Genomic DNA, 70,954 nt, shown 5'->3' with positions numbered 1-70,954 from the left:
CATCCAGATTAAATACTACTTTAAGATGCTTTAGGGGTTTTTTTTATTATTTGACATCATCGGCTAACTTTATCTCTTTTAAAAACATGGATCCTTGCCCGAGGTGAATTATGGGAATGCAACATCCTCTGGTGTGGAAAATGAAGCCGACGTGGATATGTGATAAAAACTGCAGTTCTTTCCTACGGGGGCGCCGTCGGCCTGGTGGTTGGATTGTGTGACCTGTGTGAAGAGGAAGTCGCGTTAGCTCCCCGATCTCTCTGTCCCTGATTACCGACTCCATCCAGTGTCCCGTCTCTTTAATAACAGCAAAAATAATAATAATCCTAGTTTAACTTAAATTTAAAGTTCCCACAAATCCAAAAACAGTTAAAACAACCCTTTTCATGTTTCTACATTATTCACTCAAGAAAAAAAAACACAAAAGCTGCTTAGTTATGTGAAGTAACTAAATCAAAGTCAACAGAGTGGACTTTATTTTAAGAAGAATAAAAGTGATGTTTTTCAAACACTAAATGGATTTCTCTGTCTCAAACACAAACCTGCCTCATGGCCTGAGCTGACCTTTGACCCTTTAACACCTCAGACACAGAGGTGAACACAGGGGAACAACGTGAAGCTCCTCTTGGGTAAAGAAGAAAGTCACAACTAAATTCACAAGTACAGGACGGTTGCTGGTTGCTGGTTTCCCATTTTTAAGAGAGGAGTGATCTGTATCGGGGTATCGGTTTATTGTTTTCCAACAGTTCGTTGATGTGTTGATATAGTGGGGTTTAAAAGGCAGTTTGTGTGTAATGATAATCAGAGTAACAGAGAGACATTAAAGTTCTGCTGTTTAACTGAATGATGCAGCTTCAGACCGTTTGGAGCGCTTCACAGCTCATATCACGAGTCAAACCTCCAGAAAAATAAGAGCGTTTGCTGATGTTTGAGGACAGAAGAGAAAAGTGCCGACCTGACGCAGAACTGGAGGTTAATCCCACCCAGCGACCATGGAGGTCAAAGGTCAATATGATTGAACTCTAGTGGAGGTAAAAGAAAGACTAGATGAGTGTAGAAAGAATTACCTGAAAATGAACTTTGCACCGAGTACATGTTGGTTTAGTTGTCCTCATATCTGGAGGATGTTCTGCCTTTGCATGGAAACAACAGCTGGGTGAGAAAGCGAGTCCTCTGGCAGCCACAGTGAGGTCTGCTGCCTCTCTACAGTGAAGAGTTTACCTGTTTGTTTACACAGACGGAGCCTCCTCCACAGCTGCAGGTGTGACTTCATGCGAAGTGACACTGCAGAGGAGAGCTGGAGGGGAGAGACAGGTTTGGGAAAGAGCCACAGTGATTCATCTTACATAATCAGGCTGATATGTTTGGATGTCTCCCTCCCTCCTCTGCTGCTGCTGCTGCTGCTGCACACACACGGTCCACGGCTCGTTTCAGGTAAGAGCAAACTTCACTGCAACTGTCCGGAAGACATTTCTCTCTGGAGACACGGGTTGTAAATCCAAAAACAATGCAACGTAAAAAAAAATTAAAAAACATACAAAAAGTCCACAACATGTTTAAAAAGGAAACGTTCTGGAGATGAGAACATGCTGCAGAAAGGCCAAACCAAAACCAAAAACACCCAGAACACAAAAGCAGCCGAAAAAGATGCACATATACTTAAACCAGACGTGACGCCTGCTTCCTGTTTTATTTAGTTCCATTTAACTTCAAGAGATTCAGTAGAGAAATGTTGGCCATCAGGAGCACCTGCTGATCAAACGTGTCCCTTTAGAAATGATCCAGCCTCACCAGAATCCGAGACTCAAGTTGTTTTCAGTCACGTCCGGCCAGTGGAAAACTTTTTATTGTCCAACAGTTATTTCATTCATCGATTCTCCCGCTCACTCGATCCAAAATCACTCTGCACGTCCAACATCTTCAGTCGTTTCTGGGTCGTTCCTTCATTTCGTGCCGATTTGAAGAAGTCTGGTTTATTCAATCTGTGTCTGAAAAATGGGCTTTGTTTCTGAACCGTGCAGCTCGTTTGTCTCTTTGGACGCTTTAAGTGTTTGCTTAATGACGTCTTACATGTCATACATAAGAACACAGCTGCAGGCTGCACACGGCTGGGGAAGTGAGAGTGAAGTTACCTGAGGGCAGAGATGATTACTCTTTACTTTCCCGCCACTCGAGTTTCACAGCAGGTGCGTGAATCTTAACTTTTACTGCTCAGTGCTCACCAACTTCCTCCTCTAAAACAACCCCAATTATTCTTCTATTCCTGCGAATAAAAAAGAAGTGCAGAAGGCGTCGATGTGGTCGGAGCTTCATGTGCAGGAGAGGGAAACAGGAAAAGGGCGGTGACGGCTGTGAGAGCACAGATATGAAGTCTCTGATGGCGTGTGTGTTTAGGATGACATTTGGCTACTGGTGAACCTCGAATGTGACGGTTGTGAGATGATAATCAGAGGCATCATATTGACCACATTACTGCACACTATACACACACACACACACACACACACACACACACACACACACACACGACCACTGATGCAACAATACTGAAAGAGACGCTGAATAGGAAGTGGTGAAAATGTGATTGTGCTCTGGACCTGAGCGAGCGGCTCCTGCTGCGTGCAGCTCATACATTTTTCTGCAGGAGAAAGAAGTGCGGCGTCCGCTCTTTGATATTTTACTACTGCATAACGGTTAGCAGATATTCAACAGGGGGATGGAGGGGTTATTTATCAACCTGTTCTTCATTTTGAAACTCGACCACATGTTTGAATTTCTTCATTGGTTTTAATTTTCCCCTTAAAGAGGTAACACGTGTTAAAGAGGAGACCCTTCAGGTAGACCTGGTGCTGTAGGCTGAACACATTGAAGACAGGCAGAGTGACGTACGCTTGCATGCTGAATCTCAGCTCCCTCTTTTGGGATCGTCTGGATGAAAAGATAACTGTTGAGACGGACTCAAACGACGTGGGATAAATCAAACATTTTCAACAGAGTTCTGTTAGTTTAGAAGGAAGGAGACGTCTTACTGCGTCGACATTAACGGTGAGATAAAGTTTGGAAGACTGTCTTTGTTGGGAGGCAGCATGTCAAGGAGACTGAGCCAACAGAGAACAAATCTTTTCACATTTCACTGACTTTAAGCTCAGCCAGTTGCACACACTCTCAGTATGCGCCCGAGCACTGAAACTAGTGAAGCCTGCAGACAGTAGGTCGCTCACACACACACTCGACATACCTGTGAGGATACACACAAATCTGGCATCAGATGTGACTCACAGGGAAACGCTTGATCCAACATCTGACACATGTGGCTCCCTGCTCTAATGGCTGCCTGCTGCAGCAGAAAACTACACGTCATGATGGAAAGCCAGGTCTGTGTCAGTGAGTGTAAAACTATTTTAACCACCTCTTTGGTGAGTTTCGACTCCAACATGGAGACGCTAGGAAAGAGGTGGATGTGAGGCTGGATCAATAAAGCCTTGCAGCATGTGCAGAGGGTTACTACAGATGGCGAGTGTGTGATAGCGCCAGAGGTGCCTGAGCTCATTAAGAAGCAGGACCATACCTCAGTGCAGAGCAGGGAGAGGGGAGCAGAGGGGGGAGGGAGGGGGGAGGATGCAGAGCCTGGACTGAAATGTTTCACCTGAGTGTCACAGAAAGCTGAATCGTTGAGGCCAAAAGGGGGGTAAAAAGAGAAAATGATAAATCCTTTCTTTGTGCGTGTCTGGACAGCAGTGCAGCAGATCTGTGTTACGTTAGCGGAGACGAACGGCAGATCATAAATAAGGAGCTCGGAGGTTGTTCAGAGGCTGCAGGTTCATGCAGGAGACAGGCTGGGCTGTGGCGCCATCTTCCTGTCAGAGCTGCTTATTTCATCTCTCTTTTTAATAGGAAGGAACTTCAGTTGGCCCTTTGCAGAGATTTAAAATTCTTGGGACCAACCAATGTGCTTTTTTAAGAAGCCAATGTTTTGTGCAGACATGCAGTCCTGCTCAAATACGACTTTTGGTATTTGAGCAGACTAGAGCCATAAAGAGCTTCCTGCATAGTTTGAGTCATGGCCACTGAACAGAAAGTTTGATCATTTTAATATTTAATGACACGCTCACTTCAGATTTAACTCTTTAAATCTCAGCAATGATAAAACAATCCGTTATGATGCATTGTTGGCTGCTATCAGAAGGTTTGATGCTGAACACAACGCTCACATTGCACCAAATGAATGAAGTGTTTTTATGTGTTTAAGGTCTTTCCAGAGAACAGACCCTTGAGTTTAATATTAACTTTTCCCTTTAAATGCTCCATAAAAAAAAAGTGTGACATTTGCTTATTGTGTTTTTTGCTGCACAGTTTCAAACCTGCAGTCGGAGTCACATCATTCCTTAGGGGTGAAATCTCTGCTCTAATAAAGCATGAGAGGAAAATGTTAGGCTTTGCGGGACGAACTGCAGGACATAAACACATTTTTCACTTTTGGAGTTTATTTTAATGACCTGTGGTTTGCTGCACACGCTCATTTCTCCAACACATGACTCTGATTAATAAAAGACAACTTCAAGACGAATCGTTCGTCTCTCTTCACGGTTTTCTGAACCTGCTGACATGTAGCGGCTTAAAATTGCAAAAAATGTACACAAAAAAAGGAACACAACATTTGGATGTGATCAGCGTTCACTTCATGGATACTGGCAGGAAGTGTGCAGACGCTTCAGGAAGGTTAGCCTTCAGCACAACGGGATAATTTCTCTTCATTTTCTCGTCTCTTTTGATTTGAATTTGGATGCGTTTGTGTTTCAGAATGTGACGTGCTGCCAAAGTGAGTTCACGTTGTACAATCCATCAGCTGGTCTGGAGTTTATTAGAAGAGTATGAGTTCAGAAGGACAAAACTAAACAGTGAATACTAAAGGGACGACAGACTAGTCATCATCAGTTCTGCTTTTCTTCTTCTTTTTCTTCTTCTTTCCCGACTCCTCCGCTACATTTCCGTACAAAGCGTCTATCGGTTCAATTTTCACTTCTTCCACCTTCACCCTCACACTGGGCTCCACGCCCTCCTCCACTTCCTCTCGCTCCCTGTCCTTCTTTTTCTTCTTCTTCTTCCTTTTCTCACCCACCACTTCACCGTCCTCGATCGGGACATCCATCGTCGTCGCCTCCTCCTGAGTTTCAGCCATGGGCTCCTCCTTCACCTCCATGTCCTCGTCTACCCGCTCTGTCTTTATTTTCTTCTCCATCTTATCTTTCTTTTTCTTCTTCTTCTTCCTCCCTTCATCCTGGCCGTGTTCTTCTTGCCATGTATCCTCTGTCAGCCGTTTAAACACTACAGGGCGGAGAGTTGCGGACGAGGGTCCGAAGGCAGCTCCGTCTGCCTCGCTCTCTGCCACACAGGTTAGTGTGGGGGTCTTACTGCCGAAGGGGTGGAACCTCTGTTTGAGCCCCGGTGGAATAGAGGGTGCAGGAGTGGCCGGGATGACCTGAGGGGACTGGTTTGCACGGTTGTCTCCGTAGCTCTCGCACACATTCAGCATGCCGGAGAAAGCCGGGCCAAAAACAAGGTTGTCTGACGCCTGCTCGTCGCTGGTGAGCAGGCAGAGGTCGGAGACTCCGTGTGGTGACGCCAGGACGCTGTAGATCTGCTGGCTGCTCCCAGTCTGAGCTCCACCTGCAGCTCCAGGAACCTTCAGGGTGTGAAGACCTGAGAGCGGCACCTTGATGCCGCTGAAACTGGATGAAAAGATGAGAGACGAGGTGAGGCAACATCCCAATAAAGGATCCTGGGAATGACTTGACTTGGATTCACAAGTTTACACCAAACATCGTCTGTTTTATGAGATTGATACTGAAAATCGAGAGCTTCCATATGGAGATGTGAATGTGCTTCAGAAATGCTTTAAAGCTAAACTACATACCTGCAAAACGATAAGATCACATGCCATCACTTTCGCTAAAAAACTGACCATGTGTTAGTCAAATTGTCTGTTTTAGCACTGAACCCTCTCATCATAAACATTTTTAACACACACAAACAGAGAAAGAGTAACCAACCTTTGTGGATTAAAGTTTGCAGGAGCTTTTATGAGCCACAGCTCATTCTTGTTGTTCTTCAGGCTCTGTGTCAGCGTGCTGCTGCAGGGCTTGTCGCAGAAAGACACAAAGTCAGCAGGACACTGGTACCTGGTGGTCTTCTTATCTGTGGAAACAAACAGCAAGTCGTCATCAATCAGCAACGACATCCACAAAGAGCATGACAGAAGAACAGACATAAGACAAAAAGCTCTGTGCTCACTTTTTGTAGTCTAAACGTTTTGATATCATCTCGCATGCAACCTCAGAATCATTCCCTGCTGATCAGATTACTTTTACAACACGTTTTAATGACCTTTGAAATATTTCACATTTTCTGTCCTTTGCATAATGCTGAAACATACATATATACATATATACAGCGGAGACTTTAAAGTACATAGGGCATTAGTTTAAGTCTTAAAATGGCTGATTAAATTTACACTTTTAGACTCTTTTAGACACTTTGGCTTGTTTTCACATAGTCCAACAATAACAATATGAGACATGAAGCTCTGAGGCTTAATTCCGCGCAGTCTCTTGTTCCTATCTGTTATGCATTATTTTTCTCCCAAAAAAATATCCTCCATGAAGCTGTCCTGGAACAGCAACCAAACAGCATGAGCGTTGTTCAACTAATGAGCCTGAACTTACCGTTAACGTGTTTTTTTGCAGGACACTTTGTTGTCGAAGACTCCTCTTCATCTTCACTTGACGAAGATGAAACGTCTCGCGGCATTTTTAAACGTTTTAAAAATAACCCTCACAGCTTAAATGAAACGTTTTTTCTACCTCAAACACATGGCTACGGAGGACCCACATGTGTTGACACCACGTGAACTACGACCTATGGTTAACTTCACTTCCGTGTCACTTTTTTCCGTTGTAGTTTCAGAATGCGACATCGCAGTCGAAAAACCTCGTTAGAAAACTCCAACTCCCATAATGCACTCCGACAGATTACGTAACCTTCCAACGTCTGTCGGGGGGAAGCAGTTGACAACAGCCGCCAAGAGCAGGCCGAAGTGGGCAAACAAAACAAATATAGGAAGAAAATAACGAAAATTACTCAAGAGTTTGAATTTATTTAATAAATTAAGAATGTTTAACTTTATTCTGAAGCAGTTTGAAGTCCGTTGAGCGGGAAAGTCGTCGGCGAAAGAGGGCGTGCACCTGTCGAGGATAAATAGGTTAACCCTGCTAGCACGTTAGCACGCTAGCTGATCTGTTAGCTGGCTTGTTTTGTCAGAGACATGTCGTCCCCGTCCTCCTCCTCCAGGCGCCAGTGGTGCTACCTGTGCGACCTGCCGAAGATGCCGTGGACTGTGGTGTGGGACTTCAGCGAGGTGGTCTGCCGCGGCTGCGTGAACTACGAGGGAGCTAATCAGATCGAGTTCCTGATCGCGAGCGCCCGACAGCTGAAACGGACGCATGGGATGCAGGACGGTAACGTCAGGTCGCCCGGTCCTTCCCCTAATAAACACGGTACATCTGGCAGAGGGGACGCGGCTGCGGACGGAGGAAGACCACCGCCACCACCACACTCGGAGCGCTTCGAAAGGGGGGTAAGAGGAGAAAGTACCGGGTCGGCTATACGCGTGCCCCCCAACGGGCTTCACCGGGACGGCCAGCCGCCTCCAGAAGTGAACCGCCAGAGTCCCAGCGGCAGCCGAAGACCCATGCTTGGAGCTGCCATCCCTCCTAGTCTAGTGACTCAAAGTATTGCAGGGATTCCTCATGGTCTTCTTACAGGCATGCCTGCGGGTCTGACTGCCCGGACAGCCCCCATGAGTAGCCCGATGATCTTTCCTGCCCCCGTGCTGGCCGAGATGAGCCGCAGACAGTTGGGCATAGGAATGGGGATAGCCCCCTTTATCACTCCGGAGCTGGAGAGAGAGCTCAGTTCGTCCCAGAACCAGCCCAAGATATTGTCACACTCACAGGTCCACACGTCTGGGGCAGGAAGCAGCAGCAGCAAGAGCTCAGGTCTGCCTTCTTCTTCGTCCTCATCCATGGCTGGAGGTGTTAGCCAGACGAGCCCCAAGCCTGCCTCGTCTCCAGCCAGGCAACCACGCCCCCTCACCTCGAGGTCTGGAGGGGAGCCTCTGGGATCCAGCACCTCTGCAGAGGCAGCAACCACTGCTGCAGCATTACCCCACAGTGGTGCCTCTGAACTGGGGTCTGCATCGGCCGGCAACGCCCATTCAACCGGAAACACTCTGTCCTGCACCTTGTGTCATGAGAGACTGGAGGACACGCACTTCGTTCAATGTCCATCAATGCCAGGACACAGGTTTGTGTTTGTCTTCCTAAAGACACAGTATTGAATAAAGAAGCTTGAAACAAACTGCTGAAGGTTGAACGTCCGTTTAGACAAAATACAAAGATGTTGCTGTTTAATAAATAAAAATGTGTTCAGGCTTTGTTTTTAAAATAGTTGGTAATCAAAACAAGCCCTTTGAGCTCTGGAAATAAAAGCTTTAAATGACATATTACTAAAAGTTGTAACAAGCTTTTTTCTCTTACGTTCCCATCTGTAGGTTCTGTTTCCCCTGCACCAGAGTCTACATCCAGAGCCGGCGGGGTGATGGGGAGGTGTACTGCCCCAGTGGGGAGCGCTGTCCGTTGGATAACTCTCCCAACAGTCCTCCCTGGGCCTTCATGCAGGGTGAGGTCTCCACCATACTGGGTACAGGCGGGGCAGCAGCCGCACCAGCTGCTGCTGCGGCTGCTTCTGGAGCCGGGAACGCACCCGGACCCGGTCCTGGAGCTGCAGGGCCGTCTGCATCCGGGGCAGGGAACGGACCTGCAAGTGGAGCTGGAAGTGGAGATGTCACTGTCAAGAAAGAAAGAGAGACGTGATGAGGATTTAATGGAAACCAGGACCCAACACAGCAACAGGCAGGTCAACATTCGTCTGATGCATCGGTTTTTTTACAGGTTAATTTAGCCAGTCTTCAAGTGATGAATCAAATAGAGTAGCCTTTTCTATTCCTACAGATTCTGCCTTGAGATGTATTTGAAGTTCAGAAACATGAGCAGAGAAACAAAAGATAAATATGAGAGGCAGGAGGGATGACGTGTAGCTTTAAAATAAATGAAAATATTCACTCATAAGGCGGAGTACATCTCCTAGATCTGTGTGACATCGATGTGATGTTATTCCAGATGAGTGGGTGTATTTAGTGTTTGTTTGTTTCTTCTGTCATGACAGAGTCGTGCTACACATCCGGAGGAGACGTCTGCACTCAGAGACTTCAGAGATCCAGAAGAGAAGCTACAACGTGCTGCACACGCTCACAAACGCTCCAGGTCTTTTTACTCACATCACCCGATCTGAATCGCATAGTCCGACCTCCCCACACGTCCGACTCAAAGACTGCCTTCACACACTTGAGTCTATTGGTTTCATGACTCTGCAAAACGTTTATTTGATTGATTTGTGATGAGAATGTGACGACTGTATTCAGAAAAACATTTCCTCTTGTGCTGCAGCAACGAGCAGAGATGTGTCAAACGTTAACAAACGTCTGAACTGTGACTACTTTCTGCAGAAGAGTTCTCCCTCGCTTTACCACTTTACTGTCTGAGTAGAGCCAACAAGAGAAAACACGACGTGCAGCTGGACTTTAAAGAGTTTCACACATTTACATGACTGCTACTCAGCTTTTTCAAAAACAAAGATTTCCCCATCACAACAGTTTGAAAGATGCTGTACTTACACTAATCAAATATGTCACACAGCATCTTGAATATGCACCTTAAGAAACCACTAGTGCCACTCAAATCTCTCCACATGGCTACCAGTGTGTTCACGTGTAATAGATTGGAGTTTTTCTAAGGAAAGCTAGCACGGCTGCTAACGGGAGCTCATTAGACAAACAGTAAGGTCCTTTACCTGCTTTTTGTAAAGTGTCTCGATAACACCTGTTATGAATTGACGCGATACAAATAAAGATTGATTAGCAGACCTGACTCTTCTCAACAGTCTGAAAGTAACCACAGTCCAGTGTTTGTCACTGAAAGCACAAGAAAAAAAAATATCAAGACACATTTAGAAAGCTTGAAAACAGGAGCAACGCTTGTTTTCCAGGTCGGACATCTTTAAATCCAGGCTGCTCTGACTCTGATCAAGCTGCTGCTGCTTCGAACTAAACGCCATTTCCCCTGCCAGTGCTTGGTTTAAATTAAGTTCCTGTGCTTGTACAAAATCCCTTTCATATTTACGACTGACATGGACGTGAACGAGTGTAACTATAACGCCACTTACAAACCATCTGTTCTTTGTTAGCGACGTGTCCGAGCCCTCTATCAGATGTAACTTTGAGACACATCGTTCGAACACGATGTGAACTAAAAATAAAAAATAAAAAAACCCAACATGTTGACAGAACGCCAGGAGAGACTTTTCTCTGTACGTCTGTGTTTGCTTTAGTTGGTAAACTTTAGATAAAGCTGGCTTTGACTCAGAGAAGAGAAAACATTCAGAGACACTCGGCTCAGCCTCGGCTTTCCACGAATGTAGAGGAATCTCTGACAGGCCGAGGACTATATTTTATACTAGAATGTTCCATAGTATATGCTCTATAGATCTATTATAGTACGTATGTGCAATCCTTGGTCATAGTATATGCAACTATTTGGAATAAGTCATCCAAGCGTGTGTGTATCATTTCTTTAACCCTTTGTTTTCTAAAGGGAGAATCCACCTCCAGGCACAAATCTTCCTCGTTCGTTCGTTCGTCCTGAAAGCGTTCACCTCTGTCGATTTCCCCCCAAACACAAGACGAGTTTCTCTGCAGGAAACACTCGAGTGGAGCGTGTACATGTTCGGAAATCATCTCGAGTGATTCTTAACATTGAACAAGTCCACGAAGAGTGAGCGGCAGGGAAAGAGACCGTGAACACGTCAGAGTCTGCGCGCACAAACACACGCGTGTGAAGGTAATGATGGAGACACGAGGACAAAGAGGAGGGGCAGACATTTTAAAAACATAAAAGTGAAGGAAGGAGACGTAACGGTGGACTCATATTTTACAGACTGGACTTAAAATAAACAAAGAGTCCAACAGAAACAGTGAGGAATACGTCTGTGTGTGGATTCTCCCTTTACGTGCAGTTTGTACTGCTCAGTACAGAAGCACAGACCAACCAAAGGTAGCTTAATGCCCGACTGATGTTTGTGGATGTCAATGTTTTATAAAAATATATATATAAAAAAAGAAGATATATGTGTTTGTGTTGACCAGGTGGAAGCTGGTTCTCTTCATCAAACAGTTCCAGGTAACAGACCCATGTGGTCTACTGTACTTCTGGGATGTTCCGTATTATACGAGTCTATATGAAGAACATCTCACACAGATCAGGTCTGTTGGACACGTGGAATTAGAGTTGAATATATATGCACTGATACATCATGCAATCCCTTGTTAAAGTGCCTTTTTCAAATGTTTACCGCCTGCTTGTTTGTCTGGGAACCTCAGGGGGAAGTCGGAGTGCAAAGACTGTTTTTTTATTGTCCAGTCAATGATTAACCCGTTTTCCCTTCAGGCGCTTTAATCTGAAGCTTTCCTTAAGTCTGTTCATTGTTTGAGACTCTCTCTCTCTCTCTCTCTCTCTCTCTCTCTCTCTCTCTCTCTCCCTGCATCCCTTCGCTCTCCATTCTCTCATTCATGTGTCCACTTTTTAGATTTATCGGTTTTATTGCAGCTTTGTGTACAAAATAGAAACCAGGAATAAAATGGGATGGAAACGCGTCAAGTGTTCGTGTCCTTCTTGACTTCACCCACAGAGATTCACACGTGTGAAAGATCCTCTTCACTAGGACGCTTGTTATATTATCACATTTTACAAAAGATAGATACTTTATTGATCCCGAGGGAAATTCAAAGCAACACATCGGACAAAAAGACAGAGGTACTTCAGACATTTGATTCAGTTCATCTGAAATATAAATTTAAAGGCTGCGTGTTAAAAGACTGAGGGTTTATGTTTATTTTTACGACCATTATTGTTTTCCTGGGGCTTTAGAGAGGATATGTGAACCTTTACACACCGAGTACGAAGCTATGAGGAGATTATTATGTTACTGTTTGTTAATGAAGTGATTTAATGAAAACGGCAAAGTAGGTTCCCGGACCTGGAAAGTAAAAGTTCTAAAAACAAAAAAAAAGAAGAAAAGATGTGCACATGGATCTTTATCAGATTGAATGAGGAGATTGATCCACATCCAGGTTCTTCTGAATAATGATGTGAAAATCAAAGAAACAAACTAATGTCTCCTTCTAGGTCCACGAGTGCTCACTGTGATTATTAGACCTTGACTGTAGGACAGAGAGTGATGAATCAATAAAAGTGTAAACACCGATGAATGTGCTTATGATCAAAGTTCTCTTGGAGCAGATCATCTGTAAATGATCTTAATGATCCACACGTTCACACATAAACAGTTCACAGAAGGGGAAAAAAATCGATGCTTGGGCCAAACATTTATGAACATGTTCTGAGAGAGCGAGATGTGAACTTTACATTCAGTATCCGGGTTTACCTGGAAACACAGGAGGCCGCGGGGTGGCGCTCTCACTCTGCTGACCTCAATACAAGAGAGCGAGTGTGTATTCTCAGATGTAGGTTAATATCACGGCCTCTGAAGTTCTCATGAAAAGGGATGCACACACGCACACACACACACACACACACACACACACACACACACACACACACACACACACACACACACACACACAGAGTACGTCATGTTTTTACAAGATGTCTTTCATCAGTTCCCCTGAAATGAAAAGCGCGTGCATCAACACGAGCCTCGGGTAAAGGGTTCATATAAAGAGGAAGAATTGGGTGATGGGGGGGGGGGGAAGATAATGCCCCCCCTCCCGGCTGCTGGCAGGCCGATGTGTCGTTTCCTCCATTAGTGTGAGCTCATTACAGCTATTGTTAAAGCAATTATAGAGGTGTTAATGGACGGCGGAGGCCCATTGGCATGAGAAACGGGCCCACAGCGAGAGGATGTGGCTACACGTTAGTTAGGAAGAAATGGGGACGTTACAGGACAATTACAGCTGACAACATAACATACAACAGTTTATTATGGAGGCAGATTGAAGCCTGAGACAGACAGTGAAGAGTTCATCCCTCAGCAAGTCTGCCCAACGAATATCTATCCAAACAAAGCCTCCATCTGTGTATAATTATAAACAATATAACAGACTATCAACCCGAGATTAACTCAAAATAAGAGAATGATGAGAACAAAGTAAGAATCACATGTAGAGCTTCTTCTATCTCCAGAGGAAAAAGGTTAAACCGTGCTTTACAGACAGTATGTCAGATTTCCCATGGCACTTGAATGCAGCAAAATTACAACTATATAAAAAGTAAAAAGAAAAATTCCACATGAATCCACATCCGGATCAGTTACTAATTTTCCTTTCATGTGACACTTTGTTCGTGTCAATTCTCCAAAAACCTTTGGAGGTGACGTCAGCTCAACTTTAGATGTGATGAAGTCCTGTATATCCTCATGCTTAAGATAAACATCACACCATTTCATCTTTCTCCACAGGTTCCAACATCATCCCAACACCCGAAGAATGTCTCATATTTGGTTGATTTTTTGTTCTTATAGGATCAAACTTGTGCAGAGGTCAGAGTTTGCATCCTTGTCTGATCTCAGACTGGATCAGCAGCGTGCAGATGAAGGCTTAATTACATCATTACACACACCGAGGTGTGAGATCATCCCGCGTGCTAATCGACCTGACAGCTTTTTCCAAACAGCCCATCATTGAATGTCTTCACAGGGGGAGACAGTCTGCGGAGAGCACAGCTGACTGGGACCTGCACACCTCCAATATCTGGGCAGTAAATGAGTTATTACGCACAGATCGTTTGGCGCTAGTAAACCAATCAGCAGCTATTAAAGGAGATTAATCACCGATACAAAGAAGATGAATAAAGGGAACTCAGAGGTCAGACATCTGTCCTACATGTCACTATTTTCAGATTTCATGTTTCCTTTCTGGAGCTTTTCAAAGCGACCTGGGTCTGTCTGACACCACAGCTCCTCTTCTCTGTCTGCTGGGTCTGTTCTCCATGTTCTTCCTGTTATTTCTGATTCTTCGGATCTTTTCTCGCAGTCTAATCCCGTCGACCTCCCGCCTGCGCATCAATTACATGTCCATTGAGGGACCATTAGCAGAGGCATTGACATTCACAGGCCTCCGTCTGCACCCATGGGCAGATGTGTATTCCTCAATACAGCAGTCCGGCCCTATGCATTACACCAGGCTTACATTATTTATTGTATGTCGGTGTGCTGGTGGGTCAAGAAGGCCTCTAAAGAGAACACATGAAAATACCTTTAATAGTTCACCGAGAAGGCCTCTCAAATCCAGCTGATCCAAATTTACGCACAGACTGCGCGCATGAAAATCAAGAAGACCTAAAAAAATAAATAAGAGAAATTAAACAGAATAGAATTCAGGTTAAATGCATCACAACAAATTCAACAAACCTTCGTTTACGCATAATTGATGTACGAACTGAGGCTGATCTAAGTTACTGCTTCCTTTACGTTTACGCGAGTATGCAAACGTGTTTTGGTTAAATAAAAAAAATACTGAAAAATCTGATCCTGTTGATCTGAGAACTTCTGTGGCCGTAGGATTCATCTCTCTTGGATGGCTCTGCTTTTCTCTGACCAGGTTCTTTTAACTGTCAAATATTTCACGTAACGTTTTTTTATCTTTTTGATAATTAGGAAAATATTTAAATATTACAGACACAGAATCTGGAATAAGTATGGCGGCTTCAAACCCTCAGAGAAGTGTTAAAAAGGTTACGACTCAAGAGAAGTGATAGCCGAGGGAATTAACGACTTTGACACCCCTCACCAGTCACCACACGCTCGCTCGCGCGCACACACGCTCGCGCGCACACACGCACCAAAGGTAGGACTTTCTATTTCTCTTTAAAATGAAACCGATCATGGTCCATATGACACGTTTTTGTTTTGTTTTTTACATTTAAAATGTCCATGGTTTAATTTGGGCCCACTGCTTTGAATCAAAGGAGATATGATAACATAATATGACATTTTATAATCTATTCATCAAACAAAACAATAGCTTTATCGATTATTAACGCTTTCACTTTCATCACATTGCTTCTCTACTAGACTTGAGTTTAGTAGAGAAAAAGGTTGAGGTTTAAAAAAATCCACTCAGCTCTGTCACTGAAGGATTATGGGACAGTGACTTTTCCGGGTGGCCTGTTGCAGCCGCCGGGCCAATATACAGCACGCCAGGGGGCCACATCGGCCTTTTTGCAGGGCCCTTCCTGGATCCCAACACGGCATTCAAATGTCAGGATCTGGGCGGGACCTGGCGGCACCTTATAAGAGAAGGACGTCCAGGTTCCTCTGCTGGATTTGCGCGCTTCACCTCCGCCTGCTGCAGCGCGTGCCAAAGCGGAAAAAAAAACGGGCCACAAGAAGAAGTGACCATCTGCTGAGCCGTGACAAGATTAAAGTTATAAAACAATGGATGACTGACAGACAGCCTGAGAAGTTTTGACTTGATTTTGTTAGCCCGGGAGAACAGCGTGACTTTTTCTGAAACTCCCCAACAAACGTTTTCTTCTTCTTTCGTGACAAAAAGGAGACGGCTGTGTACCTGGATCTCTCCTCCCTGACTTCTTCAACCTTTACGAAGGATTTAAAACTTTATTTTTGTCATAGATCTTTTTCTTTAACCCCTCGGTGATAGATCAGAGTTTCTCCTTCAAAGACTTGTGTTGGGGATGTTGAGCTCTGTGAAGATGGAAGCCCATGATCTACCAGAGTGGAATACTTTCTACAGCGAGGCCAGCGAGGTAAACACAAGTTCACACATTAAAAAAAGACTGAATTAGACATCAGATTTATCCAACTGTTTTATTTCCTCGAAGTTTAAACAACTTCTGGATTTTTTTTTTTTTATGGAAGGACAAAAGTGTAGAGATAATTGTAATTGCGCACAGATTCACCAGGATCCCGAGGAGAAACAAAACAGCTGTGTACTTTCTTTAAATATAAAAGAAGAAAGAATATTTAGAAACGTTTTTATTTACTCTTAAATCTCCATCGAAATATTGCTAAAATAAAAAAGAGGATCAAACGAAATGGAGGCCTATACGCAGAACAGGACGACAAAGAGGATCGATGCGCACTGAACATTTTCTCAGGAAAATAAGACATAAAGTCAAGAGGGAAAAAAGCCAAATATAAGGAGTAATTATGAGTAAATCTTCTTCAGCAATTATTCGAAATGAACATCAAGAAATTAAACGAATACTTCAAAAAAAAACTGAGAGTTACGCATGAAGGCCAATTACTGATCATTATGAACTTTTTATTGAGATTTGACCGGCTCTGCAGCGTGATATTAATTTAATTATCGTGAACATATTAGTTCCCTTCAGTTAAATATTTACAGGTAATCTTTTGAGCTTATCAACAGTCTGTTCTCCTTTGTTTCCTCGCAGCTGCTGAAGCTTCACGACGTTTCAGGTGTAAATGTAACAAGACAAGTTTTCTCACTAATTCAATTAGGCTTAATTCGATCAGCAGCTTCAGATCTCACCTCAGCTCGACCTGATGAAATTAACCGAGAAGAAGAAAGAGTCTGATGATATTTAACAGCGAGCAGTCAGAGGGCCCGAGATACCTGCTGGAACCCCGACGAGTCTCTGTCTTCTTTTAAAGACGAGTCAAAGCTTCTTCTTCTTCTTTTTAAAGTCTTAAACTGATTATTAGTAAGACTTAAAACACGATGGAGCATATCTGATAAACTTAGGAAGAGATTCCCTCATAAGAAGTGAACTTTTGGTTTCCTTGTTTTTTCCACCAAGCAGCGGAGGAGGCTGTCTGAACCTAGAGGCACCGTGACGCGTTTTTTACGCATTTTCAGGTTAACATCGCAGTGTGAAATCCATGTCCTCTCCGCGCGCACTGAGAGCTTCATTGTGCATTGATAAGGAAGGACTCCCTTTCTAAATGGAGACTCAAACGGCCTCACTTTCCCGTTAAAAAACTGTTATCGAATCGCAGTCAGTGAGGTTTAAAAAAACGAACAAACTGAAGAAGTTGTTCCCTAAAAGTTGAACAAATTAAAGATGAAGTTCATTATATTTCGTTATTTTTATTAACTGTTGTTTTAGGTGTATTAGCTCATGTACTCCTGCAGTTTTTCTGTCACTAACCTGCTGTTGTTTTCTGCAGATGTATTCCTCTCCTAATGCCATGAACTCGGGCCTCGGCTCGATGGGCTCCATGGGAACCATCAACAGCTACATCAACTTGAACCCGCCCATCGCCTCCCCTGCCGGCATGAACATGGGGTACCCGAGCTCAACCCTCAGCAACTCCCCGCTGGCCTCGATGGGCTCAGGGCCTGGTCACATGTCCCTCTCCCCAGGGGCCCCGTCCCTCAGCTCTAGCTCTCTGGCCCAGCTGGGTCCTTCGGCTCCAGGCACCCTGGGCTCCCTGTCCCACTACCAGAACATGGGCCAGTCCATGAGCCAGCTGGGGTACCCCTCCACCAACGCCCTGAGCCGTGCAGGGCCCAAGGAGATCCCCCCAAAGCCGTACCGCCGCTCCCTGACTCACGCCAAGCCGCCCTACTCCTACATCTCCCTTATCACCATGGCGATCCAGCAGAGTGGCAGCAAGATGCTCACCCTCAATGAGATCTACCAGTGGATCATGGACCTGTTCCCCTACTACCGTGAGAACCAGCAGCGCTGGCAGAACTCCATCCGCCACTCTCTCTCTTTCAACGACTGCTTCGTGAAAGTCGCCCGCTCGCCTGACAAGCCGGGCAAAGGTTCGTACTGGACCCTGCACCCGCAGTCCGGAAACATGTTCGAGAACGGCTGCTACCTGCGGCGCCAAAAACGCTTCAAGATCGAGGAGAAGCTGGCCAAGAAGGCAGGAAAGAACCAGGAGGGGGGCTCTGGCAAAGGGGGTCACAGCGGAGATCATCTGGTGGAGGACCACAGCCCCACAGGAGAGTCAGAGGGAGCTGACTCCGCCCACTCAGACAACTCACACCCTGGCTCCTCGGACGACCAGCCGCACCAACGAAACTCCCTGGCTCCTCTGGACTGCCCGACGCTGTCCTCCTCACACCTCCACAGCCCACCCATTTCTCTGCCTCCCTCTTCCTCCTCCTCTTCCTCCATACCTCCTTCCGTCCTGTCCCTGTCAGCCTCCTCTTCCTCCAACCAGCTCCTTCATCCACAGTCTTTAGTCGGGACTTCCCACCTGCTGCCCAGCGCCATGCAGCAACACATTGACCTCCAGAGTGACGCCCTCAAGTCCCTGGACCCCCACTACAACTTCAACCACCCCTTCTCCATCACCAACCTCATGTCTAACGAGCAGAAGATGGACCTCAAGTCCTACCAGGACCAGGTGATGGCCTACAACAGCTACACCGGGGGCTCTCCTGTGGGGGCCAAGCAGATCTATGACAGCCAGGGGCCCACCTCCATGGACTCAGGCGCTTACTACCAAACTCTGTACAGCCGCTCGGTGCTCAACGCCTCCTAATGTGGACGCACACACACACCCTCGCACAAACACACATATCTGTCTGTGGAGCCAAGATGGAGACGTCTCTTCTCCCCCCTAAAATGGACACCTTCCTTTCTCTCTCTCTCTCTCTCTCTCTCTCTCTCTGGCTCTCGTCCAGCAGCCTCTCAAAAGACTCACATCTAAAATGGCTGCCGGGTTCGAGAGGCAAGAGGACGGTTTGTTTATACTTCTCGGCCTCTGACAGACGTGGAAGACGGTTGGTTACACAGAGGAAAGAAAAGAGAAGACTCTTCACTCGTCCGTGTGTCTTTGCCTGCACGTGCTGAAATCAGCTTTGTACAAAATGTAAATAGAGGTAATGTGGGGGGAAAAGGATATTTGCATTTATTTATGATGGGAATAAATCTTAATATATCTTTTATAGCTCTGTTGACCAGTTACAACCCCGATGTGAGTTTATTTTTTAGAATGAGATCAGTTTCAGTTTACTGCTTCACGCAGGTGTTACTGTTCGTGTGTTACAGCATCTCACACTAATGTCCAGGAGTCCGTCAGTGTAAATATAGAGCTCATGGAGTCTGTACTTTAAAAAAAAGAAAAGAAAAAAAAAAAGAAGAAGAAGTTTGTTATTTTGGTTGAAATGAAGAAAAAGAAGTCGCGTTGTCCTTCCCGGAGCTCAGATGAAAAGAACGAAGGAACGAGGCAAAGAAACTGTGGTAACAAAACAAAACCAAAAAAAAAAAGATGTGATGTTTCTGTTTTTTCATTTCCCACAAACATTTCCTGTTGTTACCTTTAATCCAGGGCATGAAGTGCTCCTGTCAGACTGTAACATGATGTAAAGCAGAGCGGGTGAGGAGCACGGGGGAGTTCAGTCAGTTACTAAAACAGTGGAGGGGAGGAGAGATGCACTATGGGAGATTTACATACAGTACTTTGCACTATGAAGCTCCCACTGGCCAGGTGGGCTGATAGTGTGTGTTACAACAATACTTAGGAGCGCCCCCCCCTCACGCTGTCAATGCATCAGCTCAATGGGATCAGTGGAACAATGTCAGAGGGTTAAATAACCGCCGCTGCCCCCCCCCCCCCCCCCCCCCCCCCCCCAAAAAAAAGAAAAAAAAAAGTGCCTTTTCTTCAAAGACTGCTGATCTGATAAGATATCAAAGTATCGACAATCTATTGAAGGATTATTCTGTCACACAGCGAGGACGCAGAAGTTTCAGGTCACATATAAACGTCCTCTGTGGAGAAGAAAAAATGTCTTTTATTTAAGCTGTGTTGCTTTTCAAACTTTGAAAGTGTGCTGATATAATATATTGTTTTTGTTGTTGTTGTTGTTGTTGTTGTTCATGTTGGTTTAAATGTGATTCAAATGATCCATGTTTCATTTTTTCTTATTAAAAAGGCAAAAAATGTGGGAAGATAATGTTGCATTAGTGTTTCTTTACAAACCTCTTTGTGCGATCATTTGGTGAACGCAGCGTCTCGAACGTGGTCGATCACTCTCATCGTGCTTCCTGTAACAGTCAGACATGAGATGAGACACGGTTAAATGCACCGTGCTCTTAATCCTGCATCATCTGACATATAGGAATCGAACATATCTCAAGGACAGATAGAGGTCGTTCACCTGGTTTTATTTAAAGCTCATTAAGAGTTATCAGTGTTAATTCTGTTTCACAGCCTGTTAAAAACTTCACACGAACGTCAAAGCTGGATGTTTCAGTGCAGGAACATAAAGAGTCAAAGAGTGTGGAGATGTTTCCCTGGCTCAACACATTCCTTGAATATTGATTCAATCAAAAATCAAACATGTACACTTTTAGGTTTTAAAAAAATAATCAAGAATATCTCATAAAAGTTCTCCATATAACTTTAACATGATTTCATGACATCTAAAAATGAATGAATTGAAATGAACCAGAGCTGTTCAATAAGAAATGGTGCAGCAGCTCGTCCATGTGAGGCAGCTGAACGGGAGTTTCTGGGTCACACAGCACGACTCGTCAATCAATCTCAAGCCTTCTCTTCACTGTGCTGGAGAGACGGATCTGCAGGAATAGCAGCGTCTTGTTGAAACAGCTCCTGACCAAATGACTGTAGTGTGTGACATGTCGGACTGTCAGACTAAACACGGCCAGGATCACACTGAGAGCCTCAGACGAGACACGCAGCGAGACCCGGACCTCTCCAGAAAAAAACCCACCGCCATGCCTCTGACCCGGCACCAGAAAAACTATCAGCAGGCTGTTTATCCTCATTAATACTGTCAATGCATCACTGCTGGTACACTTCACAGGAGCAGCCTGAGACTGGAAATCTGCTGAGTCACTTTTATATTAAAGATGATAAAAAAAGGCTTTTCTGTTGAAATATAAACAAACATGCTCCTTTACATCTGCAGGAGAAATAAAAAAGTACATTTATTGATCTTGGATCCTGCAGCTGCCCTTCCCTGACACCGGGTCTACCTCCTCTGTGTCTGTCTGTCTGTCTGTCTGTCTGTCTGTCTGTCTGTCTGTCTGTCTGTCTGTCTGTCTGTCTGTCTGTGTGTCTGACTGTCTGTCTGTCTGTCTGTCTGTGTGTCTGACTGTCTGTCTGTCTGTCTGTCTGTGTGTCTGACTGTCTGTCTGACTGTCTGTCCGTCTGTCTGTCTGTCTGTCTGTCTGTCTGTCTGTCTGTCTGTCTGTCTGTCTGTCTGTCTGTGTGTCTGCTCCGCTCTGTTCAGTCAGTCACGTATGACTCGCTGCCTTTTCTTATCTGTCACATCAGGATCAGCAACCATGAGCCAGAGGCCTCAGAAATATAGACTGCAGGGACACACACGTACATTATGCATGCATGCACACACACACACACACACACACATACAAATGCACGCATATATACACGCACATATACACACACACACATGATGAGTCAAACACACACACTAGTCATCCCTCAGCCTGTAGCTGCAGAAAACTCCACTTTTTTTTCTGACAACTTCCCCTTTTTATGATACAAAATCAGTGAATGCACCTGTTAATGAATACACCAGCTCACACACTCACACACACACACACACACACACACACACACACCCATGGAGACAACCACACACTCCTGCAGACACACACCCTAAAGAAATGGTCTGGGTGGGAATGTAAGGTAAGTCTGTCACCTTGCATGCACAATAGTCCCTTCAGAGTAGTTGCTTGATAAGATAGGAGAAGTCCCGCCTAATACAGTCTCCACTGCTACACACACACACACACACACACACACACACACACACACACACACACACACACACACACACACACACACACACACACACACACACACACACACACACACACACACACACACACACACAAGCTGTTCCAGGTGTAACTAACCTGGCTGACACTGAAATGTCACCCTGATACGTCCCCTCTCAGTAATCAGGTGACCACGCTGATACAGTCACATTCAGTCGAGCTTCACGAGAAAGAATCAGATTAGAGCGGTGAGCAGATCAAATACTGCGGCTTTGAGGTTTATGCAGAAGTCAGAGTGAAACAATTCCAGGTACAAAGGGGGGAAATACCATACGACCCTTAGATTTGTAGCCTCTCTCACTTGTATCCATGACCCTCTGCTGACCCACTTTACTGAAGTGAGGCTCTTAGAAAAAAACCGATAGCGCTGCTGATAAGAGCCTGAATGTCACAATAAATAAATCCCCTCTCTGAAACGAGCAGACTAACCTCAACCTCGGGTAGGATGTGTTCCTGGGTTTCTAGGATTTGCCTTCCAACACATTGTTGTGAAAGTTTTTTTTTTTTTTTTTTTTGTGTGCAGAAATGCATCAACAACAATCTAAAGTTAGAGCAGATGAAACCTGTCACACAGCACACACAGATTACAGACTCTAAGAAACTCTCAGAGTAAATATTTCCTGCAGAGATTCGATTCTTTTCACTTTGAAATCATTCGGCAAAGAACATTTGAAATACACAAAGAAATCAGTCACCAAATCAGAGTGTTTGAAAGTCTAAACGATTTCGCTTCATTTCTCTGAAACTCGGTCGTGATACTTTAAAGAGTCAAATACGTCACAAATCACACGTGTTGTGCATCCTGCAGTCAGGGAACACAAGGTTTGAAACCTGCGTCACACAGAAAGTTTGGTCTGACATTTGCTGCTGAACTCGTCACATTTCTAGAAACTTGAGAGAAAGGACGCCGCTGACGAGCAGACGAACACGGTCAGACACTTTAAAGACGAGGTTTGCCTTTAAACGAACACGACGCTTTCACAACATCAAGATTCAAGATTTGTCACGTGCAGATGTGCAGTGAAATGTGAGGACTGTTCCTCAGGCCATGCAACAACAAAAATAACAATAAACACTCAGTTTAGCAATAAAAGAATTAAATATAACATAAAAACTAAAACATAATAAATACAGACTAGAATACTGTAAACAAAGTGTGTAAAGTGTAAAAGTGATCAGGGTCCAGTCAAAATAGTAATGTTTTTTACAAGATTTAACAAATTTATTAAATGTACGACAAATATAAAAAAAACAATATCAACAAGCTGATGAGACAGGAACATGACGGAGCAGCTTCATCGCTCCCGTCACATGATGCACGCAGTCTATAGTCACGCTCCAGCTGCAGAAAAGAAATGGAGCCCTCCTCTCCAGATCACTCTGCTTTCACGTTCCTGAACACTTCCTGCTGTGATCCCACAGCTCACCACGACTTCACGTGGAAAACCTGCGCTGTCCAGGTTCACACATTTCAAGAGTCCTGGATCTTTACTCGTAACCATTCAAACTGATTTTTTTATTTTATGTGATTGTTGTGTTTCAGGTGAAGGTGAGAAGAATCAGACAGACACCATCTTATCAAACACTGAACCGCACGGTGTCACGTGGCCTTCAGACGCTCTCTGTCATTCACGCTATAACGGATATTTCTCTCCTGAGGGGCAACAGCCTCTGCGTGGGCCCTGTTGAACACTTGATGACAGCTGCCTTCAGGCGGTGCTGCTGGTGACAGCGGCTGCAGCGTGGAGCCTGCAAGCGTGTTCACCTGCACGAAGATGTGTCTCCTGCTGCTGTACTTCAGCTTCATTTCATTCCATTAGAGCTGCCGGCTCTGTTTCAAACACTGCACACACAACGCAGTGCAATGTTCCTTCAAACACATGTGAAGCGATTTCCACAAAACAGAAGGTTTCATATCTAGATGGTGAAATATGTGCAGCAGTGCAGAGAGGTATTCAGCTTTAAAATGATTTAACGCACACACTGAAGAAAGAAAGAGCAGGTCGAAAGAAGAGGAAGGAAAAAGTGGGAAAATGTAAAAAAAACAAAAAACTAAATAAGGAACAAAGAAAAAGAAAGAACAAATGAAATGTTCAAAGTGGGAGAGAAAGAAGGAAAAGGGTGGTGCGTGCTTTCAAGATCCAGAATGCAAATGAGGCTGTGCATCCTGGATCCTGTTAGGTGGATCTACTGTTTACACTTGTTATTATTGCCTGAGGAGAGGGAGGGAGAGATGGGAGAGAGAGAGGGAGAGAAGGGAGCGCTTTCAGTTCAGGCCTCAGGCTGTACGCTCCCAAGTTAGGCAAAAAAAAGAAAAGAGGACAGACAGACAGGCAGGCAGGGCTGTGAGTTAGTGAAGCAGGAGACTTGATCATTTATAAGTCGACTCTGAGGATGATGTGGAACAGGTCGTTTTCAGACCTAAAGATCATTAGAGCTGTAAAAACACAGCAGAAGTGATACAAGCACATGAAGCGCTGCAGCTCAGAGAGCGAGAGCGTCAGAGTCACTGTGACACTCAGTAAACAGTCAGGCAGAGAGACAGTTTGGCAGGTAACAAGGCGGATGGACACGAGACGAGTGAGACAGACAGAAACGATGAGGAGGCCGACAGGCGGATCTCACAGCTACTTTATATCCTTTTGTTAACAGAAGGGTTTGAAAGGTTGAAACGTGTGAGGCTGAACCTCATCATTAAAAACTAAACTAAACTTCAGCTATGAAAAGTGTTGGATGGGATCTTCTCTCAATCCTTAAAATAAAGCAACGTCATATTATCTATCACCTCATATTTACTGATCGGGGAAACATAAAAAAAAAACTTTTTTTATAATGAAATCATCTTTTACAGGCTGCAGCTTCAAACGAGATGATTTCTATATAAAACAGAATAAGAAGCAGCTTTACTGGCCAGGTGTGTTTATCACACGAGGACCTTCACTTCAAATGCAAACATTAAATCTTAACTAAGAAATATAAACAAATAATTAAAGACTGAATATGATGGTGAATATAAATATGATGTATCCCACTCAAACTACAGCGTCATTTAAAGAAGGACTTTCATGTCGAGCTGTAGAGAGAGATGGAGGCAGACACACTGTCAGCACAAAAAGCTGTATTAGAAATATGTCAGAGAGTGACATTGGAGAAGTGGAGGTGCAGAGAGACGCTCCGTGTTCAGACAGACAGGCAGGCAGAGGCTCAGATAAGCACTCGGACTTTGCTCTGTCGTTCGTGGGTGTTGCAAAGAGAGGGAGATAAAACTGCTGGCCTGAGCGTCGAACACAGAGGAGGCGGCTGATTACGTTTAACCTGATGCTCGGTGTGTGTGTGTGTGTGTGTGTGTGTGTGTGTGTGTGTGGGGACAGACAGGACAGTATCGATCAGAACAGGACCATTGACTCAGGGACGCAGCAGACTCACCGCAGGCAGACGGCCTCTCTCTGCAACAACAAGCAGCTCAAAGGTCAAGGCAGCAGGTTTGAGAGAAAGGTTGCCGGTTCAGATCCCCGAGTCACTGCATCAAAAGATGCTGTGTCCTCGACCTCTGCGGCCCCCCGAGCAAATGTTCAACTGGAGCTGCTTGCAAACACTGTACGTTTGTTACACTCGAGGGTTAACAGACACTGATGAAATGAATTCAAGTTCATTCATTTTTTAAAACCTTCAAGTTTTAAAAAATGAGTTTTGATTCATTTTTAGTCCAATTTGTTTTGTTTTTTTGCTTTTTTTAATTCCTCCATTCGCTCACTTCTTCTTCTGTTTTTTTGTTTTTGTTTTTGTTTTTTAATTTCCTGCAGCGTTTCGTCTTCGTGTTAAATTCTTGATGGTTATTTGAGATTTTTCTTTGACCCAGTTTCCACCTCAAAGACCTTTAATGATGCATCTTATCTTATCTTAATGTCTGTGAGTAACATTGTCTCTGTTATGATTACACACACACACACACACACACACACACACGTTTGTGAAGTCTACTCTGCAACATGAGACACTGAAGATTTCAAAATGTGTCGAGGAGTTAGTTGAGGTAACAACAAGGTGTGTTCGTATTCTCGCTGTGTTACAGGTGCGACTTCTCCTCTCTGCAGGATGTTTGGATATTCAGCTGACGACGTGAGGTTCAATATCCTCAGGACTTCCTACTGCTCTTCTTCTTCTTCTTCTTCAGATCTCTGAGAGCGTGGACGCAGGGGGGAAACCCCCCTCACCATCCGTGTGTATCGCTTAAACAAACCTTCATTCACCAAATCTGCTTCACTTCCTGAGCTGTGGATTTCACGCTGCATATCTAAAGACACATCCACCCCAACATGCAAACTAACTGTAATCACGCTCTTATTTCTCCCCTCAGAGCTGGCAAGCTGCCGATGTGACATCACATCAGTTTGACTAAACAATCACACTGCGCAGGTCTTCTTCAAACGCTCACTGCCTCCTTTTTAACGTCAGTGTGAGTCAGGACGTCACCGAAGGAGAAAAACGAGTTTTGTGGCGTTTTCAGACGTACGCTGGAAACCCTGGAAAGCTGAAAGCTGAGCGCGAGCTGCAGCGTGAACGCGAACGGATGAAGTCGTCACTGAGAGCGAGAGCGAGGTGGGTGGGTGGCAAGCTCCTGTCTGAAATCACCATGGCAACAGCAGGCAGGCCTGTTTGAGGTCTCCTCCTCCCTTTTAATGAAAGATATGAAGGAGAGAAACGCTGGCAGGAAATAAGCGTGGCACCTCGAGCTTTCATGTCAACTTGTGTTTGTTGGCGACGCTGAGTATTTGAGCCCGGCTTGTGTGATTCAACCTCATCAGGAGACGGTTTAAGAAAGAGTCGACGTTCCCGTGGTGAGAGGGACGTCAGGTGGTGTTTGACAGTCAGAGCGTCCAAAGATGTACGTCCTAAATGATTCACTCACCGTGACATTTATACGACTGTACGCTACTTCCTGGGCCTGTCGTTCTGCAGTGCTGGTGTTCATGTTTACCTGCAGACACAACCTTTAATTAAAGCCTCGCGTGGCGTGCCAAACTAAAGAGAGTCAAACTAGCAGGTAACTGGGCTTATAATTAAAATGAGCTGAACTCCACCTATCAGCTGTTTATTCATCTTCTCTCTCAACATCGCACCAGATCGAATACTCAAACTACTTTTTTACCTTTTGCATGAGCTGCTGAATAAACGTGTCGAATGAAGCTCAGACAATCGGAGTGGTTGGTCGTTAGTGTACAGACGGAGACTGTGACGGTGTCAGGACGGTGTGAGGAGACATAAAATGTCCACGAGTGTGATGAGACCTTCAGGAATGTTCTCCAACATCTGGAGCGCATGTGTCGGGTCAAAGACGCAGCGAGAGAGAAAACTGCTGGCTAGACTTTAAGACAACAACACTTCAATTGACACGATGGCCGCTACTGTCCACTGCCTTGTAAATCACACACACACACACACACACACACACACACACACAGCATGTCAGAGGTCGTGTTTAGCTCCCAGATGCATGCAGACGGAGTTGTCCATCCTCTGACAAAGGGCAGAATCTGAAAGAAAAATGTGTCAGACTGACGTGTGCCAGAATCAACAGGACTTTTATTGTGAAGGTTTGAGACCGGCTGAGTGAGAACCAGAGCTTTGATTCTCCGCTTGAAATCAAATTGGCCCAGTTGGACTTTCACAGCCTCTTTTTTTTTTTGTCTTTATTTGTTCAGATTTCACGTTTGTTTTTTTATCCCCGCGTCAGCGACAATGAAACGCAAACTTCTGTGAAGATGTGTGTTGTCTCTACCTCGGAGGTCCGGCCGGCTCGTTCTCTCTGACGTTCAGGAGCTCACGTGTTCACGATCAAGACTTAAACATGCCAGGAGAAGAATTACAGACCAGATAAGTCCAACAATTTGATTCTGTTTAAATGAAATAGAAGATCGAGTCAATGATTTGCAGCTTGTTGATGAACACGAACACCTGAAACATTTTAGGCTTAAAAAAACATCCAGAAATGAAAACTGGTGAACTCTGCTCTCCCTCTTGTTGCACTCAGACACATTCATGTGTCCTGAGGATGGTTCATCTGAGACCCTGTTCCTCAGCTTTGAATCAAACATGTCTCCTCTCGTTCCTAAACAGAGAAATGCGTTCAGATTGGTCCAGTTAATAACGTCCTCTGATGTGACTAGAAGTCCAGAATTAACCCCAAAATTGGCTGCAAATTGCGACACAGCCTTTACAGAAACAATGGCTTTCTCTGTCCACACAAGTAAACCAAGTATAAATAAACTTTGTCTGGGACTGGATGTTTGTGAGGAAATAGTAGAATGGTAAAGAAGACAGCCGTGAGTTGGCAAATATCCTCATGACACTGATTATTTGCTGCAAATATTTGCAGCGAATCAGAGAATTAATCTTTGTTTACAGCACAGACAATCTCTGATTGTTTAATATTCTACCAGCTGGAGATCAAATTTGCTTTGAGTGTTTCTGTGTATCCTTTAGTCGAGTGGAGGAGCAGAGAAAGTAAGTGTGTGTGTGTGTGTGTGTGTGTGTGTGTGTGTGTGTGTGTGTGTGTGTGATCGCCCCCAGGGACGACGGCAGAGTTTGTTTTTACAGAGAGGAACCCACAATAATATCACTGCTCGGCTACGAACACATAAAATACACTTAAATAACCTTCGAGAAGATACAGTGTGCAGGTGCATCACACACACACACACACACACACACACACACACACACACACACACACACACACACACACACACACACACACACACACACACTGCACCTTACAGTTATCTGATCAGTCGTCACAGGTGTGCATGTTAAAGGGACCCCACCCATTACCGGTTTCATGCTGAGTGCATGTGTGTGTGTGTGTGTGTGTGTGTGTGTGTGTGTGTGCATGTGTGTGTGTGTGTGTGTGTGTGTGTGTGTGTGTGTGTGCATGTGTGTGTGTGTGTGTGTGTGTGTGTGTGTTGGAGCCTTTATTTACCTTCATGTGTTCATCTACATGTTGCATCTCAAATAGTCGAGTCTTTGACGATACATTCAGTTATCAATCAATCGAGAAGAAGATTCCACATAGTTTTGTCTTTGTGTCGACATTGATTATCTTCTTTTTCCACGTTCATGGTTTGTGTTTTTCTTCCTCAAACAGACTAAACAGGATTGTGACTCTTCTTCAGGTTTGCTGCTTCGGAGCAGAATGAACTTAAATCAAGCTGTTAGGAGGCCTTTCACTGAAACTGTCACACTACCGTGACAACTGCAGCCCGCACTCCCAGTTCATTAGCTGTGTGTGTGTGTACAGCTGGACACACACACACACACACACACACACACACACACACACACACACACACACTTGTAAGAGAGGACAATATAACAGCTGGGCCGCAGCCTGCAGCGCTGGTTAGAGACGCAGGTTTGAATCCACAGAAACCGCAGAGGGGGGGGAAGAAGAAAAAAGGAAAGCTCTCTCCTCCCTGCATCAAAGTGGTCACTGTGCCTTTGAGCAAAGCTTTAATGTCAGGAGGACTGTGAAGACAAACACACAAAAGGTGATGAGTGACAGAGGATCAGGCGTGGTGCCGTGCACCTGCCCAGAGGAGGATACAGGTGCACAGCTAATTGGTGACAGTCGGGCGTGTACAGGCAGCGTTTGATTGGCAGCTCGTGTGCTTCTTTAATTTAAAGGGGCGGGACCACGCGCTCCTTCCTGTTTGGAGATCTGTTGCACGGCTCTGCATTCTTCTTTTCAGAGCATGTGTACTCCATTTTTACTTCTGAATATAATTATGACTCACATGAAAAAAAACAATGCAGTGCATTACTATTATGCTTCCACATATATGAAGGTTTGATCATGCAGATTAAGGAGCAGGGCCAAGCCGCTCCCGCTGACTCATTCACGAGTCGTGTTAGGGAATTTGATCTCGGAGAAGCTGAGGGATATTTTTTAGTTTTGATGAAACATTTCAAATAAATTAGAAAAAGAGTCCTGCTCTGTTTTATCCTCATAAAAGGTTTAAATGGGAAACTCTTCACGTTCAGTTTCTCTCTGTAGACATTTCTCACAGATGTTTAAAGATGAGTTTTGATGTAAAGGTTGTTCCCCCCCCCCCCCCCCCCCCCCCCCACACACACACACACACACACTCACTGACATGTCACAGAGGAATCCGAGGGTCCCTCTCACTTTCACTGACCTGTTACTGATGCTCATTTGTTTTTCCGGCCCCTCAAATCAGAGACCCCCTGGCTAGAACCAATTAACACTCCTCCACCCAGACGCACAGAAAAAGCTGCTACAGCACCCAGCTGGGGCAGATTACTGACCCTCCACCTATTGTGCAGGGGGGGGGGCAATTAAGAGATACGAGTTAACACCCACATACACCCGACGAGACACAGAGAAGATTACCTCCTTCACTGTTTCTGTTTGAAAGGCAACATGAGGTGATGAATTCACCTGTGGCTGATTGTCTGGGACGATGATGAACGTCACTAAACGTCAGATTCTGATGTGACCTGAACTTCCTCTCAGAGCTCAGTCACAGCACACAGATCGCTCCTGATGCTCTGAACCCGCATTACAAACACATCCTGTCCTCACGCCTGTTGTGTGCCGTGCTGCAGTTTGTCCTTTCCACTAAAAACAGAGACAAACAAGGACGGGACTGTGGACGCCGCTCACCGGTGGACACGGTATGGTTTGGCTCCTCGCGATGTCTCTAATGAGCCAAGTTGTGTTATGGACATATCCATCCTGTCTGTTCCTCCGTCAGACTGTTTTTATACCTTCCCAAAACCTTAAAATGGTTGTGGTCTGACGAGTGGGATGATGAAGAGGAGGAGGAGGAGGAGGAGGCAGCTGGAGGGACGAAAAAAGGCGAGGGAAGGATTGAAGGCCAGAGGGTGGAGGCGGCCGCTGCAGGCGGATGAATGAGAGCTACTATGTCTGCTGGCTCAGGGCTCTGTGTCAGTGTGTGTGTGTGTGTGTGTGTGTGTGTGTGTGTGTGTGTGTGTGTGTGTGTGTGTGTGTGTGTGTGTGTGGCTGAACAGGGCTCCTTGAGGAGAGCCTGACAGCCTCTCACGCTCAGGTAGACAAGCTTCACTTATTTTCACATTACGAGCTGAAAACAGGACCCGGCACAGTTTGGCCCACTGCAGACACCGTAGATCCTTAAAGAGCACTTCTGACCCAGATCAGAAGAGAACATCATCAATCAATCAATCAATCAATACAGGACAGAACCTCAAAACATAGATCATCTTTTTGTCATTGATGAGATTGTGAGCTCAACGTGCGTTAACAATGATTTCGCCTCTCGTGCTGAGAAAAGTTTTCAACAATGGAAGAAATGAAACAAACGGGTTTCCAGATGCTTCTGAGAAAGTCCCAAAATCACTGTTGATTATTTTTAACAGTGTGAAGCCTCTTTCTCCTGAACATGTCCACAAAGTTTAGGACAGGTTCCCCCTGAAATCCTCCTGGGTTGCCTGTTCCCACATGTTCCCTCACGGCCTAAAGAGAAGGGAGGGGCGGGGGGGGGGGGGGGAACAAAAGACCCCACAGAGAAGTGTTGGTGAAGATTTTCACTTTCAATAGATGAATTAAAAAAAGGAAAATAGCATCAGCTTCACTACGAGCTCAAAGATCAGCCGCGCATGTCATCACACTGTTTTCGGACTTTTACCCGCCGCGTTCACACTTTGGTTCACGCCCACTTCATGATGATATTTCACGAGAGGGGAGGGGCTGGCCAGAAAAGTCCCAGGTAAAGTTTGGAAGAAAAAAAATAATAATAATCTGCTCATCCCGAATAAGGAACTTTTCAGGAGTTTTGTTGATGTTTTTTTCTTTGATTCAAGTAAAGCCTGATTTATACTTCTGCGGTCGACGCCATAGCTAGGCGGTCGACGCGGACTCCTACGCGCACCTCCAAAAAATCCTGACTATGCATCGAGTCGACGCGAACCGCAAGGACTGTGATTGGTCCGCTCAGAACGCCATTTCCTGCAGTTGCTTTCCGGTCATAACGGAAATATTAAAAGGCTGCAAACGGCGAAGAAAATCAGCTGATTGACATTCAAAACTAGCGAAGGTGCATTTCTTCATCCTGGTTCCTCAGTGAGCTAGCGAGTTAAATTCACCCGTTTTCCGCCTCGATTGGTTTAGTTGTCGGACCTCCGTAAACATCTCCTTCATCTCCACTGGCTCCTAGCGGCTTGGCGGTGAATTGCAGAGCAACGCGTTCCCTCGACACAGAACTGTAGACGCACAACGACGGCGTCGGGTCTACGGCGAGGGCACGGCGTCGACGCGACGCAGAAGTATAAGCTAGGCTTAAAGGAAGCATGCTGCTGTTTCCTCTGGTGTGCAGAAACAGATCAGTCTCATGAGAGTCAGTAAAGATCCCACATGGTCTCCTGCACGTAAAGCCGGTCACAGATGATCAATGATTAGATGAAACGTCGACGAGGAATAAAGTTGTTAAAAACTTCCATTGAGTCAGAAGTTCACAACTGTAGCTAACAGCTAACTGAAAGTGAGTTTAACTGAGTCGCGGCTGCGCTGAAGATGACGACTCATTTGCATGATGACAAGCAGAGATAAGAGCATCAGTCTCTGTCTTAAAAGAAAATGTCCTGCCTGCGGTGACAGGATGATGTTACCTGTGCACAGAATACCTGAAAATCCACTTTTCCAGAAAAACAAACATGAAGAAAAAAAAACAGTTGAGGTAAGTCATACGTTAGCGTCTCTGATAGCAGAGCAGGATCAGTTAGCCAGTTAGCCCCCCGAGCTATCATGCACTTTATTTGAATAGTCATTATAGCTTGAAGGCATCTTTATTGTCCCCGCTCTCTTCCACCCCTCCAACACCAACCAGGAGCCTCCTTCATCATCGAGCCCAGGTCAGAGGATTTGCATACTTGTATTGTTTTTGTAAAAGGAGGGGTAAACCGTTCCTGAACTGTCTCTGCTGCCTCGCCGGGACTCTGTGGAGGAATGTGGGGAGTCTGAAACGCTTCCACCTTCTCCTCTCTCCGACTCGTTCTGTCTCTCCTCGTTCTGTGTGTCTCTGTATCCCCTCGCTCGCCTCTCCTCCCCCTCCACTCTCACTCCCTCCTGTCAAAATAAACACATTGAGAGCTGCCCTTCTTTTCATTCAGACGCTCTGAGCCCACAGCCTCATTTAGGGCCCCGCTGTCCTCCTGTGTGTGTGTGTGTGTGTGTGTCCAGTGTCCCCTCAATGTGTGTGTGTTTCTCTAAAGTATTTATAACACACATTGAAAACCAACTTTTTTTTTTACACACTCTCTCCCCTCCTCCTCCTCCTCCTCCTCCTCCTCCTCCTCCTCCTCCTCCTCCCCCGGCCCCGACGTGGTATCTGACATAACCGGCGCTGGCTTTCTCTCCATGGCGCTGCCTTCCTGGCAGATAGAGGGGCCGCCGACCGCCGCTGGGGGAACTTTCCTGGCTCAGGGAAGCCGTGGGACAATCACACCTTTCATGGGCCGGAGAGAACGCCGCCCGTCCAGCCGCTCCCAGGCCACGGCACGGGGAATTTCTCTCCCTCCCTGGACCCTCTCTGTCCTCATTTCTGTTTCTGTCTCTGACTCGAGTTTTAGATACCAGCCTCGAATATATCCAACGTTTTACAGCTTTTAATCACATTTATTTCAGCTTCAGGAGATTTAAGCTTAAAACAGAAACAGGAGGGTGACAGTGCTGAAATCTATCATGATAAAAGTGGTTAGCTTATTACTGATGTAATAGTGAAATATTTGCAGTGGATGTGATGTATGTGGCCAAATCTAATGTTTTAAAAATCCTCACGATGTACTTCACTGTCTCTCTTTATCTCTCTGTTGGAAGCATTTCATTGGCTGCACAATCAGCATGTCATTAAAGGAGACTGAGTCTTCAACGTTTTTGATTGTTTTCTCGGGAATTACTGTTATGTGACAATCAATGCAAGAAATATCTGATTATAAATAAATGATGTTTTTTTGTGTGACATGGTAACTTGAATGGAAAAAAGTTTTTTGGTGATAAACTTTATAATCACTGAACGATTGAACGAGTCAAAGCCATGTCCTCTCACCTTCTCACACTCTGTTTTTCTTCCTCACCTCCCCCCTCTCCCCCCTCTCTCCCCCCCCCCCCCCCCCTGAAGCCACCTTCGGGTTTACAAAGCTACCTTTTTGAGGTTTAAATTTAGAATCACCTTCTTTTGGGGCACGACTCCTCCTGGAGGTTGAACTGAAAAGAGAGAGAGAGAGAGAGAGAGACAGATGTTCTAAAGTGGTCCCTGTAAATTGGCAGAATTTGTAAATACTTATTTGGAAATGCTGAGTTTGGAAGCATGAGGGGAGCCGGTTGTGATGTTTTGCTGTGCGCTTCCCGTAACTGGCTGAGAAGCTGTATTCAAAGAGCTGCGGTGAAAAAAAAGCCAAAATAAGATCAAATCAACACGGAGGAAGCTCAGAGAGACGCTCGGGTTTCTGCGCAGCAGATGGGGCAACCTGGGACATGAAGGAGGTGGAGAGAGAGAGAGACGCACACGTAATGAATGAACGTCTAATCAACAGAAACGCCACAGAGGAAATATAAACAAGCACAAATCATTCACTCAACTGTGGACGTGATGCTAGCACTTCATGATCTGGAGACTTCAGGAATAAAACACATGCAGCGGTGCAGAATATGTTCTTTGAGCTAAACGCTAGGATAATGCTAATATATGCTAATTGCCACAAATAGCACAGGGACACAATTAAAGCTGCGTTTAATTGGACTGATTGGCTCTTGTTTTGGAAAATAGGAAATATTGATGCACGACAAGAAAAAGTTTTCAGAAGCAGGAGTTTGATGAAACGGGTTGATGTGATTGGTTACTTTCACTGCCACTGATGAACACAGCATGACGCTTCATGATGCCCGTGGTGTCCCTCAAGTTTATACAATGTTTTTTTAGAAGATTAAAAATGATCCTTTAAACCACCAAATCAATGCATGACTTAATTTGAAGAGAAAAAGAATGCATTCACAAAGTGCAAAGGATACACACACACACACACACACACACACACACACACACACACACACACACACACACACACACACACACACACACACACAGCAGGGGGGAGGGCCCGGCCCTGCAGAGCAGTATTGCATCCTGGTGTCACGTCAGCCTTTTTAATTCCTTCCAGGAACCTGTGAGGATTTTCACTGAGCTAACAATGTGTACTCATGCTTGAGTCACACACACACACACACACGCACACACACACACACACACACACACACACATCTCCCTGTTCCCGTCTCTTCCTCTTTGCAGATCTTAATTACCTGTGTGTGTGCTTTGTGTTTTTGCACAGATGAAAGTCTGGATGGTACACCTTCATCACTTTGACACTCGCTGAGCTGCAGTGACTCCACTCTCTGTCTAACCTCCATCATCTCAGGCAATCACCAGCATCAATGTTTCTTTCATAAAAGCAGCGTTTCACCTCATCGTAATTTCTCCTGAACCTCAGTTTGGTCTGAAGCGGCTCATTCAGGACAGAGCAGGGTATCACTGTCGCCACGCTGAGCTTTTTCAGGATGAACAAAAGAATGCTGTTCCACTCGTGGCCATGTTGATGAACACTTAAAAACCAGGTTTAAAGAGGGATTACAGGTCATTACAGCTGCACCTACTGACTGAACAGAGACGGCGAACCACAACTCAATCACATTTATAAAACTCAGATTTACATCTCTGCACTTTAGCCGACTCAGGACTTCAGACACATGACAACATATAAGATAAAGAGGTTCCAGCTCCACACAAATCCTACAGTTTCTGATGGACAGTTTGTTGATTGATTGCGTTACATAAAACTCCCGTCACAAGGTGGATTAGATGTTGCAAAGCATCATGGGATCTCTAAACTCGATCAACAAAATTACGATGAAATCTTGACAAACTCAGAAATCATATAATGTTTCATAAAAATATTACAGTTGAATTTAGAGAGTCTTTGTTTCATCATCAATAACTATAGCGTGACGTTAACGGACTTCCTCGTAGGTGAGCGAATCAGAGAGCAGGTCACAGAGAGCAGACGGAGAGATTTCTGTTTATATTATATTGGAGATGTCGAGCATGTTATAAATACACACATGAAGCCTCATCCTGACTTTAATGTTGAAACGTGATCAACACAATCAAAATGTAAAATAAATGATGTGATGCAGACTGGATCACGTTTCATCACATCTTCTAGAAGACGGGACTGAACGAGTCATGTGACACGCTGCATGTTAAAAGAGAATCCTGAAACATCTCGCCGTGATCTCTCTGAACTCCGAGACGCTGTGTCGTGTTCAAACTGTGACCTGTGAGAGAAAGGTTTAAATGTGCGGTGAAGTTAACAGTCAGGCAGAGCTGCGAGCGAGATGCTGGGCTGCTGCAGAGCAAACACAGCAGCACTGGGACAGACTGGTCAGACTGGTTCTATGATGGTTAAAGGAAGGTGAAGGGATATGAAGGAGCCCTTCCCATCCATCAGAAAATTTTCCATCCAAGAGGTTTATTAACTCCTCTGGTATCATCCAGGAATATTAACTTTTGTACATTTAAAAGGATTTTCTTTAAATTATAAATTATAACTCTTTGATGAAAATATGAAGATAAATAATGTATTTTATAAATCGATCTATTTGCACTGAAACTCAAATCTCAGTTTATTTATCTAATTCTATTTTTTATGAACGCCTTCATGTCTCATTACACTAAATATAAGCAACATTTACCTGACAGGCCCAGAGAGAACAGATCAGACCTGAGGTTTATTAAGTCCGAGTCGTTGCAGATGAAAAGTGTAAAGAGATGTTTTGGATACGAGTTAGTAGTGTGGAGAAACTAAAACATTAACTGAGGTACATCGTTGTCATCCTTTGGCCCCTGACGTGAAAAGACGAGAGAGAAAAAGGAGAAATGAAGCGTTTATCAGCTGACTGGCAGCTGCCTTCCTTTCCCTCCATCTGGGCTTGTTTGAAGTTGAATGAGGCTTCACTGAAACCAAATAAAAAGCTCCGGGGCTTGTTTGCCTGGACCGACAGTTAATTAAAGCTCGGCAATTTAAAACAATGAAATGACTTGTGAGAAGGTAGAGATACAAAACGAAGTAAACACTCAGGTCTCAGGTTGTTGTTTTTTTAATGTCTGAAGGGGAGATTTCTGAATCTCTATAATATCTGTTTAAAAATAAACGAAGTAGTGAGAAAACAACACAACAATGTGACCTGTTAATAGAAAGCACTCTAGATTGAGTACCCGTCCATTTTTACCAGGAAATAAAATGATAAACAATACATAAAATGCAAAGACGGACAGAAATAGAAACCTTCTCGTAAAAGGATTACTCATGTGTGTGCTTTGAATTTGGACTTAGAACTGATTTGATTTGGCAGCATTCAGCTGGATCGTGGCCAGAGATTCCTGGACAGATGCTACAACTGGGACAAACAGACGGTTTCGACGGATTCGAAAAAATGCCCAGAGAATTTAATCAATAGCTTTTATGAAACGCTAAATCAGGCCTTTGTAGAAAAAGTTTAAACATTTATTAATACTATTTAAAAAGTCGCCGTCGCTCTTCAACCTTTGGATTGTCCTACTTTTAGCACATCAACATCTGGATGATCACATGGAACGAAGATTGTTATCGTGTGAAGAAGAAGTATATTAGAGAAGGATTAGCAGACATGCAGACGTAAATATGTACATAGACAATATAATGGATGACAACTATATTTGTTTTAATATGAAGAAAGACGTCCGACATGTGAAAAAAGTGAATTTAAGCACCGACCTCATTAGTCTGTCATTAAAAAAAACAAACTGTGAGCTGAAGTATGTCTCAAGTGAAAACACAAATATTTGCTACATTTGATGTTTTAAACTCCACCTGAAAGATTCATATTTTCCCACTCACTGTTTAAAAAGCAGCTTAAAAAACCATCTTCTCCTTTCATGAATCATTTAGTCACCTTCGGTCCTTGACATTGTCTTTTTCTCTCTTTATTTCTTTTTCTCCGTGATGACCCGCCCATCATTCATTTTCTTTCCAGTTTGCTTTATTTTTACCATTATTTTGTTCCCATTGTCTTCCACTCGATAACGACTATTTGGTGCTTCGTCTCTTTTGCCTTTTTCTATTTTCCATCTTCTCCATGTATCATTGATTATGTCAGTACTCCTCCTTACTTTACAAATGTGTATTTGTTAGCCTTGTAAATATAAATTCTCTGTTATTATTGAAAGAGGTTGAACTTTTGTAAAAGTCCACCAGGCTTCATCTCTTCCTTCCACCATGTTTTTTTTTGTAATATGTGCTGAATAAATAAAATAGAATAATGTTTGTCATTATTTCAGCTGGATGCTGGAGCTGTAACACACAACTGCTAAAATTCTGCTTCACACAGACACACGCCTGGAATCAACTTCAACCAAATATAAACTACACACAGTCACTTTTCCTCTTTCCCGTGCAAACTGACTCAAACAAACTGATTATCCATACAAGATACACATTCTGTGTCCCCTTGGGTCTATTCTCACACACACACACATACACACACACACACACACACACACACACACACACACACAGGCTTGCTCTTTCAGTGGTCAACAGGAATGAATTAGTGATATGGTGGGTGACTTTTCAACGGTGAAGGCGCCAAATCAAATAAATAACATCAACATTCATTCATTTCTTTACCACCAGTTTTCCTTTTACTGCTTTACACAGAGGAAACACACACACACACACACACACACACACACACACCCACTGATAAAACAAACTAAAACAAGTGAAGAAGTAGACTCACAAACAGACAACAGCGGCACGAGAGCAAACCTGCTTGTTTCTCAGAAACACTGATAGCGCATGTGTCGACACAAAAACTGAACTAGCAGACAGAGAGACATAAATGTGCTAAACACACACACACACACACACACACACACACACACACACACACGCTTGCCCACATTGGGACAGAAATAGCAGGATAAATAGAAAGGTTTTAAAAGGAGCTGGTTAAAGTGAAAAAGGTCAGAGCAGTTCTCAGACGCCTGAGAAGACACTCACACCTGAACTGACCTAAAGTTATTTAACGGTCTCGATGATCCTTTTTAACGGGATTCAAGGTAAGCACATTTAATAAGTCACATTATAGACAACAAAGCACCCAGACTGACAGCAGGGAGGTTCCTTGGCGAGTCGACTTAGCTAAATGTATCTATTTAACAAGGCAAAAGACGGGATCATAAGTGAGAGCGTGGCTAACATTAGCAATGCTAGCACCGCTGACCAGGTTAGCTTCCACATGCCTGTGCTGGTTACTCACTGCTTCAGCCGGTGTTTAATTTGACACAGACTGCAAACAACTATATCTCCATTTTCCTGATCAAAATACTGACGAAACGGCTACAAGATGCTAACAGTCGACTGAGCTAGTTTACAGCAGGGTAGTAGAGCAGCACATCTGGCTACAGCCTGCTAGCTTACAGTTTAGACACAACATATGACTCACGTTACTATCATAATTTGCAAAGAATATTAATAATTACTTAATGGGATGAGTAATTGTGGGCATATTTAATCATTAGCCGGCTAATCGCACACGGCCTTGATCGCAAGGCTGGTTTTAAATGGTCGCTAATCTGTGACGTTAAAGCTCTTTCTCAAAGTGCTCGGGATCAGTGTTTTATTATCATGTTAGACTGCACAGTGTTCAGAGTTAAGTATGTGTACAGCGATGCTTCAAGCTAACTCAATGTAACAGAAATGAGGCTTAACAAGAGGAGGTAACAACAGTGCAAACAAACTATGTCATCTATCCCACATCAAGCTAACAGACTGAGGAGTCAGAGGAGCTACATGCTCTGACGATGTGAAACACAGGTTGATTTTAAAATGATACACACAAAAAAGGAAAATGATTGACCTTGCAGTGAACAGATCTGATTCATCGTCCAGAAACTGGCAGAGATTCTGTCTGAGTGGAAGGAACGATTATTTCACCGCCGGGCAGACGGAGTTCGTTCTCATTCTCTCCGTTCACACTTTGAATAAATATGAAAGCAAACAGAAAACCAGGGACCAGAGTAAATATGAGTCCAGCTTCTTCAGGGTCAGTTTCTCCATTTAATGTTCTTTTTTTAGAAACCATGATACGTACATAACGATAGAAGGGTCTCCTCATGTGGATTAAAGAGATCAAACATACTGTTGTCATGTTTGTATTATTAATCAGACATGATGAATCCCAGTGAGGTTTAAGATGCTACTCCTTTTTTTTAAGGCAGCAAGATATGATTACTACAAAATTCATGTTGAAATTAAATAAAATACCAGAACAGCTGATTTCTCAGGTTTCTCAGATATGAGAAATGTTGTATTAATTTTTAGTTTTTCATGTCGGAATTCGATCGTTCTTTGATTTGAAGTCAAAGTCGATTAGTGGCTGTTTTTGTCCCTTGAAATGCGAGGATGAAATTTAGGATCCTTCTTGGGGAAAAAGGGGATTTTACAAGTGTTTGTTTTCCAAAATTCAAAATGTCGTCTGAATCTTCTCCTGACCTCTCGTTTAATAATATCTCAGTTTGACCGTGACAGCTGTTCTGAGGAGGCGGGAGAGCTGGCGTAATGATCGTGACATATTTGTAGTCGACTCAGTGTTAGTGTGCCAGCGAGGTCTGCATGCAGAGACAGAGGGAACTAAAGTGTATCAATGGAGAGTGTGTGTCCTGCTGCAGGTACAGGTGAGCTTCAGTCCGAGCTGCACAGAACAGGTCCAGTTCAGCTCGGTAAAAAACACAGAGTGAGAGCAGCTACATCCTCAGACTGTTTCCCTCAAAACATCCGCTCCATGAATCACACATTTTATTTACAGAGTGCCCCCCCTCCTCCGCCCGTCTTCCCCCATGTCTCCTCCTCTGTCTCCTCTCACACGCCCACAGAGAGGAGGTCCTTTAAAGCTTCTCCAATAAACCGCTGAGACTCAAAGAGCTCTCTGACTTCTGAACGGGGGGGAAAAAAAGAGAGAAACTACAGATCAGAATAAATAGGCGACTGTGGTTCTTTAAGTTATTTATAGTCCTCGAGTTCAGAACATTTCTCTCGTTTTTTTTTTCTCGGTAAATTACAACAACCATCACTTTCACCAGACACTGGTCTTATAATGTCTGATGTTTTAAATCTGGTTCTTACATGAAGATAATAAAGAGAATCCAAAGAACATTAATTCCTCTGCTTCAAATGACTCAGTTACCGACACTCACGATTTGTGAGGCTTTAAACCCGAGTGCCCGCCGAAATACGATGATCGGGTACCTGTTTTTCTTTTACTTTTCCTCCCTGCAGGTCAGGCAGTATGATCCCAGTCACTAGATTTACATCATCTCCTTTGTCATCCCCTGCTTAACAATGTGTCGCCCCCAAAAGGTGAGTCCAAACCAACGCCCTTGATAACTGGTGTTAGCAGCTACAGCTAATGATGCTACAGGAAACAGGTCATCTGGGGGGGGGGGGGGGGATTTACAGAACAACCAAACTCACTTCACAAACAGCTTGATTTAAAAGCTCATCGTTTCTTATTTAAATCCAGCGTTGATCAATATTTTCCTTATTTGTGTGTTTTCTGAAGAAAAGTCACAGACACAGACGTCTTACAGTCCTCTGGGGTTTCAGAGAGTACAAACGTTGTCCTGATTATTTCACAGTGTCATCGTCACTAAAGCGTATAGGGCTAAAAATATCACTTCCTCTCAAACAGCCACATAAAGCAGAGCACACGCTGCAATTAAAGTGCATTTCATTTCAGGCTCATCGGGCGTGTTAGCAGCACAAAGGTAGCAGTGTTAGCACGGCGGGAGCACATAGAGGTATTTATAGGAGAGAAGCAGAGGCAGCAGAAAGTTTAAAATGATAAAAAAAAAAAAATGAAAACATATAGAGCAGCTTTAAAGGGGAACCACGGTTTATTTATGTGACGACAAAACAAGATCCTGGAGATTAGAACAAATGCATCTAATATTCTGCAGGACAAGAGGAGCTGCTGAAGATCACGTGGATCAACCACATCCCTCATACACGACTACTTTACTTTAAGCTGATGGCCCATCAGATAGGCGGGCGGCCCCGGTTCAAGTCCGGCCTGTGGCTCCATCCTGCGTCTCTCTCCCTGGTTTCTAATCGATCCACTGTCCTCTCCAATAAAGGCCCAGAAAATAAATCTTTTAAAAACTGTATCATGAAAATGTCTCACAGGGAATTTAAAGTCAAGCTCATGAAACGGTGAAACGGTGTCGACACATTTACGTTAATACAGCGATAAAGATATTTTCCTTATTACAGATCTGATAAATGATCCTGTGACATTTGAACCCGCCTCACATCAACAGCTTCACATGGATTCAAAGAAAGGGAGGCAAAGTGAGGATGGAGCTTCAGCCTGCTGACGGACAGTTTGTGTTCTCCGTTACGGAGAAAATAAAGAAGACGAACCGAGTCGGGTCACACGCCTCGTTTGAGTCACTGGTGATGTGGGACAGATGTGAGGTGATATAAAGACTTCTAGATGTTTCCAGTCCATCTCTAATAAAGTTGTAACATCCCATCAGAAGACGGGCTCGGAGGAAACCGGTTTGTTTTTGTGTTTTTCAGGATCACAATGTTCGGCCTTTATTTATCAGCGTTATTCTCTTCCTACACACGCTGTACCTTTCCTACTTTCCTCCCCCCCTCCCTCTCTGTTCATTGTTCCTGGTTCAGGTGCTGTGCGAGCAGTTAATGGTTAACTGGGGCTCGGCCCGGGCACACAGCGAGGGGAGGAGGCGGCAGCCATGGAGGAACGGTGACATTTCACTGCCATTATTCATCCCTGCTTTGTTCCTGCAGCGCTGAGGAGTGTTTGCTCTGGGATGGAGTGCAGGGCGGAGGGATGCTGAGATGGAGGGATGAATGGGGCAGGGTGTGGAGGGAAGGGTGGAGGTGGGGGGGGGGGGGGGGGGGGGTGATCGGGGGGGTTTGAGAGGTGAAGAAGTCATGGGGTTAAAGTGTGAGGCACCTATGAGGAGAGGATAAGAGAGACAAAGGCCTCTGTGTTTCTCGATCACTTTTTATCCTCCACATCTTTTTCTCCTGCTTTTCATTTCTTTGAGTCTTTATGTTTTACTTTTTTCTTAATGTTTGTCTCTTTTTCCCTAACACACACACACACACACACACACACACACTCATGCACGCTGCATAGAGGCCACACAGGCACACACACACTCATGCACGCTCTCCCCAGCTGTTTACATGGTGTGTTTGCACAATATGGTGGCTCGGAGGAGGAGAGCGCTGAAGGAGGGGCGGGGATGCTAACCTCAGTCACGGATGTTTCTCTCCGAAACTGCTGCAGATAAACTCGTCAGCTGTGCCGCCGTTTGATTGGCTCGTGACAGTCTCAGTTGTCCTGAGTGAACCGCTGATTGTGGATGTGTGAGGTAGCGTGATACACGTCTGAATCTGGAGCACAGTCAAAGTTATACAGCTGTATTATTCAAGGGATAACCCACTTACAGGAGAGATTCAGGGCAGTCTCTGAGCATGAACAGGAACATATGTGGGATGTGTGTGAAACATTGTGGAGCGTGCAGGATGAACAAACAGCTAAATTAATTACACTCTCTTCAAACTTTGACTTAAAGGTTACGACCCCGAGCGCTGCGTTTACATCTCTATAAAAATACACTTTTATTCCCCCTCGTTTGTTTGGTCATCTGTCGGGAGATTTCTGAGAGTGACTATTTGTATTTTCAACTCAACACTACAAGCATCACATCTTTGAATCACTCCGAAACTCTCCAGACTTGTAAAAACCCGAGCAGCGTTTCTGTCTCTCGCTGAACCTCCTGCTTCATGTTTTCATCATTTCATCAGCAGCTTGAAAAACCAACAGAGACGATTCAGGTTTTAAACATAAACTTTACGTGTCCGATCGTTTAGGTAAGAGAGGCACATAAAAACACACACACACACACACGTACAATACGCCTGTCTGCAGATGAGTCATTGCATGTATTGTGTGCGATTGTGTATCTGTATATGGTGGGGTATATCCTCAGATTATTCACACACACACACACACACACACACACACACACAGGTTGTGCAGAACAATGGCTGGCTTTGACAGAGGCGGGCTGTCAGGAGGAGATGGGCTCCAACTATTGTCTGCTGTGTTTACTCACAGACTCACCTGGCACTGAGCTAATAACACCGACTCTATCTGTCAGTGCAGGGGACGGGGGTCTCAGCCCACACACACACACACACACACACACACACACACACACACAGTGGTTCATACAGATAGAGAGACAAACACAGTTGAAGTACAGTTTCAAACACACATTTAGGTGAATTAAAGAGCGATGCTCGGGACATTTTTTATTCTTTGTGTGTGTGTGTGTGTGTGTGTGAGTGTGTGTGTGTGTGTGTGTGTGTGAGAGTGTGTGTGTGTGTGTGTCCTGTCACACCTGGGTGTCCTGGTAGGGTCTAAGTAAAGGGGCGGGTTTATTGGGGTGGTGTTCTTTCAGGCTTTTACCACTGTGCAAACACACACACACACACACACACACACACACACACACACACACACACACACAGAGCACAGTTGATGGTTTTGATGGGATCAGTTGGAAGCCTCAGAGTGACCCTGCCCCAACCCCACCCTTGTTTGATCGACAAGGGTGAGAGAAGAGAGAGAGAGAGTGTGTGTGTGTGTGTGTGTGTTAAAGGTAACACTTTATTAAAGTGATAAAAAAAAATAAAAAAAGCTCCATTCGGCTCAAACTCTTTTCAGAAGGCGTAAACGTTGTCCGCTGTCATGAAGCCGTCGTTCGATCATATCGATTCTGTGACTGTCTGTGAATCCTCACTGTGTCATGGTGTTGTGGAAGTGGGAGCTCCTCACACACACACACACACACACACACAAACACACACACACACACACACACACAGCACCGTTCACCATCGTCAATGTGATCGTACTACGGCTTCATGACAGGACATGAAATAAATAGGACGCTGCTGTTGCCTTCAAAGACGTGTTAGAGGAAGTTTCCACAGCATCGAGCTGCTTCATGTCGTGCAGGAGGATCGCAGCAGGAGCTTTCCTTGATTTGATCGTTTTTCCAAATATTTACGAGAATTAAACAAGGATTTTTTTTGCATGTGATGACATAATGTGCCTTCAGATCCCGGACTGTGTTCTCATGTCGATCCGAGCAGCTGAGCCAGAGGCCTCACTCGTTTCACAACACCTAATGTCAGCGGTTCAAACTCATGTCAGACTTTGTGTAGTTCACATTCAGGTCTCAGGGCCTGAAAGCAGTCAGAAGCAGGCTCGACCTCCCCTGATAAGATTTTTTTTTTTTTGTGTTGTTTTTCGGCTCGGGGCTTGGCCGTCTGCCAGCTGATAACGGCGCGGGGCATACCTGCTGCATTAATGATTGGTCAGCTCTGCCTCCTGCCCTCACCTGCTTCTTTATTTTCAAGTCTTTATCATCAAGGCGCTGAGCAGAAACTCAATCGTATCAAGTGAAAGCACGACATCTATGCGTGGCGTTAACATGAAAATAAAGCAGAGGAGAGATGAAATTTCTCCCGTCATTATAAGAAACCGACATCGAATAAATCCCGTTCTGCACGGAGCTTTGAACATGCGTGACGACTGAAGCGAGTCGTCATTAACATGGGACAGTTCAGTGGACAGACAGTAATGGAGGGGAGGGTCTTTATCCAAGCAGGCATCTGTCACAGCGTGCTGCACACCACTGCTCACCTAACTACCTGCAAGTGGCTGCTGCAGGCTGTGACATAATGCATCGTGTGCAGCGCGCAGACCAGTCGCCACTGTTTGAACTCAAGCTGCACATATTCACAACTAAACAGGAAACATATCAAGTAGAGGTTGTTTTTTTTTTTAGTTCACCTTTTTCTGCATCAACGTTCAACGACTGTCATCAAAGAGCACAGGGGGGGGGGGGGGGGGGCTTATTGGTCAGCTCTGGCGTCTAACCTCCGTCACTTTAACTCGTCAGCAGACGTGCGGAGTCCGGCTGCAGCAACTACATGTACCAGCATGCATTGCAAGCAGATTCAGAGTCAGGGCTAAGTGACACAACCTCGAATCAATATTCAGGATTAATTGAACATTTGACCCTCGATTAAGGTTAATAAACGATCCTTTGGTTTTTGTGTTTTGACATGGTGTCTGCTGTAAATATGCTCAACTGTTAAAGATGGGATATTGTTTCTGATAAGTGAGCGATCATATCTGAGGAACTATTGTGTTTATTGACTATTTCAAACTGAAATCAAAGAATCACTTGAAATAAAAACCACACATTTGAGTTTTAAAGTAGAAATGAACTTCTATGAAACTGTAGAAAATAAAGAACTTGAATTTCTTGCAAACAGTTTTTTCCACAGTGTTTACACTTGACTTTGCGTTTGCCCCAATATATCAGTGAAGAAGGAAGGCAGCAGATAATATCGATGAATCCCACAGATAAATCAACATGTATGTGTATGTTGTACATGGTTGTTCACTGTCTCAGTGGTTTATATGAGCGGCACAGTGCGAGAGCAGCTTGTGTGACGGGGCTCGGGCAGTGACCTGGGGGTTGTCTGGGATGGATAAAAGGAAGTCCTGGTTAATGAGTAACCGTGGCAATGTGGCCTGGCGCTACAGGTGGGGTGGGTGGGTGGGGGTTGGCTGGGATTCACACTGATAAGAGGGGAAAGGCAGGGTGAGTTTTTTTTTTTTTGAGGGGGTGGGAGCGGCCGATAGGTGAGAGGGTGACGGAGGGGAATAACGTACGAGTAACAGCGAGTCTAAAATCATGTCGATGAACGTGAAGACGGGGAGGAGACAGACCGGAGGCAGCAGGAAGCTCTCCAGCAGTAAACACAAATAATTAGGACTTGATTTGACTGTGAGTGACGTCAGAGACACACAAGATATCAAGGTGATGAATTAATGAGAATCGTTCACCACATCTGTAAAGACAAACAGGATCTTTAGTGTCCAGTAGAAGCCGATGAAGGACAGCAGAAGTGTTAGCGTGGTGCATCAGTCAGGTCGTCATCAGAGTGGTTTCATGTGAGCAGAAAAAAGCAGACGTGGTGGTAACGGTTAAACGTCTCCGCTCTCATTGGTCCAAAACTGAATTCACATTTCAGTCGTTTAAACACAAGTAAAACATATTTAAGCATTTGATGCCGTTTGACCTCCAATAATGAATCAGCTGTAAACACCCCTAAAAGAACCGAGAACTTCGGCTCTTTATAGAGATTCACTGACGTCATGTCGGACGTCCTTTAGAGAGATTTGAAAAAAAAAAAAAAAAAAACCTCATTAAACATGATGAATAAATAAATCACATTTATCCTGACATGAGCTTCCACAATAACAACAATGTTTATGTTCTTTACTCAGCTGCCTGTAATGATGACGCTCCGTCATCGTCTGGTTCAGAGCGAGCTAAAGCTAGCGTTCCGATATTTAATGATAGTCACGGTATAGGAGAATCACGGCGGCCATGTTTGAATCTTTGGCACATGTGCAAACTTGGGAAGCAGCAGGATTAACAGCTGCTGCTTGATTGATCTCAAAGTGGGAAATTCCTCCCCCCTGCTCAGATCCGGTAAGTGATGTCACACTCACTGACCAATCAGAGCGCAGATCAGGAAGCATCAGTCTGCAGGTTTACGTTCACAGCGAGGGTCGAGCTGGAATGTGAAGGTGATACTGCACCTTTGGTTCAGAGAAGTTTAGAGAGCGATGATAAGACACCCCCCCCCCCCGAAACTGACCTAAAAGGTGTTGCCATGACAACCAATTCCACCTTTAACCCCAGTCCTTACGCTTCACTTCCTCATTCTGGACAGCAGGATGAAAGAGAGAGAGAGAGACTGACTTTAGAAATCCACTCCAACAGACAGAGACAAAACTGGATGTATTAACAGTGATACACACACACCTACACACACACACACTCACACGCACAGACACACACATGCACAGACACAAAGACCGACTGGATGTGAATAAAAAAAAATGCATTTCCCCTTTTCTTGCTTTTCTTCTTTTATTTTCCGTCTTCTTGAAAATGGCTCTTTAATGAATCTTTCACTCTTTGCAGGTTGCCGTGGTTTCATCGTTTCTATTTTCATCTAGAACTTTCTTTTAGAGATCCTGGCAGTTCAAAGCTAGCCTCAAACCTTGTTTGTCCATACTGCGGATTCTTAACCAGCTCTGCTCCTGCACTCTGTTTTTCTTGAGTCTTAGCTAAACAAAAGCGAGCTCTACGCACAACAATTGGCGAGGAAATCCCTCGCTTTCATGGTCAGGGTGTAAAGTTTGGGGTCGAAGCTTTAAGGGTTAAACTAATGAGGATATAAAAATACACCTCCTCCCCTTTGGCTCCCCCTCCTCACCCACACAGACCTGGTTCGACCGGACCTGGGGGTAATCAGTTACCTGCTCCATCTGACCTGCAATATCCACACAGCCTGCTAACACACACACACACACACACACACACACACTTGTACTATAACTGCTGCGACCTCAAACTGTCCACCTAACCTCCTCCTGATCATCACCCCACATGACACATTCCCAATAATGAAAGCTTTAAACTGTAAAGTGACGCCTTCTTTCTTTTGCTCCTTTTTTTTTTTTTTAATCATTTCGACGTTTTCTTTCTTCAGTTCTGTTTTACTGTTTTTATGTTTTCATGTCTGTAAATCACTGTGAATTTGCCTCGTGTCTGAACGGTGCTACATAGATTGCCTTGCCTTAAAGGAGCCTCAGTGTAAGAACGCATCATCAACAACAACAACAACAACAACAGGTTCCTTCAAGTTGTTTTATATTTGTTTACACAGTTTCGAGCCGCCTGCTCAGGAAAGGCGTCACGATAACGATGTTTATGAAGCGACTGAACAGATGAAGTCGGACGACAGGAATCCTCCGATACGTCTTCAAGCACATAAAAGAGTCCGCACTGTGGATCTTCCACGTTCGATGGAGAACAAAGTGAGTGCAACGAAGTCACCCTGAAGTCTTTTTGTCTAAACTCACTCTGAACATTTTCAAAGAATCCGACCTCACTCTCAACATGTCCGCCTTCAACAACCTGCGTCCACTTTACAGTCCACCTGTGTCGAGATGTGTCAGACACAGGAAACCTTTTTTTAACAATGATTCAAGTCATCAAGCTGTGACCCCGGCTCCATCGTCTGCTCTCCCTACCGTCCATCTCTGAGCTCTTCCTGACATCGAAGCGTTTGAATAAAACGACCCACTGAGGGCGGAGCTCTGTGCGGACCTTTTTCTGCAGTTTGTCCCACATGAGGATTTTCTTACACGTTAATAAAACACATCATGGGGGTTCCTTAGCTTGTGCAGCCAGCCTCTAGTGGACACCAGAGGAACTGCAGTATTCAGCACGTCCACAGTGGCCTCATTTTTCCACGGCAGAGGAAACGTGTTTCTCTATTTGGTGAGGACACATGATGAAAAGAGCCGGGCTCAGGTGTGTGTCGTTTGCATAAAAAGGGTTCACAGGAGACATTGAGCAACTGGGACTTGAAGGAGTGTTTTGTTGTGGTGAGGTGTGGTCCAGGTGAAGTGTGCGCTCTCTCACTTTGGACTGTAACGTTTTTTCATTTCAGCCTTTAGTGATGACAGCTTTTTTTTTTTTTTTTAAAGTGAGGACATTTGTCCTGGTCTAACTTTTCCTGATGAGCTGCTTAGATTTAGGTGAGTTACTTTTTACATTTAGAGAAGTTATGGTGAGACAGAAAGTAAGTCAGCCGGCGTGCTACCAAGTCAAACAGTCAGTTAGTTGGGTGGTGACTGGTTGCAGCACCCTGAGCGACTGTCACTCCACTTCCTTCTCCACATCCTTTAACTGCACAGACGACTGGCTTTCCTAAGATCCTGGAAGCTGTCTGTGTGTGTGTTTGTGTGTGTGTGTGTGTGTGTGGGCGTGCATGTGCGTATGTGTGTGACTCAGAGAGAGAGAGAGAGAGAAACACTGAGCGGGAACAGAGAGCCTGCAGGAGAACAAAAGATCGATAGTGAATGAATAATGAAGCCGAATGCAGAGCAGGCAGACGAGAGGCAGTTCAGAACAACAAGTACAAAACCCTGTGTGTGTGTGTGTGTGTGTGTGTGTGTAGATTTCTCTATTTGAATGTCTTAATATTGTAAAACTCAGACACTGATGTTCATTCAGCTGCGTTCAAAGTCGAGGGGAAATAAGACAAAGGTGACTCATTCTAATTTGACAGGAGAGTAACAATAATAAAGTTGACTAATCGATGCATCCTTTAGTTTACAACCTTCAGCTTTATTGAAAGGTTTCCACCAGCAGGACAAACCCTGAATCCTTCTCCCAGGATGTGTTGAATTAAACGGATTCATGATGTCAGATTATTGGAGAGTCAGAAAAGTTCGACGTGAAAACAACAGAACAGAGAGAGAAGCAGCAGCAGCTCCAGTTCTCGTTGTCTCTCTTCCACTCTTAAACGTCCCCGTCGTGTTTCTGTGAACTCACAGATACATGAACCCAAAGTGTCGACAGGTGGACTACCTGAAGGTATCAGGTGGAAGAGGACATCACCGATCAGCCCGAGTGTCACTTTGATATAATAACGTCACTTAAATCGACATTTTGAATTTGAATTGAATTTCCCTCGGGATCAATAAAGTATCGATCTATCTATCTATTTTCAGATCGCTAAAAATGACAGCAGAGCGGTGACACTGCTGGTTCAGTTTGAGTAACAAAGCTTCTGGACTGCCGTCGACTCTTTGTTCACTCAGACGCTGCTCCTGTCGGCCTCGCTGATGTCACAGCTTTTATGAGCCAAACAGCCATAAACAGCAGACTGCAACATGAGAGAGAAGCAGCAGCTGACGAGTTCTTCCATTGTTGGTTTAGATCGACTTCAGACCCTCCAGTCAACTTATCTGGAACTACAGTACCGACTTTATTTGTTTTTTTATTTTTTCACCGCAGGGGGCTTCCAGGTATTCCAAGTATTCAGGCCGACACGCACAGAAACGTGTTTGGATTCTGACCCTGCTAAAAAAAACTAACTCTGATAAGAGTGTTGTGCTTTCATTAAGAGGCACAACACCTCTGCACGGGACTTCGCTACCCAGAATGCAAAGTGTAAAAGTCATCTGTGGAGAAATGATCTTAAGCAGAACTACACTGTGTTATTAAAAAAAAAAAAAAACAGGAAGTGTTGTTGTCTGTGAGGCACAGGTGAGACCAGGCGCGGTGACTCATCACGATCCGTCCTGACGCACGACCACAGGGACACAAACACACCTTCACCAGGACGTCCAGGAGGGGGGGGAAAAAAACCTCCCTGTGAAGTAACTGTTCACGCTTCAGGAAGTTGATAAAAGAGAAAATGAAGAAGTAGATTTGGCGTTGAGTCAACAGGTGGAGGAACGTGTTACATGTGGTGTGACAGCTCAGAGCGGGTGATGACAGATTAATAAAGTGACTCATGTTGGATCCAAACTCGTGTTTCAGAGAAAATTATTAAAACACATTCATGTTTACACTTCCTGCACCTCGTAAAAACAAAGCCAGCGGCTCCTTTTATTTAAATAAACACGCCGTGTTGTGAGGACGGGACTCTCGACACCAGAACCGAACCATCTTTGAGATCTTTATTCGTTACGACGCCGTGAAGAAGAAGAAGCGACGCTCGCTCGCTCGCTCGCCACGGACAGGAGGCGTCTGTCTCTGAGGAAGCGAAGCGCGTCACCTTTTTATAACTTCGCCATAACTCGGCCTCAGTCGTTGTAAACAAATAAAACTGTCTGGGATGTGCCGGCTCCGTCTCCATGGTTACATGAGCCAATACATATGACACACTATGGTACGCCCGTCAAGAGTGTAAATAAACATCAACAGTCGCACTCTCCAAAACTTAAAGTGTGTGTATGTGTGTATGTGTGTGTGTGTGTGTGTGTGTGTGTGTGTGTGTGTGTGTGTGTGCGTGTTTTCAACTCTGACAAAAGCAAAAAGGAGCACTCTGCGTGATCTCCAGGTTTTTCTCAGTCCGTCTGTACTGAGAGGAGACTCCGCTCTCCGTCTCTCTTCTGCTCTTTAATGTCCTCTCTGTTGTCTCTGTTTCCAACCATCACGCGTCCTCCAGTCTGTCCTTGCATTGTGGCGCCCCCTGTTGACCGTCATCCTTCAAACAGGCTGCTTGTTATTATCAGAACGAAGGTTTGATCATTATCTGTCGTCTCCATGTGTTACAGACATGAAGATAAATAACAATATTTCATAAAGCAAAAAAAAAGACACAGAGCTCCAGCGTCTGATAAAAGTGTCCGTGTCGAGCTCTCCAGCAGGACAGATGTCCCCGGGGAAACGTGCGCTTTAGGCTCACCGTCATGATGATTTTCTTTGCTCCCATTAAAAACGAAATCGTTGTTTTAGTGGAGCACACGTCTTGAAAAGATCACTTGAAGCAGCAGAGTCAGTGTGAGAACGTGTGTAAACAACACCCACAACGAGGATGCATCCAGATGTTTCCAACATCAGCTTGTGATAGATCCATTGATCCTAACTGTCATCTGTTAGCCCAACATCTAAACTAAAACAGTGTTCACAAACTTCATCGTGCAAGACAATAACAACGACAGCTCCTCATAGTTTAGAGAAATATGATCAACAGAGAAGCACACAGATCGATGTGAGCGTGTTTCTTACCTCAACATGGAGCTGCACAAACAGCCTCGCCTGGCTCGTCACGTCAGCAGGTCAGAAGTGAAGGTTTAAAATGAGCTGAAAGAAAGAAAGACAGTTGTGTTTATTGTGAACTCTAAATGCAACATTGAGTGAAAGTAGGCGCATGCAGGACTTCAGGAGGTGCACAGTGGGTGATTTCCCTCAGCAGAATTTCAAAATAAAACACTTTAATTGATCATAATCATGTAGACAGTTAACAGTTGTTTTTGGGGAAGATTTTGTGGTTGAACGTGAGCAAATGGAAATGTTAAATTGTCTCCAGCAAGAGAGACTAAGTTTAAACCTTTAAACAAAAACATGTGTTGCTTTGTGGTGCTCAGAATTAAAGAAACTGGATATTCAAGAAGCACAACACTTTAAGTATAACACATGCACACAGACTCCTCAAATGATTGGTTATCTGCGTCAATGTAGTCATTCATATCTGGGCAACAAGTGTCTTATTAATTAGATAAATAAGGTGATAGAAGGCCACACCTCAGCTCATGTATCGTCTTAGTGGGTAAGAAGGTCTAAATATCCACAAAGTAAGGAGGCGGTCGGCTGCTCATTAGGTAAATATCAGACAGGTAGACATAAAATAGGAAAATGCTTTTCTTAATGGCAGACCTGAACTTTTGAGCCATCCTGTGTTGACGGCCTTAGTAAATTAGAAATAATAATAATAATAATAATAATAATAATAATAAATTAAAGTTTTGAAAAGGCTAATCGTTCAGTGTTTAAGTGTTGCCCCTCTTACCTTTCCTACTTGGAAAAATAACAAAATAACCGGGGTTAATTTGAACCGGAAGTAAGAAAAGAGGTCAGGTAAAAACCGAACACGACCCTGTTTACAGGATGCACTCTGGGATACTTATATTACATAATGACATTTTAAACACATGTTCTGTATCGACGTCAATTAAACTCTGGACGCGTTTAAAATAAATTAATAAGATTTAAGAAATCGGATTAATGTTCAAACAGCGCCGCGTGGAGTCTCCTTGCCTTATCATGAGTAAACTGCGCCCTCTTGTGGTCGCAACAGAGAACTGAATTAACTGTAACTCGCCTCTGCTACGTCACACAAAAAGCTTCCTTCCAATTGGTTGGCCGGCTGTGATCACGTGACCTCCTCTCTGTCCCGTCTGTGTGTTTTTAACAGCTGTAAATGAGCTTCTTCGTTGTTCTTCAGCGTGTTTAATAACAAAGAAACGACGCTAAATGTAATAAATAGTGTTGAACGGTGATTTATGCGGGATATAAATAACCTCGGTGTTTGTTTACAGGTGAGTCGGGTGTTTCTTCTTCTGTTGTTTTTGTTGTTTTGCTCCGTCAGCGACTCTTTATCAACACAAAGCTCTGCAAGTAAGAGTATTAAAATGAATAATGGTTCTGTCCTCCTAACTAACTTCTAACTAAGATTCTAACTCTTTTATTTTTTACATTATATTCTGTTTTGCTGTGTATATTAATGTGTATTACTAAATTGAGTGTTTATAGTTATTGCATGGCTTTGAGGAACAGTTATAACATTTCACTGCGCATCTCTGAGCATTTGACAAATAACCATCCTGAATCGTGTGAAACAGGAAAGATAGCAGCCAGAAATGAGTTTGTTGTCCTCTTTGTTACACACCAAATGTTGATATTGTTAACTTCCTTCCTTTTTCTCTCTCATCTTGTTGGGTTAGTTTAAGAATTGAGTAATCTTTCATGACTTACTCAATTCTTGACTTGTTGAAACAAAACTCTTGTTTGTTCCTCTTCAGTAGTTTCTCCTCACAGGTAGACAAACCCTCTTTGAACACTCTTTGAATACTATACCACTGCAACTATCCTGTTAATATAAGTTATAATCACCTGGCATGTCCAGAAAAAACCCCCATCTTTTTTCAAGATATAATAATAATAATAATTTACACTTTATTAATCCCACAAGGGGAAATTCAGTTTTTACACTCTGTCTAACACACACATAGGCCGAGATACACACTCATGCACAAACAGGGTTCTAGTGACATGCATTAATGGAGAGGTCTCAGAGTGAGGGGGCTGCCCACAGCGAGCGCTCCAGAGCAGTTTTGGGGTTCGGTGCCTTGCTCAGGGGCACCTCGGCAGTGCTCAGGAAATGGACTGGCACCTCTCCAGCTACCAGACCAGTTTCCGGACTTGGTCCGTGCCGGGACTTGAACCGGCGACCCTCCGGTTCCCAACCCAAGTCCCTACAGACTGAGCTACTGCCGCCCCATAACCAGCAAAAAAAAGACTGGTCTACTTGTGATGTGGGAAATTCTCTTGGTCGACAAATTGAAGCCTGGGCTGAAATAAAATATATTTTTATGGACATGTCAGGTGAATATTTTTTTAAAGATACATTTGAGGCCACCTTTGGCTTCATCCAGGAGTTCATCTGGAGAGAGAGAGAGAGAGAGAGAGAGAGAGAGAGGAAATATGGAGAAGAGAGAGCGGGGAGTGATGTGGAAACAGGCCGAGATCGGATTTGAACCCGAGGCGCTGCGATGAGGACTGTGGCTTGACTTCACATCACACATATACACTTTGAAAGATGTGAGTAGTTAAACACGTCAGGCTTCTTTTACAGAGCGCGTGTGTGAGTCAGACGTTTGAAGTCTGAACGGTGCAGAAACAAGAGCTCTCAGCTGAGGACAAAGACGGTTTGTCCATCTGTGATGAGGAGCCGCAAATCTTATTAGAGAAGCAGAGAGAAGGATACAAGACCATCTTTGTGTCATGAGTGTTTTCAGTCAAGCTGTTTCACTTCAGGTGTATCTGAAGGTCTTTCAGTCTGACTCTCAGGACGGCGCCCTGTGGGGGGGTTTCTTCTCTCTCGTCACATGAGCTCCTTTAGCAACGATTTCACTTTTGATTCCAGTCACTCTCACTAAACTCAGTGTGTTCTCGTTGTTCCTTCGTGTGTGTGACTTTTCCTCCTGTGTGAAACACTGAAGCAGCCGTGAGGGAGTCACGTGTTTATGTGGCGGACACCACGACTCCTTGTGACTCCGTGTGAGATCTGACGAGCTTCACTGACTCAGACTGATACTGTCAGCGTTTCAGAGCCCACACTTCCTCTCTTCCCTCTTTCACTAATCAAATCTCAGAAATCACGAGACCTCAGGATCCGGTGCGTGTCGATGTCCGACCCTCTGCAGAGGCGTCAGCAGCTGGAGCTGTGTGTGTGTCTTTGTGTGGTGATCTGTGCAGCTTTATTCTGTGTGTGTGTGTGTGTGAAAACATCCAGCACCTTCTCTTTGTTGGCTCTCTAAAGGTGTGTGTGTGTGTGTGTGTGTGTGTGGACAATGCCTTTTGAAAATGGTGTGTTGTTTCAGGATTTCTTTGAGTCCAGTGAAAGTTGTTTTGTCTTTTTCAAGAGAGAAACTTGATTATTTATTTATTTATTTTTTAAACTCCTCTTCAGATGTTTCTTTAAATGGCGACTCGGCTGGTTGATGGTGAGTGAACAGTTTGTCTTCTCCTCCTCTTTGCTCGCAGAGCGTCATCTAAACGCAGCTCACACCGCCGCTGGCATCTTTGGAAATGAAGACGGACATCCCGTACAACCAGGTACGTTTCTGTTTCCCCGTGTTTGTGCTGAGTCATCGTCTTTGAGAAACACGGAGGCCACAGATGTTCAGACTGAACGTCTTTGTCTTCATGATGTGACGCGACTTCAGCTCGCACTCACATCCTCATTTTCAAACGTTTCTGTTCTTATCACTTTTGGTTTGAGTGTCTGTGAACTCTTGACTTGGACAGTAAACCTGCACCAGTTGAGGAAATATGTTTGATCCCATTTTTCAATACTGCCATAAATAAGATAAGATATAACTTTATTGATCCCCAATGGGAACAATTCAGGCGTTGCAGCAGCACAGAATCAAAATAAGCTAAATAAACAGTAAACAGTAAACAACAGCATCGGCTCTCTGCTGCTCTGAAAGATTTATACTATTCCTCTGTTTGCAAAATAAACTTCGACTGTCCTCCGCTTACCTGGCACTCAAAAAAAAAAAAAAATAAATAAATAAAGTGTAGTCGTAGCGAGCTGTCGCTTCACCTGTGAGCGTGAACGTGCTGGACTACATTTAAAGGTTATCTCATCATATTGTTTCACACATTCATGGACGTTTTCACTGAGCAGCTCCAGAACTGTGGTGGAGATCAGACTGGATCCTCCTCGAGGAAAGCCGGTCCTGATATCGACTCAAACGTGTGGATCCTTAAAGGCCTCACTGTGTGACTCTACTTTCATCCACAGCTGCAGGACGTGGAGAGGAGCAGACGAGCGTCGAACAGGAAGGCCGAGTTGGTACGTCACAGACGCAGAAGAAGACGCTCACGTTTTGCTTTGATCACGACTGAATCGTCTCTGTTGTTGTACGTTTTCCTTCCAGTACTCCAGGTGTGCGATAGCTCTGGCTTCTGTGGCCACCGTGCTGCTGGCCTCCTCGGCTCTCTACCACCTCCTCACCCCGAGGTTGTCCTCCCCTCATCCTGCGCCGAGCGGCGGCCTCCGTCTGTCCCAGAGAGAGTCCTGCTCCGACCCCTGCAGGTGAGAAACGCCCACGCACGTCTCTCTCTTCTATCCAGCTTCCAAACCAGCAGAATCCTCAGGAGCCATTTTTCTCCTCCTTCCTCCTGTCAGGATCGTTCTGGTGGAGAGCATCCCCGAGGGTCTGGACTTCAACTCCAGCACCGCTCACCCCTCCATCTTCCAGACCTGGAGCGACCTGATGGCCGAGGCTCGCAGCAGCCTCGACATCGCCTCCTTCTATTGGACGCTCACCAACAAAGACACGGGCACTCAGGAGCCGACAGCCTATCAGGTGAGGAGATGACTCTGATGGATGAAGTGGATCAAGTGTGTTTTTTTTTTTTTTTTCCTTCTTAAATGAAATCCTGCTCGTGCCGTGTTGACAGGGTGAGACCGTCCTGAAGAAACTCAGCGAGCTTTCAGGGAAGATTTCAGTTCGTATCGCCGTCAACACACCGCAGCAGAGCCAACCACAGGACGACCTCCGACTGCTCAACCACTCAGGCGAGCTCGCGTTGTTTTAGTAGTCACTTTGTGTTTCCTGATGATGATGATGATGGTGATGATGATGATCACGTGATCCTCGTGAGTCATCACGTGATGCATGTTCGTGTTTCAGGAGCCAACATACGGACCGTCAACATGAAGAAACTCACCTCCGGCGTCCTTCACACCAAGTTCTGGGTTGTGGACAAGAAACACATTTACATCGGCAGCGCCAACATGGACTGGAGGTCCCTCACACAGGTATACACACACACACACACACACACACACACACACACACACACACTGGCTCATTTAACACGTCGAAGCTTTCCAAACGTGTTTGACACTCGTCCGCTGCGCCGCAGGTGAAGGAGCTGGGCGTGGTCGTCTACAACTGCAGCTGCCTGGCCGCCGACCTCGGGAAGATCTTTGAGGCGTATTGGTTTCTGGGTGACAGTCAGTCGATCCCGTCGCCGTGGCCCGACAGCTTCTCCACTCTTTACAACAAGGACACGCCCCTTCAGCTGCCGCTCAATGACACGCCATCCAGCGTCTACCTGTCGGTGAGAAACACGCAGACTGAAGTCTGTGTTTTTAAAGAGCAGCTTTTTGTGATGCAGTCGAGCTGAAAATGTTTTTTGTTTTTTTTTCTCCGTCAGAGTTCTCCTCCGTCGTTCTGTGCAGCCGGCAGGACTCCAGACCTCCAGTCGATCGTCAGCGTGATGGAGGACGCCGAGAGCTTCATCTACATCGCCGTCATGAACTACCTGCCCACCATGGAGTTCTCTCATCCCAAAAGGTGATGATTCTGACTTCAGGGGTTTTTCAAAATGTCAGGTCGCTTCTGAAAACCGATTCTGAGCCTTTTATTGGAGGGTCTGTGATTGACGAGCTGCGTGTGGCGCCCTCTGCAGGTACTGGGCAAACATCGACACTCAGCTGAGGAGAGCGGCGTACGAGAGGCGGGTCAGAGTGCGTCTGCTGATCAGCTGCTGGGCCAGCACGCAGCCCGTCATGTTCCCCTTCCTCAAATCTCTCGCCTCGGTTTACGACCCCAAGAGCAAGCTGGACGTCCAGGTGGTGAGTAGGACGTCCGTGTGGGACGCAGACGGCGCCGCCGCGGTCAAACAACACGCTGCTGACTCGTTGTTTCCCCTTTTACGCAGAGACTGTTTGTGGTGCCCGCCAGCCCCGAGCAGAAGAAGATCCCCTTCGCCCGAGTGAACCACAACAAGTACATGGTGACCGACAAGATAGCTTACATAGGTGAGGCTTCACACACACACACACACACACACACACACACACACACACACCTAAAAGTGAGACATACATGGGAAAAAGTAAGCTGATGAGTTTTCTGTCTTCAGGTACGTCTAACTGGTCAGGTGACTACTTTGTGAGCACGGCTGGATCTGCGTTGGTCGTGAACCAGACGGCGTCGGAGTCCCAGGAGACAACCGTCCAATCACAGCTGAAGGCCGTGTTTGACAGAGACTGGGACTCCGACTACAGCACTCCTCTCACCCAGAACTCAGACCTCAGAGACTTGTGTTAGTTTGTGCTTTAATCATTGTGGGAGTTAAAAAGTGTTCACTCAGTTAACCAGCTTTGATTTCTTTTTGAGCAAAGTGCCAAGTTAAACTAGAAGTGCCGATAATACACCGTCAAAGGCGGCTCAACTGGAGCTTTAGTACCATCTGCTGAAAGGGGTCAGCAGTCAGAACATGCTGCCACATTTATCTGTCCTCTCTTCTGCACACATGATTCACTAGAATCATTTTTAATCAGGTTGATTTGTCCTTTAGCGTCAGGAGCAGTAGGGGGCGCTGTTCTGCGACCTCTCCACTCATCACTTTTCTGTTTTTCTCAGCTCATCTCAGGGAGCAGAGTTTGAGTGTTTTTTTTTTAATCGTCCCACTTCAGTTTGCTGGAATAATAAACACTCTCACAGGTGAGCTGTTCAAGAGATGCAGAAAGTTCTGCTCAGAGATTTATAGATTTGATTTGAAATTCTGCGGTGCACGCGGGGGAGTGAAAGGATGAACTCGTTTAATTTCCACTGTGTGGAGTGATTCATTTGCAGAGTGGGCTTTGGAGCAGAAATGCTGTTCTTGTCATTACCTCTTTCCTCTTTCTAAATAAACGATCTGAATCCATCCAGTCTGCTCAGAGGTCTTCTTTCAAAGAGCCCGCTCAGGAACACAACAATGTTGTGATTGAATGTATACTCATCTGTTGTTGTTATATAAATCTGCTCTGAACACAACAGACCTGAACAATAGACATTTAATGAATGTAAATGTGTGACAGGGCTCTCCTGAACACCATGCACTCTAAAACCTTTTTATGAAAACTCCTTAAACAAATCTTTAATTCACATGTTGAAACTCCTCTAATTAACCAACCCGACCATTTAATCAGCTTCCTCTCTGCCAGATATAAATCCTGCAGAATAAATACAAAAACACACTTTATTTCAGGGGCTTTAAACCTCTTAAAGCTCCTTAAGTTGACTAATAACAGCTGCGTCTCAAGCTGAACTGTGCAGCAGGTGTTTACTGGAGAGAAGACTTCCTCTGTTGAACAGGACCGAGGCGGTTTCTAAAAATGTAATAAGCTCAATGCTCTCACTGTTCACTGTTGTGTTCCTGCAGAAGTTTTAGTTGAAAGAAAGACAAACCGAGTCTTTGATTTTAATCGCACAAAATGTGTTGCTATAGTTGTCTTCCTCTGTTTCTTCTCGCACTTAATTATGCTGATGATGGAGTTATAGGAATAGCAGAGCAGCTGCTCTCTTCTGAGGCCTCCTGCTGGGGGGGTATTGTTCTGCGCGGTCATGTTCCCACACTACACAAAAAGACCTGCTGCGCCTTTTCTGTCTCCATACATTCCTATAAGCGTCCATCTGCGCACAGCGCGCGGAGGAGGAGGAGGAGGAGGAGGAGGAGGAGCGTTAACGGTCTCAGGACCTGTCTGCAGGGCGGACATGGCGGCAGCACTGTAGACTTGTGTATCACTGCTGCCTGTTTTGTAGGCCTGTGTTTAGAGGATGTTAGATGCAGCCTTGAGTCGTGGACGAGCTTGGAGTTCTTCACGCGCGTAAAGTGGAGACTTTGAAGAAGAGTCTGCAAAGTTTCCAGCTCCAAACCAGAGCGGCTGTCTCAGAGGACTGAAGGTATGTGGACAGAGGAGACTCGATCTCTATTCCTAAACTCCATTTAATTTAATATCGTCACATGAATGTTAAACAGTTCTCCCAGTCTCCTCGTTTATCGTGTTAACTGTGGATGAATAAATCCCTCAGTCCGCACAGACAGGGCGTGTTACTTACAGATGACCTTATATGTGCAACAGGCTATAATTAGAATACAACGGTGCATGCTGTGTGCGTGTATAAATAGGCTCATGTGCTGTGACTGAAGGCCAAAGTGTCTTATTCCTGCATGTCAGAAAGTAGACTGTGAGACTCTTCTGTTGTTATGGATGAATTGTTGCTTCTCTCAGACTGCTGTCTCTGCGCTTTCAGAGCCTCCGCCCGGATTACAGCCCGCTGACGTCCCGCTGCTCTCTCTCTCTCTCTCTCTCTCTCTCTCTCTCTCTCTCTCTCTCTCTCTCTCTCTCTCTCTCTCTCCGGCCTGTTTGAGGTAAATCCGTTTTACTCACACACTCTTAACTTTATTGTCTATTGGCAGAATATATATTTATGTTAAAGTTTATCTTGAAGGTTTTAAAATGAGTAGTTTCAGTTTCAGTTTGACATTCTGTGCAGGATTTATTATCCTGCATTACAAAACTTGATCTTTGGTGACCTAATCTATGTTTGCTGTCAGAGCTAATACATTTTGAAATGTCAAAATCTGATCTAGGAATCAACCTCAGTGTATCTTTATTCTGTTAAACATCCCCAAAAAAAAACACTTGAAAAGAGGAGCTTTAACCAGCAGCTACTTTCTGTTCAAAGTTTTAAAAAAACGAAGCTTTTCGTGCACTTGTTCAGACCTTTAAGCTCATTTTCGCTGTAGATTTCTCAACTTCCCCTCGTCCCTCCTCTGGGATGGTGTGGGTGTCGTGTTGCAGTAGCAGATTTCTGACACTTGTGTGCAGTGCTGCTGCAGGTTTGAGCTGTGAGGTGACTGTGAATGTCAGCTCTCTGACTGTCTCACTCTTTCACAGGGAAATAACATCCAGTGGATTAAAGGCGATTTCTAGATTAAACACCACTCGCTGCAGGAGAGCTTCAGGTTTTCTCTAAACACACAGAGTCTGTGGATTCAAAAAAAAAAAAAAAAATCAACTCATGTCAGAAGTCTGAGTCCAGCTGTCGTCCACTTGTCGTGTGTTTATGGGTGTGTCTGTGAGAAAACCAAACACACCCAGTCTCTGCTGACTGCAGACGGGTGGAGACGTGCTGTTTGACAAAAACACACCAGCTGACCAAGAGAGAGCACAGAGTACAAGTTTAGCAAATGTTACCATGAGGAGCCTTTAAAACTAACACACACACACACACACACACACACACACACACACGTAATACAAGTTATATCTAACATGTCACCTCTCAGTGTGTAAACTATTTAGAGTCGTCAGGAGCCGAGGAATGCAGCCCAACCCATGAGGTTATTTCTGTCTCCCCTTTAAACCATGTAGCTCCCACTCACCCAATCACCAGCAGTGTGTGTGTGTGTGTGTGTGTGTGTGTGTGTGTGTGTGTGTGTGTGTGTGTGTGTGTGTGTGTGTGTGTGTTGCACTTTAATTACCACGGTGTCTTCTCTGTAGACAGATGTGGTGACGAGGGTGCAGACACTAAGCGTTGGAGCTCCGTTTCACTCGGCTGGTTCTTGAATACCTGTCTGGTTTACGGCGCTCCACACAGTCACATCTGGCCAGATGTTTTGTGATGCAGATGGATGATTGATGACAATGTGTGTTATAATTTTATATCTGTCACTAATAAGAACACGTACCATCGCGCAGGCTGAAGATGGTCCTTCAGCTGAAGTCTGTGATTGACAGCTCATTATATGATAGAAACACATCCTGGTCCTGCAGGCGTCACAGGTTCATTAGAAAGAGAGGAAGTCCTTAATTAAAGGTGAACAACCTCCAAACTGTTCATGTTCATGATGAGAAAGATTTATGTTTGTCTAAAAAAAGTGGATCAGGAACTCAACAATGTCATGTGACAGGAAGTGCATAAAAACGTATTTTTTCTAATGACGCGTCTACTCGCGCATCATTCATATTAAAAGTATATAAATAATGTTTATGAGTGGAAAATGACAGTTGAGCACTTTGGCTGGTGGGCTTAAGGTCAAGAGCTTCTCAAATTCCACATCAGGTCGGGCGGCGTCGGATAGCAGCTGAGGGTTCGAATCCGACCTCGGGCCTTCCTATCTCTCTCCTCCCAACATATCCAGTCTCTCTTCAGCTTCACGTCATCTATAGATCATTTCTTCTTCTGTAACAGTTCTTCATACTGACCTGTCAAATGTTGACAGACAGTCAATAATATTTTTTAAAAAAAGTCTGAGAAATATTAATCACCAGTATGCCAATATGAAGTTTAACCTCACGAGGAGAGAGGTCACGCAAAATAACGCTGAGAATATAAACTGCAGATTTAAATGTCTGATTTATTGAGTGTTTATAGGGAGGAGGATGAAGGACTACAACACTTCTCGCCTGAGCTAATTAGTCATGCTGCTCTGTTACAACCTCCCAAACAAGGATATAATGAAACCGAGGCTCCGAACAAACGGAGACTGACGCCACACAAATGAAAGCGTTTAACCCCCGAGCTTTATTGAACGAAAATTAATTAACCTGAACGCAGAGAAGGGGCCACGCGTAACATCGTCTCTGAAGGGTTTTTAAAAACACACCCAACAACAAACAAACACACCAGAGACAAAACAGAGGCAGCGATGTGGAGACAGGTCCAAGTGTGTATTAACGACACAAAGGCCTCCGCTATAGTTTAATAAAGCCTTTATAAGAGGGGATACTGAAGTCATTGTCCGCTTTAAATATTAAAGTGTGAGGATTTAAAACACATCATGTCATCATGTTTGTTTGGAGCTGATCGAGTTCAGACAGAGGTTATAAAAGTTCAGCGTGAGATAAGAGAGGTCAGAAAGCCTCCATTGTTTCTACCTGTGAATATGAGCTATATTATGATTTCATTAAACCTCTCTCTCTCTCTCTCTCTCTCTCTCTCTCTCTCTCTCTCTCTCTCTCTCTCTCTCTCTCTTTAACAGGACTGAGGGACGACACGGCCTCCGAGAGAAGAACTGGATCTGAACACGATTAACTTACACAGTATCTGTTTTGTACCGGTCACCAAACTCCTGTAAAGTTCAAGAGAGAAATTAAAGACAAACCAAACAAACGGTGTTGTGTGTTGTGTGTTGTGTGTTGTGTATCACTCCTGGCTGAGCTGCTCTGACGACGTGTCTTAAATTCAATCATCTCCTCGCGGCTCTGAAGCCCGTCAGCACCAAGTGTCCCCGAGTCCCCCGCGGTGAATCACTCCAGCTTTTTACTCTCAGACAAAATACTTTTCTGAAGCTCCAAAGAGGATTGCCAAAAGTTGCCTCTCTAAGAACACCTCTTTGGAAACTCTGATTTGAATCCTAAATGGAGATTGTTGCAGCCCCGCAGAGAGTGAATAATCTGCTCAGAGGAAGAGAAGAGTCCGATTTAGTGTCTAGACTCTAAAATGAATTAAAGGGACTCATTTAATGTGTTGACTTTTACATTGAGTGTCAGCGAACAGGGAATACTTCTTCTAAATGTTTGTGTTTGTTTAGTCACTGAATGTGATCAACTGGGAGGAAAGCATTTGACTTCATTCATGATTGTACTCATCTCTGTGTTTCTGCTCCACGTGTTGGCGTTTTCTCACATCAACAGCTTTCCTCGGGATGACGACGAGTCATGGCTCAAAACAAGAACCTTCATTATTCACACTTCCCCTCCGTCTGGACGGTGGGAAAGTGGAGGAGTGACGCTTCCGACATTTTAAATCGTAAAGATCTGAGCTGTGAGTGGGAGAGAAAAAAAAGACCCGTGTGATCCTTCTGAGTCACTTTATGTTAAACCCACAGGATACTCAGGGCCGTGTGTGCGTGTGTGTGTGTGTGTGTGTGTGTGTGTTCATGACTCAGCTCTGATCCCCTCTGCACTTTGTCAGGATTAAGTGCAGCATGTTGCAGACAAACATCGCTCTAATGAGAGCAGAAAACTACATTTATCACTCGGGGACCTGATTAAACTTCACACCTTCCCTCCGTGTGTGTGTCTGCGCCGTACAAATCACATCGTGCACTAAAATTAGATGCAAGCCTTTTTCTTTTCTTTTTTCCTTAAATAAGGTAACTACGTCTTGTGGATCTGCTGGTGGCACAGTGGTTGTGGAGGCTGTGGTCCTCAACGCGGTAGATGAACTTGAGCATCAGACGTGTGATGGCGTGCACATCCGCTCACACAGGGAACTCATGACCTCCAGCTTCACCAACTCCTGAGTTTATTATTACAATCCAGCAGCAACTTTAAAAAAAAAAAAATCCTCTCCAGCGGCAGACGTGAAGAGAGCTGAGTGCCGCTCTCTGATTAGCAGAGGGGAGAGAGTGACGTTTATAAGAAGTGAGCGAGGATGGAGACAGGGAGGGAAAGAGTCGAGCAGAAAGGTTCTGCATTAAGAGCTAAAAGAGAATCAGACATGTCCCACGACCTTGAAAATGTGCACTGTCTTTGAACATATTGTGAAATGTATCAAACAAACCTGAAGCAAAATTCATCTAATGATTAAATATGTGGATCAACCTCTGATGCAATCACATGAAACGAGGAACACAGTCAGTAATCATTAGATTTGAATCGTTCTTTAAACTGAATCCAGCTGCTGCAAATATTCACTGCTGCACCAAAAGTTCATGATCCAACGACCCCGAACATTTCCCCTCTTAGCTCATTTTTTAATCAAAACAATCTTAAAGGTGGAGTCCATAGAAATGTTCGATGCAGCTTGTAATCACAACATTCAAATCGGGCCCCTCCTCCCGGGCTCACAGCCAATCAGCTCGTACCTACAGCCTGTCGAAGGTTCACCCACAGTGGGAAACATGATTTATGGCGTTTCACGACACTAATATATCTGTCCAATCTCTGAACTTTATCGACCCACAAACTCACCTGTGTGCTTTTCTCATTGGCTGGTGGAAACACGCCCGCTCCCCGCCCAGAAATGTACAGAGTCAACCAAAACCAATCAAAGCATGAACGTCCAATCAGAGGAGTGCCGACACAGTCACCAGCACACATGTATGGAGGCCCATAAGTGACAACTGAGCAGCACACTTTCCTATGAGACTCGACCTTTAACCCTTTAGTGACCAGCTGTTTTTAAAAATAACCGAGGCCCTTTTTTTCAGATTGAATGAGGCGAACATAAAGAATAACACCAGCCTTATTTTCAGTTATATCACTCGGAGATAACGACGTGTTGCTCCACTCGTTGTGTCTGACTGGTATCCAGCGTCCAGCCCCTCTAAGCCCAGTAACAAGGCCGCACCGGGCAACAGCTAAAGCCTCCAGCAGCAGAAACAATGGAGGGGAGCTTTACAACTGCTGACTGTCCACTAGTGCTAATGCATCCCCATTCTGTCCTGTGTGCTGCTGTCGCCTCTCTCCACACACACACACACACACACACACACACACACACACACACACACACTGAATCTCTCTCTGTGGTGGTCTGTGGAGAAAAGGAAAGTTCAGTGGTCCATATGTTGACACGTACACACTGATGAGACAGTCTCTCTCTTCTTCTGTCTTTCTCTCTTTCTGTTGATCCCCATCACTCCATCCCTCCCTCTCTCTCTCTCTCTCTCGCTCGCTCTCCCCGTCCTGGGACCTCCACTCTCTGTCCTGCTTCCTCTCTGTTTGTGACCCTCGCTGACTGTGAAGCTCGGCGTCCCGTGGGCCCAAAACAGTCGAAGCGACCCCGGATCGCCTCAGACCCCCGCCTGCCTCCTGCAGCTCTGCTCGCCGGGCTCTCCCTGATCCCCGCCCCCCCTTCCCAGCCCGCGTGAGGGCTGCTCCATCACTGTGTTTCCTCCATCGGCCTCCCGCTGTGGACCATGTGTGAGTGTCTGCGGGGATTATTCAGAGTCACCTGGACGCCTTCCTCCAATGCAGGTCAGACTAAACATCTAAAAAGCTCTGCTGTGTGAAGCAATGCAAAAAACTTCTAGAGCTCGAGAAGCACATTTTTAATGGATTCAAATCAGTGTAAGAAAACGGTGATAATGACTGATTCGATTTTATCTGTTGTGGTTTGGGTTGCTGAAGTTAAGATCGAGTAAAACTTTAATGTGTGTTCCTGTTATGAGTGAAAATGTGAGTTGGGAGACACACCCATGTTTCCACTATTGACTGGAGAAGTTTACACCCATCCAAGGTCTAAAACTCAGACTACGGACTAAGGCTGCTTTTCCTCTTTTTTTCTGTGTCTCTCTTTCCTCACCTTCTTATATTTATTTGGGAGAATACGTAGCTCTCTAGTTTGAATACTCTGTGCAGGAATTATTGTTCATTTTTTGGATACATGAAATATGATCGTAGACCCACAGTGAGGGTGCAGGAGGCGGATTCAAAGGAGACATGTCAGCTTTGAGTCTCCTCTCTTGTTTGCTCTTATGTTGTGTTTCTTTGCTGTACGTTGAGATGAGACGAGCTTGATCGTCTTCGTCGGTGACCTCGGGGGGGTCGGTGACCTCCTCAGACTGTCAGGGTCTATTCCACCTCAACAAGCAGCTCACTTAAATCCTCCCAACATGTTCAACATCTTCTGACAGCTGATTATGTCGTTGTTGTGTCGATCATGTTTGATGGCAGGCTCTCTTCATCACGCCCGCACGACATCGTGAGTGTTTGATTAGTTGACGATTTGCTCAGCATACAGCTGTTTTCTTTAGTGACACCTGGGTGTGTGTGTGTGTGTGTGTGTGTGTGTGTGTGTGTGTGTGTGTGTGTGCCTAGAAATGACATTGGCATGATTCTCTTAAAATGAGGATACTGAATATTTCAGACAAATGCTTTTTGGACTGCATGAATCATTTGTTTTGTGACACAGTAAAGATCCCGTCTGTTTAATACAAGCTGAGTTTGACATTTATTGTGTTTCACTTTTGTTGTGCTTTTTTTGCTTGTACAGCACTTTGGTCAACCAAGGTTGTTTTAAATGTGCTATAGAAATAAACTTTAAGTGATTGATAATATCCAGCCTTTAGTTGCTACTACTACTGGCCTGAATAGCCAACATTCAGACCCCACCTCGTGCTGTGATTGGTCGGCTGAGGAGGTGAGAACAGTCGAGGGTCAAACTTTGTTTTCATTAAAAATGTGTTCGACCTCGCAGGCTCCGTTGGTGGCTGCGGTACATCGTGTTATTGTGTGTCGTCCCTCTCCAGCGCTGGTTAAACTGTCCAGTATAACTACATGTGAAGTGTCATTATATATCATTTGTGATGGAGACAACCCCAGCCAATCAGAAGTGAGCATTTTAAGTGGCATCTGTGGATATAAATTGAAGTTAATAACCTCCAGAGATACGCAGGCTATCCTCTCCAGGACTCTCAGACCTGCCGTGTTTTTTAAATGAGACACACACACACACACACACACACACACACCCTGCTCTAGTTTCCTGGCCCATTTATGCGCTGACATGGGCATAGCTGAAGTCTGGTGGGACGTCAGGCCACGTGCCAGCTGCCCCCTCCACCCCCTACCCCTCCCTCCTCCTCCTCAGTCCTCCGTCTGCTCTCACCTGTTTCTCCTCACCATCCAGCCCATCGAGAGAAAAAAAACACTCATGTAAACATTTCACGGCTGATTACTGAAACCTTCCCCACGAGTTCCCTCTCCCTCAATCCCTTCCCCTGTCATGTCCAGCCCTCGTTTCATGGTCCCTGTCCTCCCTCGTGTCTAAATCCTGGCTTTGTGCTGGAGCTGTTGTCCAACAATGACAGTGTTCGCTGACACAGTGCTGGCTGCCTGATCTGCACTGACAGCATCCCGTCAGTCCCACCTCTGCAGGGTTTGTTGGCATGAGACACATCCAGCGCTCATCTGTCGAGCTGTGAGCTGGGTACAGGACTGGACTGGGTTAGACTGGGTCCATGGGGGGGTTGTTGGGTGGGAGGGACAGGTAGCAGCAGATTTACAAATCCCCCGAGCTCTGGATTGAGGCTTTTGCAGGGGTTTGCAAATATTTTGGTTGAACAAACTTCTGTATAAGTTGTTGTTTGTTTGTTGGCGTCAGGATGACAAACATGGCGTCAAAAAAAGAGAACAAAACATAGAAGCAACGTAACGTCACTCGAGTGCAGGTCGTTCCAATCAGAAAATCTTACCTGAGAAGTTACAGACCAAGCCTTTTTTTTTTAATCCAGACTGGTTGACACCAATAATGAATTTATTCTAACATAACCTGCACTTTTTAGAATAATTATCAGAATAAGTTTCGTGTTTTGCGCTGAATTTAAATTTGTCTTCGCTGATCTCAAGATGACGTAGAAATATCACATCAAGCTGGACTTCATGTGAACGACTGAACGGCTACAAATGATGCTTAGCTAAAACTAAGAAACACGACATGACAACAAAGACATGAAATAATTTCAGAAGCCAAACTGTGCAAAGAAATGTGTTAAAAAAATACAAACACTGCGAGGAGACACAATAATCACAAAGATGACTTTAAAAAGAAGCAAACAAAAATACAGTAAAACATATATATATATACATATAAGAAGACACGAAAACATTTTAAATAACAACCAAGCAACCAAACAGAAACACAAACCACTAAAAGCAACTTCAAGGACACATGGAGCAATTAGTCAAAGCATCAAAAAGAAGCAGAACAAACACAAAATAATACCTGATTACAAAGCTGCTGAGATTTACAAATCAACATCGACTTCAAAAGAATCAATATGTGCAAAACTAAGAAAGAGCTTCAAGGAGACACGGAGGGAGTCGCATTGGACTGCAGAAAGATGCAAACAACCAACACAATGATTAAGTGGGTTTTTGGATGTTGTGTGGGTTGTTTCTGTCGTCTCAGAATCCTCCCCTGACGAGTTCATCAGTTCTGCAGGTCCAGCTGGTTCGCTACAAATCATCTGCAAATACAGGAAAGGAAACAAACATAGACAAATGTTCTCACACACACACACACACACACACACACACACACACATTTGGGCTCACAACAGCAGCTGTTCTCCTCAAAGGGAGTGTCACACTTTCTCTAAATTCAGCTCCAAGGCCTGCTGCTCCTATTTTCAGACATTCAGGATAAAAATAACTCCTCAACAACATCAGTTGTTGGAAAGTTCATCCGGGCGTTTAAAGAGCGTCAGGACTTCATTAGAGCCTGTTCTTGGGTTTATTTTGGCTCTCGGGGCTGAAGTTTGATCTCTTCGCGGGGACATTGAGATCTGAACCACAAACAACAACGTACGGGAAGGAAAACCCAGCAGTCTAATGTAACACAACATGCTGCAGATCGTTTTATACCGAGGAGGATCAGACCAGGGCGCCGTCACCTATTTGGAAAGTATCCAAGTGATCAGCTTGCTCATTAACTGATCAGAAGCTAACGGATCATTTCATGCTAACGCAGCGAGTATGCTAGTGGATGAGGAGGAACATTTTATATCTTCTGACCTTAAAGCCTGAAGCACACTTCAAACATTTCTCTCATTAAATGTTGCTGATGGAGCCGAGTTTGTTTGAACTTGTTTGACTTTATATTCCTTTTGAGAGCTGGACAGATGGTTTATTGTCTGACTGTTGTGTTGATATTCTGCATTTGACCTCATGTACTTTGTAGTTTTAGATTTGCAGAATAGTTTAATTTGATCGGCATCGTCACCTCCTGGCGCAGAAAAATGATGGAAAAGTTTTTTGGGGGATTTTTTTGGGTGGAAAAATTCTGCAGGCATCTGACTGAAACATTCAGT

At 44.7% G+C, this 70,954-nt stretch overlaps 4 protein-coding genes and 2 long non-coding RNA genes across 8 annotated transcripts; 5 read left to right on the top strand and 1 right to left on the bottom strand.

Annotated features, from left to right (window-relative positions):
* Window positions 1–4,464: 4,464 nt before the first annotated feature.
* Window positions 4,465–6,934, bottom strand: polr1g (RNA polymerase I subunit G). Its single transcript, XM_079353648.1, has 3 exons — window positions 6,723–6,934; window positions 6,051–6,195; window positions 4,465–5,729 (listed from the first exon to the last, which is right to left on the bottom strand). Exons 1-3 carry the CDS (start codon window positions 6,805–6,807, stop codon window positions 4,922–4,924), a joined length of 1,038 nt encoding a protein of 345 aa, XP_079209774.1. The 5' UTR covers window positions 6,808–6,934; the 3' UTR covers window positions 4,465–4,921.
* A 98-nt stretch (window positions 6,935–7,032) lies between these two features.
* irf2bp1 (interferon regulatory factor 2 binding protein 1) lies at window positions 7,033–9,419 on the top strand. 2 transcript variants are annotated; one of them, XM_079353644.1, is made up of 3 exons: window positions 7,033–8,361; window positions 8,609–8,969; window positions 9,283–9,419. In XM_079353644.1, exons 1-2 carry the CDS (start codon window positions 7,322–7,324, stop codon window positions 8,928–8,930), a joined length of 1,362 nt encoding a protein of 453 aa, XP_079209770.1. In that variant the 5' UTR covers window positions 7,033–7,321; the 3' UTR covers window positions 8,931–8,969; window positions 9,283–9,419. The 2 variants fall into 2 exon arrangements, with proteins under 2 accessions (XP_079209770.1, XP_079209771.1); XM_079353645.1 differs by having other exon boundaries at window positions 8,609–8,973; window positions 9,283–9,361.
* Window positions 9,420–15,792: 6,373 nt separating this feature from the next.
* On the top strand, window positions 15,793–19,749 carry foxa3 (forkhead box A3). Its single transcript, XM_079354447.1, has 2 exons — window positions 15,793–15,956; window positions 17,344–19,749. The coding sequence occupies exons 1-2, from the start codon at window positions 15,885–15,887 to the stop codon at window positions 18,673–18,675; spliced, it is 1,404 nt and encodes a 467-aa protein (XP_079210573.1). The 5' UTR covers window positions 15,793–15,884; the 3' UTR covers window positions 18,676–19,749.
* Window positions 19,750–39,054: 19,305 nt separating this feature from the next.
* LOC306830976 lies at window positions 39,055–42,495 on the top strand. The gene is made up of 4 exons (XR_013780047.1): window positions 39,055–39,175; window positions 40,633–40,792; window positions 41,394–41,474; window positions 42,434–42,495. It is a non-coding gene; the product is annotated as an uncharacterized lncRNA (long non-coding RNA).
* Window positions 42,496–53,989: 11,494 nt separating this feature from the next.
* pld3 (phospholipase D family member 3) lies at window positions 53,990–60,070 on the top strand. Of its 2 annotated transcripts, none has more exons than XM_079353660.1 (12): window positions 53,990–54,153; window positions 56,381–56,452; window positions 57,147–57,197; window positions 57,283–57,440; window positions 57,534–57,714; window positions 57,809–57,926; window positions 58,042–58,169; window positions 58,277–58,474; window positions 58,571–58,710; window positions 58,826–58,991; window positions 59,078–59,177; window positions 59,282–60,070. In XM_079353660.1, the coding sequence occupies exons 2-12, from the start codon at window positions 56,426–56,428 to the stop codon at window positions 59,467–59,469; spliced, it is 1,455 nt and encodes a 484-aa protein (XP_079209786.1). In that variant the 5' UTR covers window positions 53,990–54,153; window positions 56,381–56,425; the 3' UTR covers window positions 59,470–60,070. The 2 variants fall into 2 exon arrangements, with proteins under 2 accessions (XP_079209786.1, XP_079209787.1); XM_079353661.1 differs by lacking the exon at window positions 53,990–54,153 and adding an exon at window positions 55,824–56,156.
* A 746-nt stretch (window positions 60,071–60,816) lies between these two features.
* LOC306830584 lies at window positions 60,817–64,302 on the top strand. Its single transcript, XR_013779989.1, has 3 exons — window positions 60,817–61,089; window positions 61,441–61,558; window positions 64,175–64,302. It is a non-coding gene; the product is annotated as an uncharacterized lncRNA (long non-coding RNA).
* The last annotated feature ends 6,652 nt before the right edge of the window (window positions 64,303–70,954 follow it).

Source organism: Symphodus melops (assembly GCF_947650265.1).
Source record: "Symphodus melops genome assembly, chromosome: 10".
Taxonomy (NCBI): domain Eukaryota; kingdom Metazoa; phylum Chordata; class Actinopteri; order Labriformes; family Labridae; genus Symphodus; species Symphodus melops.
This window is presented reverse-complemented; position numbering and strand designations above follow the sequence as displayed.

Bases quoted from the DNA above. Each gene is read 5' to 3' on its own strand.
- polr1g (XM_079353648.1), bottom strand. From the start codon at position 6,807: ATGCCGCGAGACGTTTCATCTTCGTCAAGTGAAGATGAAGAGGAGTCT. The intron at 6,196-6,722 runs GTAAGTTCAGGC...TTGTTTCCACAG, and splicing joins TGCAAAAAAACACGTTAACG to ATAAGAAGACCACCAGGTAC. The intron at 5,730-6,050 runs GTTGGTTACTCT...CTTTTCATCCAG, and splicing joins GCAAACTTTAATCCACAAAG to TTTCAGCGGCATCAAGGTGC.
- irf2bp1 (XM_079353644.1), top strand. From the start codon at position 7,322: ATGTCGTCCCCGTCCTCCTCCTCCAGGCGCCAGTGGTGCTACCTGTGC. The intron at 8,362-8,608 runs GTTTGTGTTTGT...TCCCATCTGTAG, and splicing joins CCATCAATGCCAGGACACAG to GTTCTGTTTCCCCTGCACCA.
- foxa3 (XM_079354447.1), top strand. From the start codon at position 15,885: ATGTTGAGCTCTGTGAAGATGGAAGCCCATGATCTACCAGAGTGGAAT. The intron at 15,957-17,343 runs GTAAACACAAGT...TGTTTTCTGCAG, and splicing joins TCTACAGCGAGGCCAGCGAG to ATGTATTCCTCTCCTAATGC.
- pld3 (XM_079353660.1), top strand. From the start codon at position 56,426: ATGAAGACGGACATCCCGTACAACCAG. The intron at 58,170-58,276 runs GTATACACACAC...GCTGCGCCGCAG, and splicing joins ACTGGAGGTCCCTCACACAG to GTGAAGGAGCTGGGCGTGGT. The intron at 58,992-59,077 runs GTGAGTAGGACG...CCTTTTACGCAG, and splicing joins GCAAGCTGGACGTCCAGGTG to AGACTGTTTGTGGTGCCCGC.